Source organism: Python bivittatus, unplaced genomic scaffold, assembly GCF_059951505.1.
Source record: "Python bivittatus isolate LINGU-HERP-01145 unplaced genomic scaffold, Pbiv_v1 ctg000800_np1212, whole genome shotgun sequence".
Lineage (NCBI taxonomy): Eukaryota > Metazoa > Chordata > Lepidosauria > Squamata > Pythonidae > Python > Python bivittatus.
In genome coordinates this window covers 1,265,347-1,326,294 of record NW_028277105.1, presented here as the reverse complement: position 1 = coordinate 1,326,294, position 60,948 = coordinate 1,265,347, and the positions used below count along the sequence as shown (strand labels likewise).

The 60,948-nt window shown below is 46.0% G+C and overlaps 2 protein-coding genes across 6 annotated transcripts; one reads left to right on the top strand and one right to left on the bottom strand.

Annotated features, from left to right (window-relative positions):
• Positions 1-1,237: 1,237 nt before the first annotated feature.
• On the top strand, positions 1,238-17,430 carry EGFL8 (EGF like domain multiple 8). 2 transcript variants are annotated; one of them, XM_007430301.3, is made up of 9 exons: positions 1,238-1,366; positions 2,150-2,286; positions 4,590-4,709; positions 5,835-5,947; positions 7,770-7,865; positions 9,220-9,384; positions 13,494-13,570; positions 14,809-14,950; positions 16,187-17,430. In XM_007430301.3, exons 2-9 carry the CDS (start codon positions 2,186-2,188, stop codon positions 16,234-16,236), a joined length of 864 nt encoding a protein of 287 aa, XP_007430363.1. In that variant the 5' UTR covers positions 1,238-1,366; positions 2,150-2,185; the 3' UTR covers positions 16,237-17,430. The 2 variants fall into 2 exon arrangements, with proteins under 2 accessions (XP_007430363.1, XP_087984826.1); XM_088128700.1 differs by lacking the exon at positions 7,770-7,865 and having other exon boundaries at positions 16,187-17,422.
• Positions 17,431-18,283: 853 nt separating this feature from the next.
• Positions 18,284-57,571, bottom strand: AGPAT1 (1-acylglycerol-3-phosphate O-acyltransferase 1). Of its 4 annotated transcripts, none has more exons than XM_088128695.1 (8): positions 56,756-57,571; positions 52,000-52,081; positions 33,515-33,704; positions 30,320-30,453; positions 29,788-29,963; positions 23,599-23,694; positions 20,826-20,898; positions 18,284-20,240 (listed from the first exon to the last, which is right to left on the bottom strand). In XM_088128695.1, the coding sequence occupies exons 2-8, from the start codon at positions 52,004-52,006 to the stop codon at positions 20,098-20,100; spliced, it is 819 nt and encodes a 272-aa protein (XP_087984821.1). In that variant the 5' UTR covers positions 52,007-52,081; positions 56,756-57,571; the 3' UTR covers positions 18,284-20,097. The 4 variants fall into 4 exon arrangements, with proteins under 4 accessions (XP_087984821.1, XP_087984820.1, XP_007430364.1 ...); XM_088128694.1 differs by lacking the exon at positions 56,756-57,571 and adding an exon at positions 56,543-56,561; XM_007430302.3 differs by lacking the exon at positions 56,756-57,571 and adding an exon at positions 55,351-56,504.
• Positions 57,572-60,948: the final 3,377 nt, after the last annotated feature.

Below are 60,948 nucleotides of genomic sequence, written 5' to 3'. Positions count from 1 at the left end.
TTCCATCTCCAGATCTTGAAAGCGGCGAAAGGGCAGGGCGTAGAGCAACCGATGCCAGCCCAGGCCGGGCAGCGCACGTGTATGCTGCAGCAGCAAAGCCAGCTGCCGTGTTGTTCTGCCCGCCATCTGTGCGCGGGGGTGTGGAAATGACTGGAGAGAGATTTCACATCAGTGCCCCTCGAATCACACGCCACGGCGTGTGAAAGAAACAGCACCCTGGGCCAGAGCCTGAAAGCTTGACGCTTGAGCAGGGTGACTGCGTGGGCTACAAACCTTAATTCTGGCTGTTACACAAAATATCCTGGCCAGGGGGCTAGAGGTTAAAAGCTGGCCAGGCGCCCCCCTGCTTTTCCCCCCCTTTCTCTCTGCTCAAGCTTGGTGGCCTCTTGTCCTTTTCCCTGTAAGGCACAGATGCAAAGCTTCAGAGCTAAATCAAACCAGGCAACCTCTTTTCTCTCATCCCGTGCAAAATTTTCAAAGTTCCCTGTAAAGTTGGTGGAACGGAGACGAAGCTGGAGAGGATGCCCGGCGCTGGTACCAGGCCCCTGGGGACAACCCTCCTCGTGGTTCAAAACCGATGGGGTCCTGCTGCGTCTCCGTTCCGGTCAAGGCTTTACGGTCCGGTTTTGAGGGCCTGCCAGATCTGGGGTTGAGCAGAGGGCAACCCCAGGCAATGGTGGAGGAGACCCGAAGCTGTGCCGAGGCTGAGCTGCCCGGCCCACCGAGACCCCGCCCAGCTCCTGCGTCGGGAGGGCCTGTGGGAGTCAATGCGTCTGGCTAGAGATCTGCTGGTTCCTTTTTCCCAAGCCGACATCTGTGGGTGATATTTTCCGTCACGGCCTGAAACCGGTTCCTGCCTTTGTCCTATTGTGAAAAGCCACAACGGTTCCCCGTTGCAAGACCTTCATGGCGCTTTGTCTCTTGCTGGTGACGCCCTGCAATGCCATTTTGCACCTCCCTCTCCCCCACACCCCAAATATCTCAGCTGGGGGGCTCTCTCCCCCCAGAATGCCCCGCCACCCCCTCCCAAGGCCCCTGAGCGTGACAATGGGCCAATTTGTTCTGTGGGGGGTGAGGAATCCAAAGGGGGCGGAGGGGACAATGGAGCCCTGTCTGGGCCCCCCGCCTCCTTGGCGGGACCAGGGTCGGAGGGCCATGACTCATGCCAGGGGATGAAATGCCAGGGGGCACGGGGGCTTTGCCATGCTGCAGGGGTGCGGGGAAGCCATCCAAGAGAGGTGGGGACTTGGCAGCTCCAGATCACCCCCCCCATCCAAGCCTGCCTCAGCCGGTGACTCAGTCCAGTCGGCAGCTCGTGCTCTGGAGTCTCCAGGCTGGCTGGGGTTACGGAGAGCCTCTGAAACAGGTAGCCTGTGTGAGAGGGTCGGGGAGTGGGCAAGAGCAGGTGGGCAGCCCTTAAGCCCATGGATCCTGATCATACATGTATACTGCACAGTGAAGAGCATTGGTGGGGGGGGGTGTCTGAAGAGTTATAACAGGCGGTGCTCCTGGTTTAGGGATCTGCGTTGCAAATCTCTGGATTGCCACCGGGTGGCAGCAGCATCGGAGTGCTCTGCATCACTGTGCTTCCCTCTAGTGGCCATCCAGAGCCTTGCAGCCCAGCCCTGAGTTTTCCTGCCCTCTCCGCTTTTCTGCCTTTCATAGGGTCTTCAGAGCTAGAAAAGGAGCAGGCAGGGCTTCTTCTGGGCTGCAGAAGTGAAGACACTTTGCTCTGTGTGTGTGTGTGTGTGTGTGTGTGTGTGTGTGTGTTGTCAGCATCTGAGTCGTAGGAGCAGGGATGGCAAAACTTTTATCTATGTAATAGCGTGGGGAAAATCCAGCCCCGTGGTATCATGTGGATTTGGAGGAACTTGATGCTCCGTGTTGTCATCACTTCCCCCCCCCCCCACAATTTCCTGGGTGTGTTTTGCAAATCCTGACCTCCTGGTGTAGAGCTGTGGGTCCTGGAGAAGCCGAGGGATGACTGAGAGGCCCTTCTGAAGGGGGGGGCAGGTTCCAGGGAACCCCTTTGTGCTGGCTAAGCGTTAGGAGGGAGCCAAAGAGACAGGAAATATGGCTTTTCCCCCCCGTTGGCTTGTTTTGGGGGTTTTTTTTGGTCTTGCTTCACATTTCCTCTTTGCTCCCACAGGTCCTGAGCTCCGAAAGCTTTTCTGCGCGCTGGGCTATGGGGAGGTTAGCCGCAGCTTCCATTGTCCTGCTTTGTGGGAAATTCCTTGTCATTTTTCTTCTAAGGGAAACGCTTGGCCAGAGCAAGCAAGGAGAGGGGTAAGGACATTGAAGAGGGAGACAAGACGGGGAAGGGAACTTGTTGGTGAGCAAAGATAGAGATAATGCAGCAGTCAAGCACCAAGTCCTTATTTTGCTTGAGGAACATCTGAAAACTTTGGTTGCCTTGAGACAATCCAGAGCCACGTTTGCATAAAGACACATCCCCGGGTTGAGTCAACTCAATCACACACGTACATGGTTGGCTACTGTTGGACTCAGGGCGCTGTGCCAACTCAGCAAATGAAAGTGAAGACACAAAAAAGGAAGTCCTGTGCCCTTGACAGGAACTAGTATCTGTGGAACTCATTGCCACCAGATTATCCTGAGGGTTGTAGCACTTTTTTTTTTTTAAAAAAAGGGTTCAGATTTATCAATGAATAGGAGAATGATCAATAGTTCTTCATTGTTCTTTTTAATTCTGCAGCTTTTCAAATAGCAGTGATGATTGTGGATGTTAAGATCCATTGAGTCAATTTTGAATCCTGGTGATTGCAGGAACAAGTCCGTGCAGATTTCTCAGCCAGGTTTTTGAAAGTGGTTTGTCCTCACGTCTTCTTCCTGGCGCTGAAAGAGCGACTGGCCCTAAGTCACTCGGTGGCTTTGTGCCTAAGGCAGGACTTGAACTCACAAGTCTTCCATCTTTTAATCTAGCAGCATGAACCTCTATTGTACACCATTATGACTCTCATAATAGTAGTAATTTTTTAAATTCATGATTGATTCTGTGCCATCAAGTGGGTTTTGACTCTTAGTGACCACATAGATCAGTGTTTCTCAACCTTGGCAACTTTAAGACGGGTGGACTTCAACTCCTAGAATTCCCCAGCCAGCCATGCTGGCTGGGGAATTCTGGAAGTTGAAGTCCACCCGTCTTAAAGTTGCCAAGGTTGAGAAACACTGACATAAATAGACCTTCTCCCAAGATGAAATAGTAGTGATACTGATGGAAAATGCTTCATATTGATTTTTTCCCTATCAGGCAACTCTTAAGGTAGAAAATTCTGCTAGAAAAAGTGTCCGTTCTCTTGTCAACTATTTCACACAACCGCTAATCTGTTTACATAATTAGCCCATCAGATGCTGGTGGAGTAACCGCAATATTTATTTCTCTGGGGTGAAATTATCACTCTTCTAAAAGGACATAATTGCAAATTGCTTTGGAAAAGATGAATCATAGAAACTGGCTATGTTAAAAATCGAGACAGCTGGTTGGCTTAAAGTTGAAGACAGATTTTTTTTCTCCTCTTCAAGAGACTTTGATGAACACTACATGGCGTAAGTCACCATTTCTATTCGGCCTAATGTCGTATAGGGCAAATAGAAGGACAGTATTTTGTACTGTTACGAGCTGAATCTTCTAAACCTGTTGGACTAACTGTGAGCAGAAGAACAAAGCAAAACCCTTCACAGACTCAACTGCAACTTCTTGAGATAGGTAGAACTTATCTTGAGATAGATAGAACATCTTGAGATAGGTAGAACTTATTTTGAGATAGGTAGAACTTATTTTGAGATAGGTAGAACTTATCTTGAGATAGGTAGAACTTATTTTGAGATAGGTAGAACGTATCTTGAGATAGATAGATAGAACTTATCTTGAGATAGGTAGAACTTATCTTGAGGCAGGTAGAACTTGAGATAGAACTTCTTGTCTCTTGCCTCCCAGAGCAAAGGGCTTCATGCGTATGATGGACACATGGATTTAACCATGGTTGGGAAAAGACTTGTTATTTTGATTTTAGACAAAAATGCATCTAAAGGGGGTGGGAGATATTTTGAGCAAGGAAGCACTCTGCAGATCCTTTCCCTTTTCTGTACCTGCTGTTCTCTGCTCCAAACCACTCACCTGGGCTCAGTGCTTCTCTACCTCCAGCTGATGTGGGCAGGAGAAAGAGGATGTTGCATTGCTGGAGGAAGGCAATTCAGAGCAGAGAAGTCAGATTTTTTTGGTTGCCTTCAAGTCAATATTGACTCCTGGCAACTGTGTGGATTAGTCCCTGCAGTTTTCTTGGCAAGGTTTTTTGGAAGTGGATTGCCCTTGCCTTTGTCTTCTTCCTAGGGCTGAGAGGGAGGGACTGGCCTAACGTCACCCACCTGGCTTTGTGCCTAAGGCAGGACTAGAACTCAGGGGCTCCCGGTTTCTAGCCTGGTGCCTTCACCACTACCCCAAACTGCCTCAGTGCAGAATTTAGCCAAGGGTAAAACCGCCTCCTGCTGCTCTAGGCTTGTTCTGCTCAATTCTCTACGGATTAGAAGAGATAAATGTGCTTTCTCAGTTCCCTTCCATTTCTCACCCGCAGCCGAGTGTGTGCCCGAAATATGTTGAGAATCCCCTTAGCCTACAATGAGACGTATGCCAAGCCCCAACACCAGCCCTATTTGACACTGTGCCCAGGACCTCGAGTATGCAGCACGTACAGGTATGGTCAAGGTTTCGGTCACACGGGGACCTGGAAGGGTCTCTGGGTCCTAAATTTGTGGCAGAGGGGAATGAGGATTACAACACGACATTCCTATTTTATGTAATTTTTTAGATCATCCCCCCCAATGCTGGTCAATGCCAGGTGTCATCTTCTACCACTCCCAAGTAATATTTCCAATTATAAATGGATTGGGGATGTTTAGAGAAGAAGCACGCTAAAGCAGTGCCAAATTGCACGCGAGGGCTGTGCAATATTTCGGATCCAAAATAAAAAGATGCTTTGGAGTGGGCAGGGACACAGATCGAGTGCCAATCTCCCCAAAAAGGCCTGTTTCAGATTGCCAGTGAAGGCAATCTTATTCAAGCTGGCGCTTTTGCTGTTGTTCTGTCTCCACTGCTGTTTTGTGTCTCGTGTAATAATTACAGCATCTTTTATAAACATGATCTTTTTAGAGGCATATTTGTATATATGTGCCACTTCGTATATGATTATTTAAAATACCAATTAAAAATCCCTTTTCTTGCCAATAACTGTTATTGGTTGTTAATAGTAAGGCAGTCCTCAACTTACAACCACAATTGGGACCAGAACTTCCATCACTAAGCAATGCAGTTGTTAAGTGCGTTGCACCCAATTTTATGACCTTTCTTGCTGCAGTCATTAAATAAATCATGTGGTTGTTAAGCAAAACTGGCTTCCCCCATTGACTTTGCCTGTCAGAAGCCCCCTGGGAAGGTCATAAGTGGTGATCCTGTGACCTTGGGATGCTGCAACCATTGTAAATACATGCCGGTTGCCAAGCACCTGAATTTTGATCATGTGACTGTGGTCATGCTGCAACGATCGTAGGTGTGAAGACCAGTTGTAAGTCACTTTTTTCAGCGCCATCATAACTTCGAATGGTTGTTAAATGAATGGTCGTAAGTTGAGGACTACCTGTACTACCTATGAATGGGACTCTGATACTCAAGGCCAGTTGATTGGTAATTAGCATCTGCCGTGCTTCCTTTGTTGTAAGGACACCTGTGCCGGAAAGTAGAATACATTTAAAGAAAAGAGATGGGGTTATTTGAAGCTCTGCCCACTCAGCTCAGGAGAATGAACCTGGCTTCTCTTCCATAGGACGACCTACCGGGTAGCCACGCGGCAGGTGCGGAAAGAGATCTTGCAGGCCCACATCATTTGCTGCCCAGGATGGAAAAAACGTCACCTGGGGGACACTAAGTGTGAGGAAGGTGAGCAACCGAATCCCAGAGGACAATTCCCAGCACTATCATTAGGGAGGAGGAAGAAAATCCTTCTGTGTTGGCTCATAGCAGCTGCCCAAGCTTGCAGCAGTGGCCTGTCCCAGCTCAGCTTGGAACGGAGATGGAGTAAAAATGGCCATTTTGCACAGAAAACGGGTGGTTGACCACAGAGTTTTTGCTCCTGAACTTGATGAGTGAACCCTTAAGATGCTTGAGAGGGTGGATGTAATTGCAGTCACATTCAATAGCTGTCAACCTTACTAGGCAAACCAGACAGGAAACATGACCAGATGAGCTAAGTCTACTTTATTGTTAGGTTACATTGACAGAACCTTGCAAGTCTGAAAGTACAATTCGCCCGCGATCTCCTTTACAGCCTGAGAAACTAGGGAGGGTCTTTTCTCTTGCCCCACCCACTATCCAGCTGTGGGCTATGTCCTCTCTTATCCAACCGTTCCCTAGGCAGCATCTCTTCCAGTCTCCCAAGGGCTTTCCCACATACCATTACAATAGCTGTCTTAAACAGGACAGGGAGAATCAAGGTTTTGCAATCCCATTTGCAATCGCATGCCAGTTTAGGCGGCTTAGCACTTACTGCCCAGTGGCTACAGAGAAGTAGCAGCAGCCTCTTGAGAATATGGACCCTTCAAATGTCCCTTTGCATTTTGGAGCAGCTGATTGAATCTATGGGGCTCAGCAGAGAGAGGAACAGTAGACCTATTCCCACCCCATCATTGGAAGCTGGCAATGCAGGGTAAGAGGGAATCTCCACCAAGGTCAATTACTGTCCTATAGGTCTATTTTGGTTCTGGGGTGGAGAATCTTCTCCCTGTTGTGTTCCACAGACTTTGGTCAAAAGCTTAGAACCAAAATGAATGAAAGTACAGGACAATAGGCACTTTCATCTAAGACTTTTCTTCCCCCAGCTTTAGTGTTGGGGGCAACACAGAACAGACCAAACCAATCCTATCAATGATGTAGTATAGAAGAGCAAGTGGGCTCGGCCTGGAGAAACGGGCAGGCCTGGGGGAGATGTTGGAGGTCCAGATACGTCTGCATTTCACCCAGAGACGGCTGGTTCTCCAGCCCTGGTCTAAATTACATAAGATATTAAAGGGAAAAAATGGAATAGTTACTTTCAGCAGAAGCAGATGGAACAACGCTTAGAGGAGGGAACTCATCAGGTAGTGATGTAAAGGAGAACTTCTGTGGTGTGGCTTTTTGGATCTTTCAGAGCCTTCATGAAAATATTTCATTTGTCCAGCCTTAGCAACTTTAAGATAGGTAGACTTCAACTCCCAGAATTCCCCAGCCAGCTATGTTAAGTCCACCTAACTTAAAGTTGCCAAGGTTGCAAAACACTGCATTTGTCTCTGCAGCTCTTGAGTGTCCTCACTCTCATCCTTCATGCAGATGATTCTTATTTTCAGAGGTGTCCACAGGGCAGGGTCAAAAAAGTCAAGGTGGTGGCTCTGACAATGTCCTTGAAGCTCCTCCTGTTCTTTATGTCCATCATGACCACCATCTTGACATGTCTGACCCTACCCTGCAACCCCCCTGCTCAATGGGTGGCCCCTGTGTTCTTCCAGTTTGGCATTTTCCACCTCCAACGTAACTTTAACAGCAGATGGCTGGGGAGAAAAAAAACTCTAGTTCAGCTCAGACCACTCATTCTTCTAAAAAAAAAAGCGGGGGGGGGCAATGCTCCAGGCAGGACCACAAAGCGATATCTCGTGGGACTAATGCAGATGCTCGGTGCATTAAGTGTGGAGACCCATGGTCAGCCTTCCCCTCTCCTTTCTCCCCCCAGCAATTTGCCGCAAGGCATGTCAGAATGGAGGCAGCTGTGTCCAACCAAATCAGTGCCAGTGCCCACCTGGCTGGGGTGGACGGTACTGCCACTTTGGTGAGTGGAAGGCAGGAGTCATGGGGATTTGGTTTCTGGTCCTGGTTCTTCGCTCTGCTCAGATTCTTTGGGTCTCGTTCTCATACCAGGCAGGTTCCGTTTCTAGTCTCACGTGGGCGAAATCTGACACGTGAGCAGTGGATGGGAAAAAAGGGGGTTCTAGTCCTTATGATTGTTGAGGGCTATGTGGAAAATGCTCCCAGTGGGCACACAGTGTGTCATCTGGCCCCACCAGAGGACAGTCCTTCATGTTTTCAGTAGTTTTGTCCTAACCGTCCACTGTGAGTGGCGAATAGCTTTGCTGAAAGCTCCTTTTCAGAAGGAAATGGGTGGTGAAGCAGAGATGCCCATCGCACCATTAAGAGATGCTTTGCTGTGGTGTCTACAGATGTTCTTCTTACCCCTCTGCAGATGGGAGCTGGAGATTATGCTCCTCAGAAGGCGGATTTAGTTCAAGGGCTGCCAGCTGCCAATTCTGGCAGTTTTGGCTGCGATGTGCTCAAATGTGGCTACAATGTGCATTATGCGTTCCCTTCCTTTAAAATCTAAAATGGAACCGCTAGATCAGTGTCTCTCAACCTCAGCAACTTTAAGCCGTGTGGACTTCAACTCCCAGAATTCCCCAGCCCCATGGCTGGCTGGGGAATACTGGAAGTTGAAGTCCACACGGCTTAAAGTTGCTGAGGTTGAGAGACACAGCTCCAGATGAGGTCACAGCCCCGAAGAAGCCATCACACAGACCCTTCCCTCCACCCATTAAATTATTCTTTCCTCCCCAACCAAATTCTAGAAGTGCTAAAACTCAGTTTGCTGTATTAATGCCAAAATTAATGAGTTAAAATATGCAGACACCTAAGGGAGTCTCAGATTTCTCTCTCACTCCGCAAAGAGCACCAGACCTGTGCTTTTAACCAGAAACTGAGATCCCCAAGATACCCTACAGTTTAAACAGTTTCTCCACTAAAGAGCCTCATCATCAAGACCTGGATTTGTCTTTTCCTGTAGTCGGACATTTATTCATAGGGTTTGTTTGTTTTTTTAATCATTTAAACTTTTCCAGCCACCTACTTGTCCATGACTTTGGGTGACTAACCAGGGTTAAAAACCATACAACAGTTAAAACAAGGCCATATTGGGGAGGGGGCATTACCCAACTTTGCTGGTGGATATCCCTAATGCCTATGGAAAAAGTGCTCTGCACTGGTCTTCAGTGCTCTCTTGGTCAGGCAGGGTCAGGCTGGTGAAGATCTCAGGAGGAACGTGGTTCCAAGATGGTCTTCAGGAGGAAGATCAGATGAGGATACCCCAGTAAAAACTCACAGCTCTGATCAGTTTGTGACTTGGGTTTGTTTAGATGTGGACGAGTGTGTCACGCCTCTTGCTGTCTGCGCCCAAGACTGTCTTAACACTGCAGGCAGCTACCGGTGCCAGTGTCGGGCTGGGTATGCCCTGGAGCCAGATGGCAAGAACTGTCGCCTGCTTCCCACTGCCCAGGCGGTCCCTCTGCTGGGCAGCAAAGGTGGGTATGATGATGACCGTGTGCTTGCAGCGTGAAAAGGCTGGGTGTGAAGGAGGGCAGAGATGACCTTGGGGCAGGGAGTGATGAATCTCTTAAGGGAGGAGAAAAGATGACAGAACTCCCGGAACTCAAAATAACCCCGTCTTGATTGTGTTTGGTATAAGAGGGGGCAGAGAGAAACCCTGAGACGCTATTATACCCTACAACAGTGTTTTTCAACCTTGGCAACTTTAAGATGAGTGGACTTCCACTCCCAGAATTCCCCAGCCAGCACGCTGGCTGGGGAATTCTGGGAATGGAAGTCCACACATTTTAAAGTTGATAAGACTGAGAAACACTACCCTACAATAAAATAGTAGCATTCCTGTGTGTTTTCTCACCTGGTGTACCTCAAAGACCTGACAATATGGACTTTAAAAAAAAATCTGCTACATCTTTCCCTTGAAAAATATTAATTTTCTGCACCTAGGCAGAACACCCATCATGCAGAAGTTAATTAGGCATCAGATTCCAGTCTATCCGAGTACTTGGAAGGCTGTTATATAGCCAATGTGTTTTCAGCTGTTTCAGGGTGCAGGACTTAAGCTCTGATAATAAGGAAGCGAACCGCTGATGTTAAAATACCTGATTTTCCACAGCAGCAAGTTAAAGAGCTTCCCATTTTGTATTCCTATGATTAGCTGAGCAGTGGTGATGTTACAGGATGTTTCCAGATGTTCTCACCTTCAAAGGCATTGTATGAAGACTAGCAAAGTCGTACGGGCAGTTACTCAGAAGTAAGTCCCTCAGTGTTCACTGGGACTTACTTTCAGTTCAGTACGGCATGAACTGTTACTCTGTGAGATGTTTCAAGCTTGCCTGTCCTTTCTGATTATTTATCCCTTCTGTTCAAACTAAGCTAAAAGTTGGTGCATTGGAGAAGATACTTTCAGTTGGTCTTAAAGCTGGAGTAAAAAAGGGAATGCGGTTAACGAGAGACAATGAGCTTGGATTAGAACAGGCTTTCTCAATCTGGGTAGCCTCCAATTGTGGGGACTTCATCTCCCAGAAATCCCTAGCCAGCAGTGGTTAGAGTGCTGTGGAAGTCCACACATCTGGGGAGAGGAGGAGGAGGAGAGGGACAGGAGTGTGCTGGATCATTTGAAGAACCAACAGATCAAGCATAGAGAAACTTCCTTTAGAATTTGAGAGGCCAGTAGAAGGCTTACAACCTTACCCACCGACTCGTGTCAAAGAAGACTCCCCGTTTCCCATTTCTGCACTTGTTTTAGACACTTTCGACTTAGTGGTGTGGAACTGCAAACTGCAATCTGGGCTTACCTTAGCTAAGGGCTGAGATAGACAGGACCAGCTCTACCACAAGGTGATTGCCTCAAAGGCCTGCTGAAGAGGAACAGCAGTTGCCACATCATGGCTGTGCTCCAGAAGTCCCTGGATGCTCCCTACTGGAGGACAGAGCCGAGCCCACCAGGGTCTCTCAAGCTGTCTTGGGGGCCCAAAACTAGATAGTGTCTTGCACCCCACTGAGTTTCTCCCTCATTCCCAGAGGGCTGAAATTAAGTTCCTGTTACCTGCCCAATGGGTTTTGTACATCCGTTCTGTACATCCTGACCTTTGGGAAGAACATCTTGTGCCAGGCCATCAACAGGCAGCTGATGGCCCTGGGAATATATTTTTAAATCCCTTTTCTGCGGGGGTGAAGTCTTAGTGAACCTCAGAAGCGGCTGACGGTCGCCTAGCTGTGTGTTTCATAGTTCTACCAGCTCTCACATCCTTGTCTCACGCGACAGAGCAGAACCTCACACGGCAGCCGGGACTTTCCTTTGTACTCAGCAAGCAGCTCCTGGTTGATTTACTCTGTAAGAGGAGGTGGCAGAAACTTACTGAGCTGTCAAGGAGCTGCAGAAGAGAGGCTCTCAAAGTGCACTCAAGGCATAGCCTTATTCTTGTTTTAAATACGCCTGTCGGTATCATTCAGCTGCAAAACAGGAACGTGGAGCTAGGACACCCCACGCTTTTGTTGCGCTGAGGTGCAGATCGTGAGGGCTGGTTTCTGGGCAGAAAAAATCCTGCTTTGAGTGAAGTGCGGTGAGAAGATGGTGCATTCCATTTCACAACTTCTCTTTGTAGAAAAGGAAATGCTCTTCGCCAGCGACCGTGTTAAGCATTTCTAATTATGGCTTGATATTGTTAGGGTTGTGTAATTCACAACTGCTCCATGAGTAAGGTGACCGGGTGCCAAGCGTTGCACTCCAAGAACCTGTTTTCTTTTGCAGAAACAAGTTTCTAGCCCCTAAGACTATATCAAGTTTTGATAATGTATATATGTTGGGGGTTTTTTAGATTTTTTTATTCCACCTTTTTTTATTTTTATAAATAACTCAAGGCGGCAAACATACTTTTAATACTCCTTCCTCCTCCTATATTCCCCACAACCACCCTGTGAGGTGGGTTGGGCTGACTGAGAGGGACTGGCCCAAAGCCACCCAGCCGGCTTTCGTGCCTAAGGCGGGACTAGAACTCATGGTCTCCTGGTTTCTAGCCTGGTGCCTTCACCACTAGACCAAACTAGTCTTGAGTTCGTTTGTTTAAACAAATTTAACTATTTGTTAAATTTCTATTTTGCCTTTCTTCCAGAGGCTGAAGGCAGCATAGTTAGCACTGCCTTCTCAATGTTTCCTGAACAACAAGCCTGTGAGGCTGGTTAAGCTGAGAGAAAGAGGCTGGTCCAAAGGGTTGATTTGGTTACTTTCATATCAGTCTGAAAGTACAGCCCCACCTAGACTCAAAAGGCAATATGGAAATCTAGGGGTGTTTGAACGGGCATCCGCAGAGGAGGTAGAAAAAAATCCAAAACAGTGGCCGCCACTACACAAAGCCCTGCCTCTTTTCTATGCGCCTTGCATGACACACCTAAAGGAGGAACGGAGATTCAATTGGGCAGCTGCGGACACCATCTTGACTTTTTTGAACTTCCTGTGGATGCTCCCGGAGGATTCCCTGGCAGAAAATGGGCAGCTCCCTTCAGGAGTGCAGTGCAATGCAAAGAAGATGAACCTCTGGAGTTTTTGCAAAATAGATTAGTTCTTGTCTCTCCATCATCCTCTTTCACGGGGAAAGAGAGGACAGGAAGGCTGGAAAAATTGGCTGGGGGCTTGGGGATTTTCAATTTGCAAGCTTGGAGACGAAGCACAGTCAGGATGGGAGACCACCAGGGCTGTAGGCTACCCTTGGAAGCCCAAAACCATCCTGTAAGAAAATCAAGGCAAACCATTCCCATATTGCTATAAAGGACATTGATCTGTCCATGAAACCGCCCCAAGTCCAGCTTGGCTTGAAGGAGACTACATTTTCCATCTAAGGTAGCTAGAGAGCAACCATCTTTTAAATGTAAGGAACTCCCTCAGCTTGAACCTTCTCATCCAGAAGGTAAAGTCCATGTCCCAGAGACCCCAAAATCCTTATTATTTTTGAGTAAGATGGTACTGTGTTAATATAAAACTGACCCTGACTGCTACAGTTAGCGTCTGGGAGGGGGGAAAGGCAGGACTTGTATGGTAGGAAGAGAAGCTAGGAAGACCTAGTAGTTGCATTGCTACAATGTAGTACACCTTGTTAGTTTTAACCTTGCTTTCTGTGGCTTAGCTTTGTGCAAACATGGGTTCTGTGAACTCCAAAAATGGGTTAATTCAGTAACCAAGTGTGTTGTTGGTCCCCAACAGCATTTATTCGTCTTCTCGGTGATTAGTAGGAGTTTCAGGAGTGCTGGAAATCCATGGGAATTTTATCCTAATTTGTTCCCCCCGTTCTTTTTCATGCATTTTTTCAACATGTTCTCGATTCTCAGAAGGAAGTAAAGCTGCTATCTGGGCAGAAAAATGGGATAGAAATCAAATTGCTTTGCAAAAAAATAGAAGCAATTCTAAATACACTCCCAAGAGAGTGGAGCATCCTAGATCGGTAAGTCTGAGGTTTTATAAAACGTGCATGGGATTACAAGGCAAGGTCTTGAAACCAGGTTAAGATCTGTCAACCATCCACAGATAAAAGGTCCATGTACCTGTTTTGTCACAGCTCAACTCAGATTTTCTTCATTTTTTCTCTTGCAGTGCAAACTTTAGGGATTCAAGAGACAATTCCTAATGAGATCCAGGAGCTTCAAGCAAAAGTGGAACAGCTGGAAGAGGTGAGATCCTGCTCTAAAGCATTTATATTAGGGTCTGGAGGGAGGAGGAGCGGAAGGGTTTCCAGGTTCTTCACTTCTCTAGAATTAGCTTTCATCATCACCTCCCTTTCAGGATTTTCACTTGTGATGATATGTGGGAATGATCTTGGGAGACTGGGCCAAGAGACGGTCAGATAAGAGGCAGCATAGCCTGCAGCTGGATAGTGGACGGGGCAAGAGGTTCAGAAGAGACTCTCCCTAGCTTCTCAGGCTATAAAGAAGACAGTGGGAGAACTGCACTTTCAGACTTGCAACATTCTCTTAATGTACAGAATTACATTACAATAAAGTAGAACTAGCTCATCTGGTTGTGTTTCCTGTCTGGTCTACCTGGTAAGGCTGACAATGGAGAATAGAAATATTCCCAGTGTTCAGGGCTCCACTGAATGCATTTAGTAGAGTTGGGAAGAAAATTCTCCAAAGACTTGGAAAGAGGTGCTTTTTATTTGGCACTAATTATGGGGCAGGGCCAACAACAGGCAAATTCCTGCAACTGCAGCCCAGCCATCCATTGATTTGCGCCCCCACCCTGTTAGGTTACTTCCAGGGTGCTGATATAATTGAAATTGCAACTCAGTTACACCACGAATACAAGAGTCCAGCTGTTGTGACTAATAATGCAAGAAAAGGAAGCACCAGAAAAATGTCGCTGCTATTCCTGCTCAGAGCCAAACTGCTGTCTAAACCAGTGTTTCTCCATCTTGGCAATTTTAAGATGGAGAACTTCAGGGTGAGAATTATGCACTTCCAAGGCAGCTGGTGTGGTGTAGTGACAAAGGTATCGCTCTAGCAGCAGGGAGACACAGGCCCTACTCCCTCTTCGGCCATGGAAGTTCCCTGGGGGACTTTGAACCACTTCCCCCTTTTCTCTTTCACCCCAGAAACAGATGGTGGAGTGGTGAAGGGGTCAGACTAGAAGTAGGAAGATGCAGGTTCTAGACCCCCATAAGCCATGGCAGCATTTCTCAACCTTGGCAACTTTAGCCAGCATGGGGAATTCTGGGAGTTGAAGTCCGCACATCTTAAAAGTCACCAAGATTGAGAAATGCTACTCTAGGAGATCTGAGGCCACATTCTCATCTCACCCTACCTACTACATAGATGTTGCAGGGAGAAAAAAAATCAGAGGAAGCACTCCAAATGCTACCTGGAGCTTCTCTGATTCTTAATACATGACTGGGGCCTTTCCCTTTCCTCAGCGCCTGGAGCACGCGATCTCTATCTTGCCAACTTCTGTGGAGCCCACCCAGGTCAAGGAGCTCTGGAATCGTCTTCGTTACTTGGACCACGTGGAATCTCTCAGCGAACAGCTCCTTTTTCTTGAAGAGAAACTGGGAGACTGTGAGTATTGGAAAGTACTACCCAACAAGTAATTATTGGCGGCTTGGGGAAGTGACCCTCCCCTCTTCTTTGGGGGAACTACAGGGAGATGTGGGAATCTCACACAGATCAGCCACAACATCAGTGCAAGGACTCAAATACCCCTCTGAATCAGAGCTAGGCTAACCTCCCTGCGGTGTTGGCAATGCAGCTGTCTACTCAAATTCATGCTGTTGTGGATCTTGCCCACCGAACTTAGTGGATCTTTCTAGCTTGGCAATTTGGTGATAGAATCCAAGCCTTGCAAACGGGTGGTCCCAGGTTCAGGCCTTCCTATTTCCTGGTTCAGGGTGTAGGGAAACTTGCGAGAATCCAGGTGATGTTGGACTATGACTCTCGTTGCCTGACCATTTGTCACAGGGGCTAGGAACCCTAGGAGATAGAGACTTAGGGGCTTGTGCACTTGATCACCAGTGGGTACCCTCTCTCAAGGTTTTGCCTCAATATGCTTTCTGCGTCTGTTAAAATTGTCCTGATGTGTGAAGGGATCTCAAAAGTGCATTACACAGCCATTGTTTGTGTGGTGTTTCTCCAGTATCTTCAAGAGCAGTAAGAGGGGTTTAGGCAATGCTCCTTCCATTTATGGTCCTTCCAGTAAGTCACCTTAAATCAACTTACCTGCACATATCCTAACCCATTTCACCCATCATTACATACTAGAGCCTCACATTGTATTAAGCTGCAAGGTGGCTTGTTTTGTTTTCCTTATTACGTTGTAGCCTGGTTCACACCATGGGCAGACCAGCAAAACACAAAATCCTAGCTTAGCTTGATTGTTTTTCCACTGCTCTTCCTCCCGGGGTTGTGTGAATCCAAAAAACCAACTTTCTCCTCTTACTAGAAAGGAGATCTTATCCATCTGAGACTAGTTGGGGTCAACCTGACTTACCAAATGCTTTGCTTCATCTCAGATTGGCGGGTGAAAGCAAACATTTTACCTGCCTGATGAAGTTAATTCTGGTCCACCAAAAGATCTATCACCTGCCCTTCAGGGACCACAGGTTTGAGTTGCCTTATCAAACATTTGGAGTCATTTCACTACAGTATTGATACCCAGCTGGGGCAGGAACAGCTTGGGCGTAGATCAAAGTCCGTTCCAAAATAAAGCAAGCCCTTGGTTTGATTTCATTCCTATGCTAGTATTTGTGTGTTCAACTCCCTATTCCATTCCACTAAAACTCATTTCCTTACTCTCAGGTGCCTGCCAAAATGATAAAAATGGTTTTGGTTACGACATCACCCGGTGATTCCCAAATCCTGGACTCAAACTGAATCTGCAGACGACCAGCCTATCTTTTGCCTCCTAACTCCACGCTGGTGGTCCTTGTTCTTTGAAGCTCAAATTAATTCCCTTTATTTATGCTAGCGGGCATAGCTTATTAATTGAAAACGAAACACAACAGGTTGCAACTGTGCTGGGTTAATTAAAGCAATGGCTACCTTCGAATCCCACAGAAATCTCTAGACTCTCACCCCTGAAAGCCTGTGGCATCCATCCAGAGTTAAGCCTTTTTGGTTGCTTCGGATTTTACGGGAGACAAAAAGAGTTTGGGAGATTTTGGCGAGTTTAATCTCAGGATGGGGTGGGGTGGGGAGTTGGCGGCTTGGTGTATTCTGCAAGCTCAGCCCATTTGGTTCTGTTACAGTTCGACACACTGCGTGAACCAAGAAAATAGAGTGATTCAAGAAACCAGGTTAAGCCAACAGAGCCTTGATACCTCTTTGATTTCCCCCCAATTGCATCTCCTTACTGAAATGTACACACTGTTCATGTGATGGATCCATCTTTTATTGCCATGAGGTCTGGTTTTCAACTTCCTTTCTGATGAGGTGCGTAAACTGACCAGGTTCTGCTAACAGGTGATCCTCAGTCCAGTCTGGGAGCTTCCGGTTAGGGTGGGATTACAATTCCCAAAATCCCAGCCAGCCTGCAGAAGGCTACTTGGAAGGAGATGCTTGTTTGTCTAAGCTCCTTCCTTCAGTTTCAAAGCACACAATTCTTACTAAGATCTATCATTTTTTAACTTGCACATTTTTATTCTGTTGTTTAACACTGGATTTCAATCAGGAAGTTTCCCTGTTGCTCCTGTTCTTTCCAGCCACACTAGAATTCATGGTTACTAGCTTTTCGGACATACTAAATCAAATTGAATTAAAAAAAAAAAAAGACCAAGAAGTCAGTTAATGCCTGCGAGCTATGACAGCAAAACACCTTTCGGTTGGGCTGTCCTGTAAAACTGTGATGGTTTCTTCCCCTGGTGGGCTGTTTTTATTCTGCTGTAACTCGTTATACTGTTTTTAACTCTTGTAAACGGCCTAAAGCCAAAGACCAGCGGGCAGCCATAAACATGGAAAATAAAAATACAAGTAAATAAATAAATTCGCTGTAATCAACCAAGTAAGATTGCACAATAACTCATATTATTAACCATCAAGCTGCTACAGCAGCTGATCCAATTGCACGGATGGCTTTTTAAACGTGCGGAGATGGGCTGAATCCGCTTTCGGACCTTTGGCAGGGGTGCAGGAGAGCGTCAATTCTTTGCCCAGGTGTGCGTACGCACCTCCGCATCTCCCCGCGACATTGGGGGAAGCTTCCCTTGACCGGTGAGAAGCCTACTGTTCCAGTGCAAATATGTGTGTGTGTGGGGGCTCTGATCGGAATTGCCTCTTCTCCCTCCCCTTCCTTCCCTACTTGTTATGCAAAAATCTACGTGGGGCTCCAGTTTGGGGCTCTCAGAGATCCCCTCTGGTGTCTCGCTCCAGTCCCACCTGCTCCCGTCATGCTAGATCTAGCTGGTGGCCGCATCTCTGTCCTGTTGAAAGCAGCTGGCACCGAGATGGTGCTTCGAGGCCATTCCACCCCAAACCTAAATGGGCAGAGCAACCCCAGCCAGAGCCTGCTAGGAACTGGTTTTTAAGACATTCTTAAACCCCACCAATCTGCTCAACGCTGAAGCAAAGGCACGTCCAGATTCACACAGGCAGCTCTCTGGCCTCCCTCTAAAGCAGCGTTTCTCAACCGTGGCAGCTTTAAGACATGAGGACTTCAACTCCCAGAATTCCCCAGCCAGCATGCTGGCTGGGGAATTCTGGGAGTCGAAGTCCACATTGCCAAGTTTGAGAAACAGTGCTCTAAAGAGCTCCTGAAAGGGCAGAAGTGATATTGGAGAGAGAGAGACAGACAGACAGACAGACAGACAGACAGACACACACACACACACACACACACACACACACACCCCTTGCTGATCTGCTACAAAGACTGAGGAAGAGGCAGCACGTGTGGAGGGGATTCATCTTCGACGGTTTTTATTAAAAGCAGGAAGGTCTTGGAAACACGGACTTGGTAATGTCCCTTCACTCATCACCCCCTTCCCTCCCCAGATCGAGGCTCTCTTTTCTCCTACCCCAAGAAAGGGCATCTGGAAAGAGGAAAGAAAGCCCCTTGGATCGCCAACCGTCCAGGGGAGAGGACAGAAATCTTCAGGGAAAACCCAAAGGCAGAAGAGGAGAAGTGCCCAGAGTATTTCGCGGAACCGCAAGGCTCACCACCCCACGAATCAGCCTGGCCCTCCCTGAGCCGGCACCCCCGTGGCTCTCAAGCTCTCCCTGCCCCTGGAAGGGCCAACGGCTTCCTCCCTTCTCCCCAAAAAACTTGCTCGCAAACATCCTCCCCAGTCCATCTCGGCATGCAGACAGCCACCCTCCCTGCTTTATTGGATGTGCAGGAGCCCCACCACCACCACGTTCATGCCATCCCCTGCCCCGTAACGCCTGGCCCAAAGGCCCCAGCCTGAGGCCACAACCCCCTGCTTTTTGCAACCCCCACCACTTAATTTGGCCTGGGGGCAAGCCCTGCCTGCTTGCCCTTCCCTTCCCTTCCCCTGCCCTCCCCTCTCAAGGCTTCCTGCCCTTTCAGTTGGGACCCCCCATCCACAGCTGGAGAGGGGAGACAGATGCCAGTGCTCCTTCCTGCAACTTTCCATGTGGCAAGCAGGGACTGGCTGCACTGGTCCAACTCACAGGATAAGGCCATCCTTGCCTTGGGGAGGGTGAGGGACTTAGGGTATTTTCCCAACACCGAGTAGGGGAAAAGGGAGAGACCTTCCAGGCCCAGCAGACAAGCAACAGGAGTTCCCACGTCCTGCTTTCTGCCTGCCCTCACCCAGATCCACCCTTTTTCCTCCCCTCTACACCACACCTGAAAACAACCTGCACCGAGGGCAATCCATGCGACTCTATGTGCCCCAAACAGGCTCCCTTGGGCTCCCTTCTCATGGTTGGACTGAGGCGTCAAAGAGAGATCGCCTTTCTCTCTACTTCCCTTTCCCTCCCTGCCAGCCCCCTCCCTGGAAGACGACGATCCGGTCCATGACGAGCTCAGCAGCCCTGACCCTTCGCTATCACAGGTTCTGATGGATTGGTCAGCAGCTTCTTCCTCGGGCGGTTGAGAACAGACTCCTTGCAGGTCCAGAGTTCACACGCACAGGCTCCGCGAACAGTGGGGCATCGCCAGTCCGCCCCATTGCCCTGAATCTGAAGTTCACCAAGGTTCCTCCAGTCCTTGAAGCAAGGATAAACCTGGTCCACAGCTCCCTCTGCAGGATTCAAGGGGTGGCTCAGCTGCTTTGGGGTCCGTGGTTCAGCCCGGAAAAAACTTCCCCCAGTGGGGAGTGCACTGCCGAGTCCGAGAAGCTTCAATGGAGCAGTTCATGTGAACAAAACAGGGGAGCAGGGAGGAGGAGGAGGAGGCAGGGGCAGGACTGTACCACCTACCTGGGGGAGAAAACTGGGTTAGAACCCTGGTCCAGAAGTGAAGAGGGCAACGAGGGTGGCTTGGATCTGCTCTGCTCCCAGATCTCCTTAAATGTGTGGCTGAGTCCAGCCCCCTCCCCACCCATTTCAAGTCTCCCTTCTTCGCTGCAGGGCGCTGTTTCCATCACTCCCCTGCCAGAACCGGTTCCGATTCCACTCGTGGGAGAAGCACTGCCCTCTTCTGTCTTGGTCCCGTCACCTTTATGTCGACTGCCTGTGGGTGCCAGCTGCTCCCAGGCTCACCCTGTAGTGCTCCTGGGTCAGACGGTGGGGGAAAGCGGTGGCGGGGGTCACTGTGGGGAACCCAGCTCCGCTGAAAGCCCCTCGAAAGCAACCAACATGGCTTGGCGCACGCGATCTGTCAGGGCTGGCACGTCGTCGACGCCCAGCCCCTTTGTGGGCACCGAGGACAAGACCTGGACCGTGCAGCGCCCTGCAGCGGGGGGGGGGGGAGGTGGAGAGAGAGAGAACTTTTACAAAAGCAAGATAATAAGAACATGTTAAAAAGGCGCCACTGGAGGGTAAGCAAAGACAATTCAATGCATTTATGCATGCCAAACCAGAGCTGGAAAAGCTTATTTCAAACCAACCAAAAGTAGAAATCCACATGTGAACGGCACCCGAGTTTCTATCATGATATGTTCTGAAAATGTTCTTAGCAGTTCTCTAAAAAATCATGGTTTTTTATTTTCATATTATCGTATATGTTTCTCATACTGAAGGTCCTGGATTCAATTCCTGTTTTCTCTCATTTTTAAAAAGGTATAGATAGTAGTGAGCAGAAAGCCCTTCTCTGCCAAGACCTTAGAGATCCAGGGCTGCTTATATAGACCAGTGTTTCTCAACCTCAGCAGCTTTAAGATGTGTGGACTTCAACTCCTGGAATTCTCCTGCCAGCATGGCTGGCTGGGGAATTCTGGGAGTTGAAGTCCACACATCTTCAAGTTGCTGAGGTTGAGAGACACCGCTCTAGCTGCTCCTCACGAACTAGAAAAAAAGAAATAAAAAATGGAGTTACCTGTAGTGAAGCGCCTATCCTTCTTACTATAGAAATCTCGATACGACGAGATAACAACAGGAATGAGGGGAACCTTGAGAGAAGACAAAGGAGCGTCAACACAGAGGGAGGTGGGCAACGGGGAATTGGCCATCCTCTCTTCTAGCAAACTCCAATACATTTCCACAATTTGGCCCCTGAAATGGGGAGGCTGAGACTAGCAACCACCAGCCACCGTTAACCAAGCGCGCTCAGAAAACCACCTCCAAATCACTTTGTATTTTTAATACATGTCCAATACATTTCTAAAGACGTTGCCTTTGCCCAGCCTTTGGATAGGGTGAAAGCCATTTATTTTATTGCTCAATTGTAAACATATTTATAACAGAGTTTATTTCAACAGATCTCGGGGTATGAGGCAATTAGTTAAAAAAAAACATAACTGAAGGAGCTTAAGTTCCTGTAATTTTTTTTTTAAGGAAAATTCAGGAACATATTCCAATCCGTGGGCAAACAGGACTTTCCTCACCATTCTGAATCCAGTTTAAGGCAAAACTATCTTTTACATTAGGTGTACATGTTTTTTTCAACCAGCACAGCTGAAATACCGCATCAGATCAAGCAAATCTGCTTTGTCCAGTTTATTTTAGTTCTGCTAGTAGTGGGAAGAACTTAAGACGTATTTCGGGCGCAAAAAGGCTTGCTCTCCTGAGTAACAGTAATGCTATTTTATTCCACGTTGTCATCTGCTACTGTCTCCCACTGTCTTTTATGGAGTATCTACTCCCTTTTCACCTCACCTTGGAGCCTCCAGCTCTGAAGGACTTAAGGTTTGCATTCAATGTAAAACTTACTATTTTTTTATAACGAGGATTAAGGTTCTTCCCACCTGAAGAACTTCAAAAGCCATTTAACTGGTGGCCCCAGTACCCTTTCCCTTCACTTTTTGTTTTACGGCAGAAGCACCCTTCTCTACAGGGCCGCCCTAAAACGAGGACAGGTTTCCACGTCTTTGGAAAGTGAGCTGAAAATACACATTTGTAAACTGAAGCCTCCCCAAAGAGCTTGACAAGGTCCAATGAGCTGTCCAATGTATGGAAGTGAGAAAAAAAAGGAAGAAGGAAAAGGAAGAAGGAAACAGAATCAACCATCTCAGGTGCCTGACAGCCTTCTTTAAAGGTGGTGTCCTCCAAATTGTTTGGTTTGGATGAAGGAAACCTTCATCTGACATCTACGAACAGCACCAGATTGGTGGAAAGCTGGCTTACAGCCAGCCTCCAGGAGAGGGAGAGGGGGATCAGGATTTGGGGGGAATGTGCGACATAAATTAGACCAGTGTTTCTCAACCTTGGCCACTTTAAGATGTGTGGACTTCAATTCCCAGAATTCCCCAGCCCCTGTGCTGGCTGGGGAATTCTGGGAGTTGAAGTCCACACATCTTAAAGTGGCCAAGGTTGAGAAACACTGAATTAGACCCTCCTGCTACACACACACACACACACACACACACACACACACACCATATAGAAGGTGAGAAAGAGGAAGCAAAAACATAGCTCCCTTTTTTGCACCCCCTAAACCCCACCAAACAACAACTTCTAGCACACCATAACCAGCTCCTCACCGGGTGCTTCCCTTTCTCTGTCTCAACCTTCCCATTTGCGCTCTCCGTTTATTATGACGAGCCCACCTTCTCCAGTCCTTTGAAAGGACTGCAAGAAAACATGGGATTAAGCGCCCCCAGCGTAAGGGATCTGCTGCTCGCGTGCCAGAAATCTGCAGCAAAAGTGCTGCAGTTGCCCTGCATTATTCAACAACAGGCTGTGTGTGTGTGTGTGTGAGTGTGAGTGTGAGGCCAGTGGTGAGCCCTAGGGCCCCTTTTTGCGTCCTCTGGTGCCTTTGTGCACAACGAGAGAAGAGAAAGGGAACATGCGAACCCCCCAGCCACTCAGACCCTTGCCCCCATCTCCATACTAAGGGCAGCCCAGAGACCAACAGGAAGAGACTCTTAACTCAGGAAGCCCACTGGCAATCAGTTCACACTTGGTAAGAGACGCTGCCAGCTTTCCTTCTCTTGGCACACCTGCCTGGCGTCCATCTCCTCAACCACCCCTACGAGGGAGCCTGGTGTGACTGTTCTCATACTGGAAGAGAGGCACATGCCCCAAGATCGCCCAGCAAGGGGGTGACAGAGAGGAAAACGTCATCGCGACTTCCCGCTTTCCCTCTGATTCACTGCTACCCCATTAACAGGGCAAGAGACCCATTTTTCAGAAGCCATCCTCATCTGAATACCAGGGAGGACTTCAGACTCGGCCATCTAAGTCCTCAATTCCTGCTCTGGGCTTGCAAAAGTCCAGGGGAGCTAACCAGGGTGTCTAATGCAACGGCCAGGCCACAGAACAGGTTTAACTCCAGGTTAACCAAATGCAATTGCTGTGTTCACATAATGTACAACTGTCCAAAGCAGTGTTTCACAACCTTAGCAACTTTAAGATGTGTGGACTTCAACTCCCAGAATCCCCCAGCCAGCCATGCTGGCTGGGGGATTCTGGGAGTTGAAGTCACACATCTTAAAGTTGCTAAGGTTGAGAAACACTGGTCCAGAGGCTCAGTGGGATAGTCCGGTTCATATAACATGCTCAAATAAGGACTTCATTCCCACCACCCGCTGAATCCCAAACTCCCTAACCCTATTTCAGCCTAACTGGGTGAACCTGGCAAAGAGAGGTCTTCCGTGGCTGCCAGCCATCCCTTGGGGTGGGGAGAAGGTGAGTCAACAGGGCACCCTTACCTGGGCTTGCACAGCCAAATGGAAGGCGCCCCGTTTGAAGGGCAGCATGGAGCCGTTGTGATTCCTGGTACCCTCGGGGAACACCCAGACCCGAACCTGCCAAGGGAGCCAAAGGAGAGGAAGAACTGAGTCCCTTTCATCAAAGATCTCTGGGTTCACATGAAGCCACACAAGGGTTAAGCAAAGAATCCATACTATTGAAAAACGGGTGCTTCGTGAGTGGGTACTGTCAGCCCCTGTGATCAAGGCTATCAGGAAGGAGGGGGTGCATGCCAGGAGGGGGGAGGGGCAAGAGGCAACATGGTCCGCAGGGGGAGCGTGGGAAGGGAAAGAGGTTCAAAATAGCTGCTGCCTAGAATTTCCCAGGGTATTAGATTTAGTTTGGCAAGATTCTGTCTATAAGGTATAGCCCAATAAAGGAACTGGACTCAACTGAACTGTTCCATCCTTGTTCTTGGGCTGGGCCTGACAAATCTTGCCAAACTCTTTGATGTCAGGCCCAGCCCAAGAACAACGATGGAATGGTTCAGTTGAGTCCAGTTCCTTCATTGGGCTATACCTTATAGACAGAATCTTGCCAAACTAAATCTATACTACAGCAACTAGTGGGTATACCCTGGGAGATTCTAGGGAGTGGCTATTTTGAACCTCTTTCTCTTCCCACGCTCCCCCTGCGGACCGTGTTGCCTCTTGCCTCCTCCCCCCTCCTGGAATGCACCCCCTCCTTCCTGATAGCCTCGATCTCCCCCATCGCTCTCGTGCTCATAGATACCTTCCATCACAGCCCCTTGAGGTAGTTCAGACAAGAAGAATCAACCATGAGTACTAGGACCACCTTTATTGTAAGGTTACAATAACACAATCTTGCAACTCCAAAAGTACCTCTCCCTTCTCTTACTTTTACTCTCCTGAAAACTAGGGAGGGTCCCTTCTGGGATGCTTTCTCCACCCCCGCCCCTCCTTTGGACTCAGATTTCGTTGATCAGACTGCTGTCTAGACTGCAGCTCTTCCTCCTGTCTCCCAAGGTCCTTCTCGCAGATCATTACAGCCATGTCCTCGATAACAGCTAATTTGCGAATGAACTGCCTCACTGGCAGCCATTTTGTGAGAGTGCCCACAACCTATTTTATTTTTATTGCCGTCCAGCGCAACTCTGGGCAACGTGCAAAATAACAATAATAAGAAACAGCAATGTGTGTAAGTTTAAAGGAAAAAGCCTAGAAAAAGCAACATCTAATAATCATCTCACAATGGGTCTGTCACCAACTCTAGCCCAAGGTTTGGGGGAAGTGACAGATTTTAAGGGCTTAAAATAAAGTTTAAGGGATTAAATAAGGTCAGGGTGGGGGCCATGCGACTCTCAGGGAGAAGGTTGTTCCAGAGGGCAGGTGCCAGGACAGAAAAGACCCATTTCCTGAGTCCCATCATATGACACTGTTTAATCGATGGGATCTGGAGCATGCCTACTCTGTCCAATCATAGATGGGCAAAAATTATTAAAGATAGTGAACCCTCATGCTGGCTGGGGAATTCTGGGAGCTGAAGTCCATACAGGTTGTCAAGTTTGAAAAATACCAGTCTACAGGTTTCTAAGGAGGTTCCTTGCTCTAGCCAGATCTTACAACTCTGGCCTACTAGACTATCCCAGCCTTATGTCCCAGGAACCTCTTCCCCAAATCTCAGAAGCTGCTGAGAAGAAGACACAGGTCCAGGTTTGGGGAGACGAATGCAAAGTTGCTGCCTTCTCTGCCTTAATAAAGGGTGAAAAGTGTGCAGCAGAGTTCCAGTCTCACGCAAGATTCAACATATGAACAATGCCCCAATTTCTTCTATGCCAGCACACTGAAGATGGGGCCAACATTCTTACCACAATGGTTTGCAACATGATGCCTAACACCAGCCCATAACTTTCCAAAATTAAATTGTATAAAAGAAATGGACAAGGTATGCAAGGTTGCGAAATGTTGGGAGAGCTCTATGTTCTCACATGGAATTTGGCAGCTTGTGAGATTTCAGATGACAACAGGACATATATGGGCTATTGTACTGCACCTAGGGTTTCCAAAGATAGTTGACTGTTGCCCAAACAACATGACAAGGCCAGTCATACTAGAGGTGCACAACTGAGGTTCAGAAAGCATAGAATTTGGCCCCTAGAATTTTTCTGCAAGTTTCCACTAGATGGTATTTTTAATGCGAAAATAAGGACCTGAATTTTGGTGCACAGGGTTAATCTGATCGACTGCATGAAATTTAGTATCATTTTAATTCAGTTTAGGTCCAATTTAATGGGAGTTTTGTTCTAACCCCATTTCCATCTTTGCCCTGGGCTTGCTGACTTTTCCCCATGTGCTCCCCAGTATACTCTACACCTGTGTTTCTCAACCTTGGCCACTTTAAGATATATGGACTTCAACTCCCAGAATTCCCCAGCCAGTATGTTACAGTTGATGAATCAGAACTAATAGGAGAACATATGATGAGAAACCTTATCTCCTTTTGTGACAGTTCCCAGATTAATAGATCAGGGGAATGCCCTGGACATAATGTATCTCACTTGATGAATGGTTGTTTTGTAGTTTTTGTTTACCACTCCAATTATTATTAGGACACTAGGATCTGGACCTCAACAAAGCATTTGACATTATGTCCTCATTAATGGTAAATTAATCAGTGTGTTCTCAATAATGGGAAATTATAATCTATATCAGTGTTTCTCAATCTCAGCAACTTTAAGATGTGTGGTCTTCAGTGCCCAGAATTCTAGTCCCATGCTGGCTGGGGAATTCTGGGCACTGACATCCATGCATCTTAAAGTTGCTCAGGTTGAGAAATGCTGGTTGAGAAATACTGGTCTAGATGACACTATTATTAGATAAGCTTTGTTGGCTGAGTGATTGCACCCAAATAGTATCTGTTAATAGCTCCAGCCTGAAGGGAAGTGATCAAGTAATGTGTCCCAGGGCCCTGTGTTGTTCCACATTTTCATTAATGACCTAGATAAAGAGCTGAGGGGATGATTACCACATTTGTATATGTCACAAAATGAGGAGGAGCAGCTGACACTTTGGAAGACAAAGAGAAGTTTCAAAAAGATCAAGACAAGCTTGACCAGTGGGCCAAAACCAACAGGGTATTTTAAGAGGGAGGAAAATATAGTCTTGCATCTAGGAAAAAAAAACACAAAGCACAAGTACAGACAGTCCTCTACTTACGAACTTCTGAGTTACAAACTTTCGCTGATATGAACAAACCTGTCTGCAAGGCAGGAAAGGGTTAGTTTATGGTGTGCCACATGTGTATGCTTGGCAGCACCATTGTGCATTGGGAGGCTGAGCGTTTTATACTCGGTTGGGCTTATGAACAAAATGGACTCACAAACAGTCTCTTGGAATGTAACCTGTTCACAAGTAGAGGACTGTCTGTATAAGACTGGGGAGACCTGGCTTGGCAGAGTGTGTGTGAAAAGGATCACAGTGTTTTTTTCGTGGACCACAAGTTGAGTGTGAGCTCACAAGGGGATACCACTGCTAGAAACGCAAAGCTCTTTTGGGATGGATTCAAACAAGCATAGAGTCCAGGTCACAGGAAAAAAATTGTACCATCTATTCTGTCTTGGAAGACCCCCTCCCTCCTGAAATCTGTATCCAGGTCTGAACACCACAGTATAAAAAGGACAGTGACAAACTGGAGCAAGTTCAGAGGAGGGCTAACAAGATGGCAGGGGGACTGCAAATCAAGTGGTGCAGGATCAGAACCAATGGGCTGGAACTCCTGAGAAACAGATTCAGCTTAGATCAGTGTTTCTCAACCTTGACAACTTTAAGATATGTGGACTTCAATTCCCAGAATTCCCCAGCCAGCCAATCTGGGAATTGAAGTACACAGATCTTAAGGTTGCCAAGGTTGAGAAACACTGGTTTAGATATTAGGAGGAATTTCTTGACAGTAGGAACTGTCAAGCAGCAGAACCGGTTGGCTCACGATGGGGTATGCTCCCTTCCCTGGCGGTCCTTAAGCAAAGGCTGGACAGCCATCATCCGAAACGTTTCATCAGATCCTGCACTAAGCAGAGGGGCTGGCCTAGCTGATTTCAGAGGACCTGTCCAACTTAGATTCTACAAGTTATGCAGCAAAAATTTGGCCATGAAAACACATGCTATACAGACATATAACCCAGTGACCCAAAATAGCCCCATCCTATGAGACAGTCCTTCCATCAGAAGTTGCTGCCTCATTGTAATAGCCAATGACAGAAACTGAGCCACTCACAGATTCCACCTTGAAGTTTCCAGCAAATATTTAGCCCAAAACTGAGTGGATCTGCCAGGCAATGCAGTCTGTATAGGTGCAATCAATTGCCGGCAGGGCCCTGTACAAAGCAGCAGAATAGAAAAATATGCTCTGAGGACGCCTGCTGATTCGACAGGCAAATCCATCTAGGCAGGAGGATCCAAGGACACTCCTCTAGTCACTGAAGCATTTGTGAAAGGGGTACAGTCTGTTTTGTCCAAGTGAAGGCAGTTTGGTAATGAGGTACAAGGAAGGCTCTTAAGAAAAGCCGCCGGCTGAAAAGCTTTCTCAGACAAAATACCAAAATGGTTGAGTGAATGGGGTGAATGAGCATAAACCGAAAGAAGAGAATATCTGTAGCTCAGGGTTGAACCATGGAGTCCTTGGTGGTCTCTCAGCTTGGTGGTTTGTCTGCAGACGTTTCATTATCCATCCAGGTAACATCATTAGTGTGAGGGAGTGTGGGGTTTGCTCCCTGACAGTGTTGGTGGGGGTGTGGTGTTCTCCTTGGTAGTTCTTTATTAGGGTGTTGTTTTCTGCTAGATTGTTTGTCTGGTGCTAATCCCTGCTTCTCTGGGCATTGGCTGCTGGAGAGGATGTATTCTGGTCTTTTTGTTTCCTTCTTAGCTTTTTTATTGTCTCTTTTGAATGGTGTGTAAATGTGGTTTATCTCTATGAGTCTGTGTCATGTGTCCCTCTCCCTAATCCTAAACTATTTTATATAAACAGGGAGCAAACCGCACCCTCTCTAGCACTGATGATATTACCTAGTCAGGTAATGAAACGTCTACAAGCAAACCACCAAGCTCAGAGAGCACCAAGGGCTCCATAAACTGAAAGATCCTGCAGGGAATGATCTCAAAGCCTTTGCTTCCTTTGTGCACCAGCAGAATTACAGCTCACCTGACCTAGAAAAGCATCAGTCACCGGGCTCTGTGGGTTACCTGCAGCAGTGTTAAAATATAATATAATCTGGGCCTCCAGTTTATATCTTCTCACAATCAGAAACACTGTACCTATTGATGGTGTACCAGAAGCTACGACCAAACACACTGTGGAGAAACTCTGCTGTCCCATTTATGAGGCCAGATGCCTCAGCAGTTTATTCACACAATGTACACACAGTGGAGGCTGAACCATTCTGTATCATTTCAGTCGTGTACGCTGGGGGTTAGCAGTGCTGGGACCTTCTCGCCCCCTGTGACTTTCTACTTCTGCTTGCAGAAAGACAACACATCAGGGAGAAGGCAAAGATGTTGCCTCCTGTGTGAAGGAAGTGCTTGAGGCCTGGAGAGCTTTCCTAAAATGATTTCCTTCCACTTGTCTTGCATATTCCAGATGGCATAGTCCCCAGAAGGGGTACATTATAAAAGCATTAATTAGATTATATCTGACCTTTCCTCCAGGAACTCAAGCCAGGTTACATGGGAATCTCATTTCATTTAATCCACACAACACCCCTCCCCCATGGGGTAGGTAGAAAGAGAGGGACTTCTTTGGCTGAGGGGGGACTAGAAGAGGGGTCTCCTTGGTCCAAGTCCAGTACCTTCACCACTATCCCACTTTGGCTCTGGGGCTGAGAGGGAGGGACTGGCCCAAAGTTCCCCAGTTTGTGGCCAAGAGGGGACTAGAATCTGGACCTCCTTGGTATCATTTCAACACGTTCACTACACAACACTCTGCTAATTTGCATCATCTCCCAATGGGGGGGCGGGAAATCCAAGTCAACCATCATGACCCAAGGCATCTCGAAATTTGGGAGAAGTCTCTCAATCACGATTCCTCACATTCAACCTCACTTGCAAATGGTGTAGTCCCTTGCTCAGGCACAACTCCATCCCACCAGCCACCTCCATTTCATCACAATCCTGCAATCCCCTTCCAAAAACACTCACATCTTTGTTCAACATAGTTTGGGCAGCCTCAGACATGACGCTGATGGCATCGTCGGTTTTCTTGCGGTTGATAAAAATGATGCCTCCCAGCCAGCACGCCAATCCCACCGTGCCCATGTACATCAGCTCCTTCTTGGCAATGGGCACGCACCGATCTGGCAGCACCTCCATTAACCCTGTGCGGAAAAGTGTGAGGGTTAGTTATGCTGATGCACAAGTCATAGACAGAGACGTCTACCTTGCACTGGATGGCACGCCATCAGATGAAGGAACCACAAGTGGAGACAGAATATACCTTCTTCATACCAGAGTTTTCACAAGGGGTGGCAAACTGACTTTTTATCAGCTAATGCTTAGTAGAGGAGCTGTAGGGGAAACAGGCAGTAGGGAAAAAAAGCCATACAACCAATTCTAACATTCTGGCATTGCTGGACCACACTGCGACATCTGTTTTAAGAACCACCTGACAACAAATGAGCTGAGAGGGCCCAGATCAAATTCTTAGCTCCTCCCCGCCTTCCTCCAGCCATACCGAGCAAGTCGAGGGAGCTCTGGTGGTTGGACACCACCACGTACGGCTCCTTGATGTTGAAGTTCTCAGTCCCCCGCACATCAATCTTGATCCCATACAGATATTTCACGTGGAGCATCATGAATCGTATTATCCTGGGAGGGTTAAGGAAGAGAGAAAGCGTATGAGAAAGTTGAACTTGCAACACTAGGAGTGAATGTCTGTGGATACATCCGCCTTTGGAAACGTGGCTCCCTCCAGATGCGCGGAGGCTGCAATTCCCCACCAGCGTTTGGAGAGCTGCAACTTCACCATATCTGGAGGGCTGGTATGGATGGGGCTAGAACATCCTGCTGAAAGCAAGCCTCAGCACTTTTCAAAAAAGAAAGGGGTGAAAATCGTGCACCCCCAAGACACGGTTGCTACTCCCAGAGGTTCCCAACTACCTCCTCCAAGATATTAGGCCAGGAAAGGCTGGCTTGGGGAGATTTCTCTGGGTGCCCGAGGTGGAAGGCAAAAGGTCCTCCCCACATGCCATATACAGAAGCCAGTCCGACTGGCAATCTAACTGTAGGCCAGCCCCAGTTACAGTTAAGAGACATCTGAGTTCAAAGAGAGATGGGGGTGGAGAAAGCATTTTGGAAGGGACCCTCCCTAGTTCTCTGGACAGTAAAGGCAGGGGAGGGGGGAAGTGCTTTCAGACTTGCAAGATTCTGCTACTGTAACCTTACAATAAAGGTAGTGTTAGTACTCATGGTTTGGGCTTCCTGTCTTGGACTACCTCAAAGGGCTGACAGGGACTCATGGCGCGCTTTGGGGGCAATCACATTATCTCTCAGCCCTACTCATTCCATTTGTTTTGTTTTCGGAGCACAGGCCCCGCCAGCTGCTCTCTCCTGACTACTAGCTGTTGCACACCTCTTCAGACGCTTCCAGTGGAGCTACTGGACCCACAGATTTGGCACATGAAGTTTGCAGATGGCCTCTTCCGCAGGATGTCATTAACGCCATAGACTTTGGCAAATCGAGGTGAATTCTGCCACTACTTGGTCACTGGCCATGTTGATGATTATCTTGATCTATGACCCTGTGCTTGTGCAACCATCCCAAACATTTCTGTTCCATATCTAAAGGGAGCCGAAGGAGGAAAGCAGGAAAGATCTGCCACTGTTAGCTGCTCTACGAAGCAAGATAAAAGGAAGCCCTTGAAACCCACCCACCCCCAAGAGAAAAAACAAGCCACCGCTTGAATCGCCATATGTTAGTCTTGTGAGGCACCCTAGATGAGAAGCACACCCAGAAGTACTAGCTCTCACTTTACCGTAAGGTTACATTAGCAGAATCTTGCAAGCCTGAAAGTACATCTCTCTCCCCTTGCCTTTACAACCCAAGAAACTAGGGAGAGTCCCTTCTGAGACATTTGCCATGCCCCTATTCTTTCTGTGGGCTCAGCTGCCTCTTATCTGACTGTTGCCTAGTTTGTGACTCTTCCTCCTGTCTCCAAGGCCATTCCACAGACCACTACACCATCACACATTCATTTTGTCAGCCCCTGTAGCTAGGGCAGAGTCTGTTGAAGAGGGTGGCTATAATAAATTTAACTAAATAAACAAACGTTGGCTTGGGGCATGAGAGAGGGGGGTTCAAATTTCTGCTCAGTCCCTGAGCTCCTTGAACTCTTTTAATGCAGAGGAAGACATTTAAGTCTCTAATGCTGGGCTTCTGTACTGGGCAGAGCACACTGGCAGGGTTCACACATTGTGTTAAGTATAAGAAGACAGGATTGTTTTTCTTTCTTTTCTTTCTTTATATTAAGAATGTTTCCATATACTAAAAGACAAATCAAAAGAAAAAAAGGAAGAGAAAGAAAGAAAGAAAAACAGGAAAGTGCAGGAAAACAAAAAGAAAAGGGAAACTAGTTAAGAAATATATAAGTGACTTCCAACCTTCTTTTCAACAGACGGTTACAACCTTGTTGTCCACCTTCCCTCTTAAGTACTATACAATTCCCTTCAACCCCTCATTTAATCAAGGTCTACCTTAATCTTTCAATTCATAAATATTTCATTTCTTTCTTCTTTCAATAAAAAGTCCATATAAGGTTTCCAGTCTTTCAAAAAAGTTTTTGTCATTTGTTCTCTGACCAGAAGGCAGAATTATTTCAAAGGGCTTTCACCTGAGTTTAGATGTGATCTTTTTCCTTTTTATTGCTTTATTTTTGTTGAGAGGTGTTTTTTTCTTTTGGCTGATGGTTCTTTTCACTGTTGGTATTGGCTAGTTTCTGTTTCTTTTATGTATGACCATGGACATTTAAAAGTGTTCTACTTATATTCTAGGTAAGCCACCAAGAGTCATTCTGATAGCAGTGGGGTAGTAATGTCTTCAATCAATCAATCAATCAATCAATCAATCAATCAATCAATCACATAATGCAGCTGGTTGGTTTGGGGCTTACCGCAGTGTGATAAACTGCCAATAGAGTTTGTAAAACAGGGCTTACGGCTTACAGAGGTGTGAGCCCATCCAACGGTGGTTTATTCAACAAATCGTGACACAACAATGTGAAAATCCAGATCAGACGCTCCAATGTATAGAATAGTCTTCTTGAAACTGGGTGAAGTACAGTCTCTCTCCCTTCAAGCCTCTCCTTTTCCAAAGGCTGTCATTTCCAGGTGACACTGGACTTCCCCTCTTAGAACAGATTCCCAGCTATAATCCCACAAGGCCATGTAACAGTCTCCTCCCCCCCAGTTAGATTCCCTATCTTGCCTCTCTTGGAGCATCAGCTTGTTTTTGGCAGGATCCCATCCAAATCAGCAATTTGCAGACCTTGACAGCAGCCATCCAGGGAAGGCAGCTGAGATCAAGAGGGGCATGGTGGTGAAGCATGCAAAGCCCATTTTTGACTCTCCCCTGTCGATTGCAAGCGCACAGCAGTGTTTCTCAACTTTGGCCACTTTCAGATGGGTGGACTTCAGCTCCCAGAATTCCTCAGCCAGCATGGCCAGCCATCCCTAGTTCTCCCACCAGATGAGCTGCATTAAACTACATTTCCTATTTTACACCAGCTATGTTAACTGAAGATGGGAGCTGTAATCCAACACATCAGGAAGATCCATACACAATGAGGGTGACCCTGTTATCTATCCATCTGAGATCAGATGTAGGCCTAAGTTGGGTGAAGGCTTTCCTGCAGTCAAAGAGGGGTGGACTCACTTCATATTCTCCACATTGCGGCCACGGACCGCGCAGATAGGAATGACCAAGACAGCCAGGAAGAGGATGTAGCCGTTGTAGAAGGCCATCTTACAGAAATACTTGAAGGTGGCACTCCATTCGTACAGAAGTGGGACAGCCACCAGGAAGAGGATAAGGAGCCACTGGCCCAGCGAGATCTCCATTGTCTCTGAAGAAAGAAAACAGGGAGGCATTTACTTATTAAGCTTTCATAGAAACCAAGCGTTAGCAGAGCCTTACAAACTATTTAGCTGGCTGGAGAACGTGAGAAGTTGTAGTCCTAACGCACCTGGAGGTCACCTGGCTAGAAAAGGCTGTATTAGTCCAATTTCCTGATCGATTCAAGAAACCCATTGCTCAAGCATCCTCTGCAAGAGAAATCCCACCATTCCTCTTGGCCACTGGGGCCTAATTCTGTTTGGGTGGGAAGGGCCCTTGGTCCATGCTACAAAAATCAGTGGAAACCAGAAGGAATTAGCAGGGCCAGAACAAAAACAACATTTGGTTTACTTTAAGACTTCTTCTCTACCATCCAAGAGTGCGGGATATGAAATAATGGTTTAAGCTACAGGAAGCTGGATTCCAAATGAATACTAAACAACTTCCCAATGGTAAGAACAATTCAATGGTGGAGCCACAGACTTAGAGAGGTGGTGGGACTCGTTTCCTTGGTACGTTCAAATGGAAGCCAGGGAGTGACTTTTATTTAGATTCCTGTACAGAGCAGGGGTGGAATTTTATAGCCTAAAGAGTCGTTCCCAACTCTGTGATTCTATGATGAATGCAGATAATAGGATTAACCTCCAATATATTTAATGTTTTATTCTATCACATTAAAAAAATTACATGTTGTAACAACTTTTGGAAGAACACTGATGGGCTCACTCAGTGCTTTCAGGAGCCACTTATGGCCTTATGCCCCCTTGCTCTAGGGCAGTCTTTCTCAACCTTAGCAACTTTAAGTTGTATAGACTTCAACTCCCAGAATTCCCCAGCCAGCATGCTGGCTGGGGAATTCTGGGAGTTGAAGTCCACACATCCTAAAGCTGCCAAGGTTGAGAAACACTGCTCTAGGTAACTAGCTTCACTACTGACCTGCTCTGACATTCAACCAAAAGTTATTCTCCAGTAGCTTAAACCTGTGCAAGTTAGACCCCCCTTTTGGGGTTAGGCAGCAGGAAACTAGTCACCGATCTCTTCTAGGACTGCAGCTTTTCCAGGATTTAATCTACCAATCCTGCTCAAAGGCATTTTTAAGAAGGCACTGTAACAATACAATCCCCTGGAGAGCTGTCAGGGTCCCAAAGTTACAAACATTTAGTAGACATCAACCCTCCTTGATGTTTACCTACCGTTATTGACTTTTTCAATGCATGAATTTAAATCCATGCAGGGGGAACCAGGAGGCCTATCACTACCCCATGCAGATTATTGGCACAATTTCTGCCCTAGACCCCTCTGCAACACATAGAACTGCTGTGGTAGACACAATGGTTTGTCCCTGCCCAGAGTGACACGTAGCAGGATCTTCTCTCAGGCCCACAGGCAGCTGCCTGAACTGGAAGATTCTTGGAAGATTCTTTTCCAAGCATGATTCTTACAGAGTTCTTTTTGCTGGATTTGTTGAGATGAAGCAGGTGGGATTACAAGAATTCCAGCATCCGAACTATTTCCCAGTTAGAACCAATATATTTCCATGGGCATTAGGGCGGATAGCTTTTGATCTTTATATCAGCCTTCCGGTGATGCAGGGAGAAGGCGGATGTTTTATTTATTTTATTTTTATTTCACTGGATTTCTCCGCCGCCCATCTCCCCCATAATAGGGGACTCTGGGCGACTCACAAAAAACATTAAAACTATAAATACATCCAAAATTTAAAACAATACACATAAAACATCCAAAATTTAAAATCTGTTTATCTGTTTTACTGATAAACAGAAAAGCTTGCAGCTGATTGTTTACAGAATGGATTCCTGAATCTTTACCAGTCTGGGGAACCAAGTCTTACACCCTCCAAGGGACAAAACCTCTACTCCAAAACCCCTTAGAAAATCCAAAGACACGAAAGCAAAATTAGCCCTCAAGAACTCTCCAAAGGTCTTGCTAAAGTGGGAAATCCTGATAATTGCATTCTGGATCCCTGCAGAATAAGGACATTTTGTTAAGCCATCACTGAGAAGCCCATGTCATGTCTCCTCCTCTGCTGAGCCAGCCTAATGAATCTTGTCCTTATTGCAAAGATAAAAACCAAGAACAGAGAAGATAAACATAATAGCTGTGTGTACATCCTTGGAGGAAGGATGAATTGATAGATCATCTCCACAGTCCTGCTATACTACAAGCTATGGAGTTTGAGAAGGACGCTACTTCTAGCTAGCCACCCACTTCTAGCCAGCATCTAAAAAGGGTATTGTTCACCTCCAGTTTTGGTCAGGTAGGACTATTCTTCAGCAGCTCTCCTCAACCTGGGGCCTCCCAGAAATGCTGGACTAGAACGCCTATTATCTCCAGGGAAATGGTCATGCCATATGGTTCAGGCCACCAGAAGGACCTTGGGTCTGGGGAGGCAGCTTACAGCCACTGTGGGACGTAGACCTCATTACCCCCCAGGAGGCAAAAATGTCCAGATGGAAAACAAGTTTTGTGTGTGCAATCATAGCACTTTCATAAGTGCAGGGCTCCTGAGCTCTAAGACATGTACTGGCTTAATAGCTCAGGGTGTGTGGTAGACGGCTTTCCACTACTGCAACTGGCCTACAGAAATTTCCCCCATTTTTGAAACCGGATTGTCCCGTATCATAAAAAGAGCAATGTAATCCACAAGTCAAACACAAGTCCAACTGAAGCTGTGGCATCAACTGAATGTAAAATAAAGCTGTAGCTAACATTTTTCATGTTAGTGCCCAGAGGTCTTATGCCAAATTTAAAGGTTCTGAAATTAAGATTTTGGAACCCTCTTAGCAGCTTCCCTTTTTCTTCCTAAAACCTAAACAGTGGAAGAGAAATGTGTGTGACTGGAGTTGTCACACCCTGAAATAGCATTTCAGTAAGAAATAAGAGTAATCTGTACATGAAGCTTTTTCATTCCCTCCAACTGACTGCCCTCCAACACATTTCTCAATTTTCAACTTAACTAGATCTGGCCATTGGGAGAAAAAATGTTTCATACAATTCAATACAATCAAAATGAACAGCAAACAGTTCAAAACACCACTAATATCAGAAGAGCAGTAAAGGAAGAAGGGCAGGAAATCCAGCATGTTTCCCCTGAGGTCAATTTGGGGGGGGGGGGATCCACATCCCTATAAATCACTCTTCATCTTGACAGGGTCATAATATTGGGAAAGAGATCAATACTGTCTTCAAAACCTAGAATAGTACTGCCAACCCCTCTCTGGATAAGTAAATCCTTCGCAAGTCACTCTCCATTTCACTTTTCAGGTTGGTGTTACAGATCTCAAGAAACTCATAAGAAGCTCCTAAACTCCTTTAAGCCACTTCTTGGTGGTACTGGGAGATCATGTGATTTATGAACCTTGTCAAAGTTATGATATATTTAGCCATGATTTATAGAGTATGCCATAGTTGGCTGGGTTCATTCAAGACAATAAGCCCTGAATCCTGAGAGCAGCCAGAGCCACCAACAGGCCAGCAGACAGCTCTCCTGGCATCTTCCAGGCTCCCTGCTTCCAATGGTTTTATCTCTCAATTATTTTAATACTGAAAAATGAGAACTTAGCATGCTCTAAAGCAAAGCCCCAACCTCAGCTGTAACACTGTTTTTCCCCCATCTGGGAATCTCCCACAAACCAGAGATGTTGTTATAAAACAAAATTACAGATGGGCTCTGCACTATGTTTTGACTTGAAGTATAGCACCTATTTTCTAGGTTGATGGTTAAAGTAGTACGGAGCATCCCGGGAGGCTAGAAGGGATAGCAGGCATAATTGCACCAGCTTACCCCCTAGAAAATGGGCATTTTAATTCTGGCAACCCCCACCACGGCAGTCATTTTGTCAGACAGCACGGCATTCTTCAAAAGGATGGAAACCCTCACACTGAGCCAAATTGAGTAAGCTACATTTTGGCTTAGTATGGGCAATGAACTCAGCTGCCGCTTAAACCAGACTTTCTGGTTCTGCACATGGTCAAAGCAATGAATTATCTTTTCTGCGCATGAGAAAAATCTAGCTGGAACACAAGACTGGTTCACCCAGACTGGTTCCCACATGCCAACTGACCACAAGCCAAATAGAGGGCTCGGGGGCATCGATGCTGCCTGCTTCTCGGCACCCTACCTCAAGACATCCTAGCAATCTATTCTGAAAAACCAAGATAGTAATTTGCAACCTTAGAAGAATTATGCAAAGAAACGAGTATCTAGTCCTGCTAGGCAATCCTACGACTTGGTTTATGCTAAATCATAAATGTTGTTTGGTTCAGAATGTTGTGCCTACCCAGAAATTCTGATCTGTAAATTGAATTTTAGTGATGAATGAACCCAGCCAATAATGATCTATTATTCAAATCACGGTGAAGAAATGGCTCAGGGATGTGTGAATGCAATCTGTGTGTCCTCTATGAAGACAGCCTCATTAATTTCCAAGAAGCTTATGGCCAGGTAGGCAGGTTTCGAATAGGAACCAAAAACAAGGGGCACACAGAGTTTCTGAGATTGTATTGGCTCGCGTCCATTTTTGCTTCGCCATGCCGTAGTGACAAAAGACATTTCAAACCAGGATGAGAGACTGACTCACAGGCAGTGCACTCTTTGAGATGTCTGAAAGAACCCCCCAGACTCAGACTGTCCGCCAAGGAGCTGAGAAATGTCATACTGGCACAACCAGGTTTATAAGTAATTTTTTTTCCAAGCACGCTCCCAGTGACTCAGTGATACCAGGGAGGTAGACTGCCAAGTTCTGACTCCCTTTCTCTTGTGCTCTCCTGCACATCTGTGATGTGCTGTCCAGCTGAACGAGGTCTAAGGTTATGCTCCCTTTTTACTCTCAGTTTGCACCAAGCTTCACCTTGGCAAACTAACAAATGAAGAAATAAAAACGCTCGTACAATTAAGGCCGAGCACAAAGCAAACAGCCTGAAGAAAAGGACGCTGGAATGTTTAAAAAGGTCAATGCAATTTTGACTCAATATCTCAAAGGAAAAAACCCTCTAGTCACATTTCAAGAGCATTCCAACAAATTCCTCAAGTGTAAATATTTTTGTAAGTATCAACAGGAAATGGGTCATCACAGGACACTCTAAAGCCGGGTTTCATGCCCATGATGTTGGACAGCTTCAAGAGAGTGGAGTCCTTGGAGTTCTCTGAGCTTGGCTGTTTTCTTGCAAACATTTCGTTAACCTGGCTAGGTAGCATCTTCAGTGCTAGAATGGAATGGGGTTTGCTCTCTGTTTATATACAGTGGCATGCCCTGCCAGTGCTGGTGTGGGTTTTGTGTTGTTTTATTTTTTCCCTCTGGCAGTTCCTTGATTAGGGTATTGTTTACTGCTAATTGTATGTCTGGTGATAATCTTGGTGTTCATCTCTGCCTATCTGGATGATGATTACTGGTGAGGAGATGTTCTGGTCTTTTGCTTTCCTTTTTATTGTCTCTTTTGAATAGTGTGTAGATGTTGTTTATCTCTATGGGCCTGCTGATGGCTGCCTTGTCTGAATACCAAGCTTCCATTCCTTTTGGATTTAGCTTGGTCTAAGATGCTGAGAGTTTCCCAGTTGAAACTGTGGTTAAGTCTGTCCATGTGTTGTGAGATTAAGGAGTTTTCATCGTGTCTTCTGACTGCTTCAATAGAAAACAGATAAGTTAATAGAGGTTAAGCTATTAATGGCTGCCTCCTGCATTGGGTGATTCTGAATCTCTGATGGCTACTGGTCTTTCTTATGAGCCTTTCTGAGAGGCAACTGGTTGTGGGCACATAAGGACCAGATTAAAAAAGTCTTCAGTCTGATCAATCAGGGTTCTCCTGATGACACTGAGCAGCAACATAAACATGGAATTTCCCTTCTCAGTTTGAAGAAATGGTTTGAAAACAATGAATCTAAAGAAATTCTTCCAAGGAAACAGGGAGCATAGACATTCTGTAGCTTGCATGCGTAGACCTGAAAAGCTATCAAAAAAAGAAAAAAAACAACAACCAAGGGCCATAAATGAAACTGAATACTTACATGGGATTTACAAGTCTAACTTAAGAGTAAAATCACTTTTTGCCACAGGTGACATTAAAAAAATGAGACCTAGAAAAGCAGAGGGCTAAAATTACCTTCAGAAGCAGTACAGTCCCCTCCTTAAAAGGAAAGCATTTTAATTGCTGATTGTGCTATAACATAGGTCTCTGAGGGCATGCTCTGCTGTTGAGACATGGCCTTTCCAGCTAGGAAACTCAAAACCAAATAGAAGTTGGTTTTTTTTAAACCTTTCACCATGTGGGCAAAGATACAACCGATTAAGCCATTATACTTATTACATCTTTGCCCAACTTTGCCCCCAAAAGTTGGCCCTATGGTTTGAGAGCATTGTACCTTCCTTGTAGACATAAGCAATACAGAGGAAGACTGCTATGAAGACCATCTCCAATGTATTCCAATAAATTCTAAATAAATCCCAGGGTCTCTTGAACTTCAGAAACTACCAGAGATGAAATTATTTGATCCATGTTATATATTGAAAAGTTAGAAAAGGTCTTTTTTACCATCTAGTCAACCTCCTATTTAATGTAAGTAATCCAAAAGATGAACATCCCAACCAATGTCTAACAGTGTTTCTCAACCTCAGCTACTTTCAGATGTGGACTTCAACTCCCAAAATTCCCCAGCCAGCCATGCTGGCTGGGGAATTTTAGGAGTTGAAGTCCACATCTGAAAGTTGCTGAGGTTGAGAAACACTGGTCTAACACCTCATCTTTCAAGCAATCAATTAGGCCACTAAAACAGATACAGGGTGAATCTAGTTCCTTAGCAGCCTCAAGTGAGAATTCCCAGGATATTTCGTGGCAGTCAAAATGGTGCGAAGATAATATTAAGCATGCAGAAAAGGCCCCAAATATTTCATCAGCCAACAAGACGTTGTTCATCAGCACCTCCCTGGATATCACCTCCTGCTTTTTGCCCCGAAGGAACGATTCAATCCCCATTTCAGGCAAGCATAAAACTGAAGTCCTGGGAAACTGGCCTAACAGCAAAGAGATGTGACAGTGGCTCCAATCGATCTGACAGAGAGACTTGGGGAGGTCAACGAAGACACTTCGATTGCAAAAAGATCACCAGGCTTCGCGGCAGCTGGAAGGTCACTGCATCCTCCTACCATGAGACTTGTCTGACAAGGCTGGGAGAGGGTGCTGCTGCTTATGGATCCCTCCTGGGAGGGATCTGGACTTGTCTCAGCAGGATCCCTCCAGGGAGGTAAAAGAGAGAAAGAGGAGGAGACAGATGTCTTCTCTCAGATTTGGCTGGAAGGTAGAAAAGGGGATCCTGCTTTATTCCAGAGACCCATCTCTAGCCAACATGACCCGTGGTGAGGGATCAATAATATTAGAAAGGAGACACATCCCCTCTCTCTGATGGCCCACTGGCAAATTTTAACAGGAACAGCTGGGTTCATTAATCCAACATGTTGCTTGTTTATCTGGTTTTCCCCTAGCGAGATGGGAATCCGGCCATTAGAATGTGTAAACCAGGGTTTAGGGCTTAGTTTAATGGGTGAATCGAGCCACCATCTCTTGTATAAGGTACGTTAAAGCAAACCAAGTTTCAATATAACAATACTATAGCATGAGAACTAAGCCGGCAAAGGCCCAGCTAGAGGCAGACGTAGTCATTGAAGGTATCCAGTTAATTAAAATTTATGGAAAGGGTAGTGATTCATTAGGTTTCTTTAATCTGGGTGACAGCAGTATTTATTATACAATAGGAAGAAAAATTTAAACTCTCATAATACTCAGCAGAGGGGAGGGAGGGATTGTGGGAGTTATAATGCTACGCATAAGTAAGACACCTGGTTAGGAGAGGCTGAATTAACACTAGAGCACTGCCTTAGGTTGCTGGTTTCTTGAATCCTGCAATATCAACCGCAGGTGCAGGGCTAAGGCAGAGGGAGGGGAGGGAGGGGCTTATCAAAAAGTGCTGAAGAAGTTTGCAGCAGAAATTTGAATTCACAGCCTTCTGGATTACACTTATTCCCTGGAGCTGCTTTGTGCTGACAGCTTTCTGATGCCACTCAAATCACATGGAGCACTTGTACAGCAGCTGGGTGACCAGGGTTGCATTTGCCTTGCTCTTCCCAGGTGGACTAAGCTCTCCAGAGTTACGATTCAGCCCTGGCACCACCACAGGCTGATATATAAAGCTCTCCCTATTACAAGGACAGCTAGTCCTCGTTTGGTGACTGTCTTGTTTAGCAACTGTTCGCAGTTATGACCAGTCCTTGCATTTAGGACCTTTGCAGGTCTGTAAAGCAAAGGAAAGCTGAAGTAAGATCATAAGCCCAGTCACAGTTTCAGTTACCAATCATTTCGCTTAACGGCCGATATGCCGATCACAATTGTGGTCACTAAACAGGGACTATCTGTACTAAGGAGGAATGCATGGAATCATCCCCTAAGTGTTAGTTAAAATAAAAAGGATGGAAAAAGAGTGAAAGGAAAACATAAACCACATTTATACACCATTCAAAAGATACAATAAAAAAGCTAAGAAGAAAAAAAGAGACCAGAACACATCCTCTACAGCAGCCTACACCCAGATAAGTAGGGATTAACACCAGACAGTCAAGCAGATCACAATACCCTAATCAAGGAACTACCAAGAAGAAAACCCCCACCCCCACCAACACTGGCAAGGCAAGCCACTGTATATAAACAGGGAACAAACCCTACACTCACTAGCACTGATGTTACCTAGTTGGATAATGAAATGTCTGCAAGCAAACAGCTAGACTTAGAGGGCACCAAGGACTCCACAATACATATGAATACTGGAAAAGAATACTGTCTGGAATTCTTGTCTGGGAAAGATGGGACTTATAATCAAAGTGAAAGCCATGGGGTAGGGAGGCTGATGTATGTCCTTGCCGGACAGCTGGTCTCATTGAAGATAAAGGCTTACTTCTTACCTGACGTATCTACAATTGCACTGCACTGTCCTGTACCACCTTAGATACGAAGGACAACATTATCACAGACCCTCTCGTTATCAGAACTAAACTTATTAGCTCATAAAGAAATACTACAGAAAAGCTACAAGTTGGCCAATATTTTAGATTCTTAGAGCTGGGATTTCATAGCAATTAATAGATCAGAAAAAGCAAGAATTCAACATCTTGGCTTCTCTTCCCCATATATTGTTTCCAAAATGGCCTTTTTCTCATGTTGATGTCAATGTAACGGTTCCTCCTTTTTCTCTTCTGCATCTTGTGGTGAATCATGAGCTGAAATTTGAATGGAATGACAAGTCCTCTGGGAACATGACAGTTGTGTCATTCCATGATCATGCTCAGGAAATGGATTACATAGATCTGGCAGCAAAGCTGACATGTAATTGTATGTGGGAAAGAGTAGGACTGCTGAGGAAGTGGGAGACATGGATGCCTGAAGTTGTTCTGCTCAAATCAGGAAGACAAGTCAACCCACCCTTGCTGACAGGAATCCTTGTGGATACCCCTGGGTAGCATCTTGAGGGACAAAAGATGGGGTGGCAGAGAGGAATCTCACCCACTTGCCTTCAGGTTAATGGCTAGGTTGGGAAAGCCCATATCTCCCACAGTAGCCACTTTGTGAAGAAGCAAGACCCCCACCATGGCATGCCCTTGAAATTCAAAATATGTCCACTGGACTAAAAAGTCTGTCCCTGATCCAGTGTCAACTTGAACAAGAACCAACTAGCCACAGAAGAGATACAGTCATGTGAAAAAGAAAGTACACTCTCTTTGAGTGCTATGGTTTTACATATCAGGACATAATAAAAACCATCTGGTCCTTAGCAGTTCTCAAAAGTACAGTGGGGCAAAGAAGTATTTAGTCAGCCACCAATTGTGCAAGTTCTCCCACTTAAAAAGATGAGAGAGGCCTGTAATTTTCATCATAGGTATACCTCAACTATGAGAGACAAAATGGGGGAAAAAATCCAGAAAATCACACTGTCTGATTTTTAAAGAATTTATTTGCAAATCATGGTGGAAAATAAGTATTTGGTCACCTACAAACAAGCAAGATGTCTGGCTCTCACAGACCTGTAACTACTTCTTTAAGAGGCTCCTCTGTCCTCCACTCGTTACCTGTAGTAATGGCACCTGTTTGACCTTGTTATCAGTATAAAAGACACCTGTCCACAACTGCAAACAGTCACACTCCAAACTCCACTATGGCCAAGACCAAAGAGCTGTTGAAGGACACCAGAAACAAAATTGTAGACCTGCACCAGGCTGGGAAGACTGAATCTGCAATAGGCAAGCATCTTGGTGTGAAGAAATCAACTGTGGGAGCAATAATTAGAAAATGGAAGACATACAAGACCACTGATAATCTCCCTTGATCTGGGGCTCCATGCAAGATCTCACCCTGTGGGGTCAAAATGATCACAAGAACGGTGAGCAGAAATCCCAGAACCACACGGGGGACCTAGTGAATGACCTGCAGAGAGCTGGGACCAAAGTAACAAAGGCTACCATCAGTAACACACTACGCTGCCAGGGACTCAAATCCTGCAGTGCCAGATGTGTCCCCTTGCTTAAGCCAGTACATGTCCGGGACTGTCTGAAGTTTGCTAGAGAGCATTTGGATGATCCAGAAGAGGATTGGGAGAATGTCATATGGTCAGATGAAACCAAAGTAGAATGTTTTGGTTTAAACTCAACTTGTCGTGTTTGGAGGAGAGAGAATGTTGAGTTACATCCAAAGAACACCATACCTACTGTGAAGCATGGGGGTGGAAACATCATGCTTTGGGGCTGTTTTTCTGCAAAGGGACCAGGACGACTGATCCGTGTAAAGGAAAGAATGAATGGGGCCATGTATCGTGAGATTTTGAGTGAACACCTCCTTCCATCAGCAAGGGCATTGAAGATGAAACGTGGCTGGGTCTTTCAGCATGACAATGATCCCAAACACACTGCCCGGGCAACGAAGGAGTGGCTTCGTAAGAAGCATTTCAAGGTCCTGGAGTGGCCTAGCCACTCTCCAGATCTCAACCCCATGGAAAACCTTTGGAGGGAGTTGAAAGTCCGTGTTGCCCAGCGACAGCCCCAAAACATCACTGCTCTAGAGGAGATCTGCATGGAGGAATGGGCCAAAATACCAGCAACAGTGTGTGAAAACCTTGTGAAGACTTACAGAAAACGTTTGACCTCTCTCATTGCCAACAAAGGATATATAACAAAGTATTGAGATGAACTTTTGATATTGACCAAATACTTATTTTCCACCATGATTTGCAAATAAATTCTTTAAAAATCAGACAATGTGATTTTCTGGATTTTTTCCCCCATTTTGTCTCTCATAGTTGAGGTATACCTATGATGAAAATTACAGGCCTCCCTCATCTTTTTAAGTGGGAGAACTTGCACAATTGGTGGCTGACTAAATACTTTTTTGCCCCACTGTAGGAAAATACAACCTCAGATGAACAACAACACATGACATATTACACCATGTCATTTATTTTACAAAAAGAAAGCCAAAATGGAGAAGCCATGTGTGAAAAAGTAAGTACACCCTTACTGTTTCCATATGTATGAACAGGCTAAATAGCAGCCAGGTGCTGCTAATCAAATGCCCTTGATCAATTGATCATCATCTCTGTAACAGCTGAAGTTTTAGGAGTTTGCTGGTCTCAAGCACTGAGGTATGTGTTAACACAATGCCAAAGAGCAAAGACATCAGCAATGATCTTAGAGAAGCAATTGTTGGTGCCCATCAATCTGGGAAGGGTTATAAGGCCATTTCCAAACAATTTAAAGTCCATCATCCTACAGTGAGGAAGATTATTCACAAGTGGAAAACATTCAAGACAGTTGCCAATCTTCCCAAGAGTGGACGTCCCAGCAAATCCACCCCAAGGTCAGACCGTGCAATGTTCAGACAAATTGTAAAAAATCCAAGAGTTACATCTCGGACTCTACAGACCTCAGTTAGCATGTTAAATGTTAAAGTTCATGACAGTACAATTAGAAAAAGACTGAACAAGTATGGTTTGTTTGGAAGGGCTGCCAGAAGAAAGCCTCTTCTCTCTAAAAAGAACATGGCAGCATGGCTTAGGTTTGCAAAATTGCATCTGAACAAATCACAAGACTTCTGGAACACTGTCCTTTGGACAGATGAGACCAAAGTGGAGATGTTTGGCCATAATGCACAGCGCCACGTTTGGTGAAAACCAAACACAGCACATCAGCACAGACATCTCATACCAACCGTCAAGCACGGCGGTAGAGGGGTGATGATTTGGGCTTGGTTTGCAGCCACAGAACCTGGGCACCTTGCAGTCATTGAGTCAACCGTGAACTCCTCTGTATACCAAAGTATTCTAGAGTCAAATGTGAGGCCAAATGTTGTAGATTTGCTGGTGTGCTTGGGATCATTGTCCTGTTGCATGACCCAATGTTGGCCAAGCTTTAGCTGTTGGACAGATCTACAATGGAATGGCTGAAAAAGAAAAGAATCAAGGTGTTGTAATGGCCCAGTCAAAGTCCAGACCTCAACCCGATTGAAATGTTGTGGCGGGACCTCAAGAGAGCTGTGCATAAACGAATGCCCGTGAAACTCAACGAACTGAAGCAATGTTGTAAAGAACAGTGGGCCAAAATTCCTCCACAACAATGTGAGAGACTGATAAAGTCATACAGAAAACGATTACTTCAAGTTATTGCTGCTAAAGGTGGTTCTGCAAGCTATTGAATCATAAGGTGTACTTACTTTTTCACACATGGCTTCTCCATTTTGGCTTTTTTTGTAAAATAAATGATGACATGGTGTAATATGTCATGTGTTGTTGTTCATCTGAGGTTGTATTTACCTACTTTTGAGAACTGCTAAGCAGCAGATGGTTTTTATTATGTCCTGATATGTAAAACCATAGAACAAAGAGGGTGTAGTTTCTTTTTCACGTGACTGTATGGAAGCAATTCAATGAAATCATCAATTTATTGCACAGGATACTGAAATCAAAGAGATTTCATGTCAGAGATTAACAGAAAAGGGAGTGAGAAAAGACACATAATGATTTAATTTAAATGTCATTTACATTAATGAAACATTAATATTACTCCTTACCTATTGGATTAATTATATCCTTTGGTCACATTAACAATTAAAATGAGGCAATAACTTCTGGAGAAACTCTGGGGGTTACACCCATAATTTTTGGGGCTTGTGTGAAATCACAGAGTCACCTGGTGCACCCTTCAAACCAAGGACTTTAGTTTGCCAAGTAGGAAAACAAGGGATAGAATCTCTAGTCAATACCATATAAATACCACTGTACCAAATAATACAATATCCATCCATTCATCCATCTGTCTCACCCCCATGGGTGATCTGTGTCTTCCTCAATCTCGGGTCCTCTACCAGGAGCCTGGGAGTTTGAGGGTTCTGTGCAGGATCTGAGCTGTTCCTAGCACTGCACTCTTCCGAACAGAGAGCTCTGATAGTGCACACACACACACACCACCCATAGGGGTGAGAGAGAGTGTGTGTATGTGTGTGTGTGCGTGCATGTGTATGTGTGTAAATAATAAAGGGGTGTGATGGTTGTAGGGAAAAAATGATAAAGAGTTAAATCATTGTATTGTCGAAGGCTTTCACGGCCGGCATACGATGGCTGGTGTGGGTCTTCCGGGCTGTGTGGCCGTGTTCTTGAAGTTTTGTTTCCTAACGTTGCACCAGCATCTATGACCGGCATCTTCAGAGGGCAGGAGCACAGACAGGAGCAGTTCTCTCTGTGCCCAGCACAGCTCCTGCCTGTGCTCCTGCCCTCTGAAGATGCCGGTCATAGATGCTGGCGAAACGTTAGGAAACAAAACTTCCAGAACACGGCCACACAGCCCGGAAGACCCACACCAACCACAGTTAAATCATTGTTAATAGCATAGCACAGCCATCTTCAGCCTGCTACTTTCTAGGAATGTCGGGATATAACTCCCATCATCCTCAGCCATCTGAGGCTGCCTGGGGAATTCTGGGAGTTGAAGTCCACACAAAGATGCCAACTTTGAGAAACACTGTACTAAATAGTAGACAGGAACAGAAGGCTGCATCATCCTGAATGCAATGCTCCTGTCTCTAGCTGTAAGTAAGAGGACTAGTCACCACGCCTGACACACATGAATATCTCAGAAGTTACCTCCTGGTCCTCAAGCAGGCATCCCTGGTAGACTTTATAACATGAAAAGGGACCCGCTACCTCTTAGACACCTCATGCTCTAGAGCAGTGTTGTCCAAACTTGGCCAGTTTAAGATGCGTGGACTTCAATTCCCAGAATTCCCCAGCCAGCCATGCTGGCTGGGGAATTCTGGGAGTTGAAGTCCACTCATCTTAAACTGGCCAAGTTTGGACAACACAGCTCTAGACCGACCTTTCCTTGGTGCCTGAATGGCTAGGAATTCTGGGGGCTTTAGTCCCAACATATCTGAAAAGCTACCAAGTTTGGAAAAGTTGCTTAAGCCCAATGGATAGGCCAAGATACTGTTTCTTAAATCCCCCCCACACTCTTATTTCCATTTAGAAAATCCTCCTCCAGAGAACTCTATTTTTAAGACCATCCTCACTAACTCCACTGCAAAATCCCATCCTTTCAACCAGCATTCAATGAAGTTTACTTATTTACATAGTCATCCAACTCACATAATCACAACTCCTTGGTGGCATACGCCAAATACTGTAGAGTCCCTGGTGCTCTCTGATCTTGGTGGTTTGCTTGCACAGGTTTCATTACCTGACCAGGTAACATCATCAGTGCGAGTGAGTGTGGGGTTTGCTCCCTGTTTATATACAGTGGCTTGCCCTGCCGGTGTCGGTGGGGGTGTGGCTTTCTCCTCGGTAGTTCCTTGATTAGGGTTACTGCTTTCTGCTTGATTGTTTGTCTGATGTTAATCCCTGGTTATCTGGGCGTAGGCTCCTGGAGAGGATGTCTTCTGGTCTTTTTGTTTCCTACTTAGTTTTTTTATTATCTCTTTTGAATGGGGGAGTTTATCTCTATGTGTCTATGTGTCCCTCTCCAGCAGCCTACACTCAGATAAGCAGGAATTAACACCAGACTAACAATCAAGCAAAACACAATACTTTAATCAAGGAACCATCAAGGAGAAAGCCACACCCCCCACCAAAACTGGCAGAGCAAACTACTTTATATAAACAGGGAGCAAACCCCACGCTCCCTCACACTGAGGATGTTACCTAGTTGGGTAATGAAATGTCTGCAATCAAACCACCAAGATCAGAGAGTACCAAGGATTCTACAGTTCAACCGTGAGTTACAGATATTCTCTTTTATGATACATCAAATAAAACCAGGAAACTATGAATACAAATGAAACACCATACAATCAGAAGAAACTAAATCCACAGCCAGTATATCAAGGAACATATAGTGGTGGTCAACCAAACATACACCCCACCGCCAAGAAGACAAGTTCACGCTTGTTGTGGACAGTGCCTGGAAGAAAAATCAGGTTTTTTTCTGGAGAGTTAAAGATTGCAGCCATCCAAATCTTTGGGGCAGGGGAAATTTTCTAAAGGGCAAGTGATGCCACAGAAAATCACAGAAAGTGACGCCACAGAAAAGGCACACCTCTCCATGTGAGAGCACATTAGAGACATGTGCCTCACAAATAACCCAACCCTGGGTCATGCAGAGCTTTATATCTCATAACTAGCACTTGATTTGCACCTGCAACTTGCAAAATAATGATATTATATGTGCACACAGCAGTACACCCAGGAAGTGACTACGGTTTGAGTAACTATAAGCAGGGCCTCCTGATCCAGGAATGGACACAACTGGCACAAAAGATGAAGTTCTTTAAAAGCTCTCCTGGCCACAGCTGGCATCTTCTCCTCAAGCAGGAGGTGAGTCCAAACTGGGCACCAGCTCTGAGGGAGTACAACCCCTTCTAGAATGGTGAAAAATCTCCAGATCCAGGTTCAGAGATCCAAGACTCACAACTACTCAATCTTGATAAGTGTAAGCCAAAGTCTGTTCTTCTCCACCCAGGTCCCCATAAAAGACCTTGATAGCATCTCTTGATTGGCCAGGATCAGAGAGGTATAACTGAATATTATTAGCATAATGTTACTTCATTCCATGCTGACAAATAACCTTACCAGTGGTTTTATGTAGATGTTAAACAAAAATGGGGAGAAAATAGATTCTGAGGCATTCCACAAAGCAGGGGTAGGATTAGAGCTTTATCCCCCCACCAACATTGGCTGGAACCAATCATGAAAGATAGAGAACCACCTCAAAATTGTGCTTCCCACTTCCACCCTCCTGAGTCAGTCCAGAAGGATACCCCAACTGATGGTATTAAAGGCCACTGGAAGATCAATGAGGGCCAGGATAGATGCACTCTACCTATCCTAAGCTTGTCATAAACCTCAACAAAGTGCAACTAATGCTGTCTTAGTAGTATATCCCAGTCTGAACCCAGACTGAAAGGAGTCCATAGATAATCTATTTTCTCCGTTAGGACCCTTAGCAGTTGCAAAAGGGAAGACTGGAGACAGGATAAAAATTGTCCAACTCCTTTGGATCCAGTGATGGCTTTTTGAGAAGGCAGACCACTACTTCCTTAAGACCCAGTGGAACCATGCCCTCCCTCAAGGAAGCACTTACCAGTGCATGGATCCAACCACACATCACCTACTTGGCGGCCTTAATGAACCAGAAGGGGCATGGATCTAAAACACAGGTTGCTGCCCTGACAGCACCAAGAACCTTCTCCACTTCTTCAGGACCAAAAGGCTCAAATTTATCCCAGATAACTGAGCAAGAAAATATCTTAATTAACTTCATAGGACCTGAACAGACAAAGTTCATCTAGGAGGAGATCTGAGGGATTGTATCCACCAAATGCTGAGAATAATTCTCACAGTGACCTTGCAAATGCTCCTCCAACCCTCCTTACCCAGGAGAGTTAGGGTGGTCCTACATAAGCAATCGGCCAACACAATAAGATAACTGTTTCACTGCTCTTATCTCCATGAGATAATCCTTAAGAAATGCTCTTACCCATGCTTGGTTGGATTCACTTGTCTTTCTCCAGTAGTACTCTAGGACTCTTTTTTGCTGCTTCATCATCAGGAGATCCTCTGAAAACCAGGGGACCCACCAGAATCCATAAGCAGGCAGACTCCACTCAGGTGTGATCCAATCCCCATTGTTGTTCTCTCATTCCAAACAGCAACTAAGGTCTCAGTCAAACTGTGCATCAGAGCCTCAGGGATAACCCCAAGTTCCCTCTGAAATCCAGCCAGGTCTACCAGTAGCCTGGGGTGGATAAATTAAGTTGGTCCTTCTTCACAGCCAGGAGAATCAATCGTGAGCCACCACCATTACTTTAATCAAGAATAAGATCTTCACAAGGGCCACCACCACAATTGTACCATACAGCAGCTGAGAGTAGCTCTTCCAACCTGAAGCCTCTTACCACCAAATAGCTGACTGATGCTGACTCATCCAGTGATGACTTTGACAGTCCCATGAACAGGGAACAATAAAGCTTCTCTGATTACCTAGGATGTTGCTCTGGAGGCTCTATTTGGGAAGACTAAAGACCACACTCACCAATCGAAGACTCAAACACTGTCCAAAAAACTTTTCAAACCCTCTACAAATACCAACACATCCAGAAACTAACCCTAACATACTCTAATCCACAACTCCAATGGTCCATCTTTAAGAACCCACCAGCCCAGGCACCATGATTAAAAAAAAAGATCCTTCATTGCACAAGTTTCAGTATACTTTTACTCTTTATTGGCTGAAAACATTCTAAACCAGGATTTCTCAAACTTGGCAACTTTAGGATGTGTGGACTTCAACTCCCAGTTGAAGGTTATATACTGGACTCTTTCCACATCTATGATTCCATACAGTTCCATACAATAATAGATGTTCAACCCTTTCAGGGTATGCACAGAAACATCATCAGCCCATATCATCATATCCCTGTTTTCCACGCTGGTTATATTGAAGTCTAACAGACTGTTGAGGAATTTGACTTTACAATATAGAGGTGCAGCAATGATAGCTTGTGTAACTCTTTGTAACGTAATATGAGCAAGAGAGATGCCCCCAACAACTACATTTAATCCATCCAAATGCTGGATTAGAGATCTTTAGTCTGAGGACTCTTTTGATGATACTGAGCACCAACACATACATTAAAGAGCAAAAGTAGCCTCTACTAAATCTTAAGAATCAACTGAAAGTTTCTTTGGTGTCTCTTTTGGGGTAACTCACCAGTCATTACCGTTTCTTCTGTGGTGGAGACTTCATAATCTGGCCTGAATAGATTCCAAGGTGATGATGACAAATTTTGAACCTGGAAAGGAAACCCATTTCAACCTTTGTAATCTTATTTCTCAGTACAAAATTATATCTGCACTGCAACTTTTATGAGAGCTATGAAACACTGAACATGCTTCTAGATAAGATTTTAGCCCTGTACCTGCTGTCTCATAGTCACAGAAGTTTAATTCTCATTAATAAAATGGTAAATTATGGTCTAAGTGACACAACTGTTGGATGGATTCATAGATGGCTGAATGACCACACCCAAAGAATATGCATAAATATCAAATATTTGTATCAGCTTGAGAACAACAGTGAGTGGAGTGCCACAGGGCTCTAACTGGGCCCCATGCTGATCATCATTTTTATAAATTACCTGGTTGAAAGTGCTGAGGATGATTATTAAATGTGAAGGTAACACAAAACTAGGAGGAGTGGCTAATACTACAGAAGAGAAGATTCAAAAAGATGTAAATAAGGAGGAACAGTGGGCCAAAAGGAAATGTAAAGTCCTGCATCTAGGAAGAAAAAAATGAAATATGTGCCTAGAGGATGGGGTAGACTTGGTTCAGTAGCAATACATGTGAAAATGATCTGGATGTTCTTACTGACCACAAGTTAAACGTGAGCCAGTACTCTGATGCAGCTGTTAAAAAGGAAAAACCCATCCTGAAGTTTATTAACAGGATCACAGAATCCAGATCATAAGCACTAATAGTTCAACTCTATTCTGCCCTGGTCATACTCTGCTTGGAAGACTGGGTTCAGTTCTGGGTACCACAATCCAAAAAGGACAATAACAAATTGAAGTGGCCACAGAGGAGAGCTCTCAAGATGCTAAAGCATCTGTAATCCAAGCCTTATGAAAACCAGTTGAAAGAACCTGTGTTTAGTTTGCAAAAGGGTTGAGGGAAGAGAAATACCTAAAGGGTTGTTGCATAGAAGAGAGAGTGGACCTATTCTCTACTGCCTCCGAGGATAGGATCAGAACCAAGAGATCAGCCAGGAGAACAGGCTGCTACTTAAGGTGGTAGGTTCTCCTTCACCAGACATCTTCAAACCAAGATCAGGGGGAAGGGATGTGCTTGACATGTTCTTTTACCTTGCACATCAGAAAACATCTCCCCTATAAGTAGCCACTACTTCCTTGTTTTTAAACAAATCCACCGGGCTTCCAAATTCACTGCATTCAGCCACCGTTGTTTGCTGATAACAATCTTTATAGCTTTCCCTCTTCTTTAACAGTACACAAAGTTCTCTTCCTTTATATAGTAGTAACACACCAGGATTTGAACCCAGGGCCTCTCTAGTCCTACTGCAAAACTCTAAGGCAGCATTTCTCAACCTTGGCAACTTTAAGATGTGTGGACTTCAACCTCTAGAATTCTGGGAGTTGAAGTCCATGCATCTTAAAGTTGCCAAGGTTGAGAAACACTACTCTTAAGGCATGGATGAGTAATATGTTGTTCTCCACAAGTGATTAAACTCCAACTCCAATCACTCCTGGCACCATACCCAAAGCTGAGGGACGACTGGAGCTGAATTCTATCCGCTTCTGGATGGTGACCTCTTGTTTGCCCCGACTTTAACCACTATGCCACAGTGACTCTCCCAAAATTTCATTTCAAGCAGAGGCTGCTGGTGGTAATTATCACCCAAAGTACTATTCTACCTTGTACCAGAAGGAAACACAGCCCCCACAATTACAGTGATAGTTTGTGTAATGTCTAATGCAATCAAAGCTTCATTAAAGTCATACTAATAGAGATTCCAAAATGCAACATCTCTTCTTCAGCCATTCTACTGATCTGTTTGTGTTCAGGATCACTGCATGACCTGATTACACACACTTTTCCAGTCACAGTTAATGTTTGCTTAACATGCAACAATAAGGGCATGACCCAATACACTGGGAAGTTGTTTTTATCTGTTAATTCTCTCTTTATCTATTGATTTTCAAGCAGTCTCTTAGATAAAATTCTGACTACATCTCAGATTATAGATCATTCTAAAAGGTTCACAAACTTTTCCTCAGTAACCTAAGAGGAAAGAAGTAGCAGGGATGAGTTCTTAGGCCACCATGGTTTATTTAATAAACAACCAGGTTTTCACAAAGGCTGTGTGTATCATACAATATATCAAGCCACAGTTTGCTCAATCATAATTTAAAAATCCATGACTGGCTCAGCTAACAAACTACATTAAACCAGTATATTAAAGTATTTCTGGGGGAGATGGGCGACATACAAATTTAATAAATAAATATGCTTTATAAATTACATACTAAACCACATACAAGCAAACCACATTGCGGTTTATAAGGGTGAGCCTGGTTATATTAAGTATCACATGCTATATGAACCCTGCCATTGTAGCTTATTCATCAGAACATAATTAAACAATGTTAAATACAGCCTATTTGTCTAATTGAGAATGACGTTTAGAGCAATTTAGAATACTCAGTTGTACACATTTAAATTATAATCTTGCAATCTTGCCAAAGGGATCTTGCCCCATTACAGTGCAGCAGATGTCATAGCACACTGATCATCCACTACAACTCTCCAAAAGGAAAAGTGAATTTAATCACATCTACCTAAGAGCCTACACATCTACCTAAGCCCTAGGAAAGAGGCAATGGCAAACCACTTCTGAAAAACCTTGCCAAGAAAACTGCAGGGACTTGTCCAGGCAGCCTCCAAGAATCAGACACGACTGAATGGGGGAAAAAATCCTAAGAGTAGTAGTAATACTATTACAGTACTCATTTAAAACTTTATATTCCAATTAGGGGAAAGCATACTCATCTCCTACAAAGACATACTTTCTAGACATTCTTCCTGTTCTGTATCACCCATCTAGATAATGACTTCGAGTCAGTGTTGACTCCTGGGAGCTGCCTGGACAAGTCCTTGCAGTTTTCTTGGCAACATTTTCAGAAGTAATTTGCTGTTGCCGCCTTCTTCCTGGGGGCTGAGAGAGAATGACTAGCCCAAGGTCATCCAGTTGACTTTGTGCCTAAGAGAGGACTAGAACTCATAGTCTCCCAGTTTCTAGCCTAGTGCCTTAACCCCTATACGAAAGTGGCTCTCCATCTACCTTCTTCATTTGTCATCTCTGAAAGACATCTAGCTCCTTAAGTCACCGCAAAACCCAGGAAGGCCTTAATTCAAGCCTTGCAACAATCTTACTCATGTGTAAAACTCAATCTTACATACCTACTTAGAAATAGTCTTAGGCAAGTCTTGAGCCTTAGATCCCAACCCTCCAAACCTTTGGAGTAAGGACAGATATACTAACCTAACAAGAATCTTCGAAGGATGGTTGAAATAAAAACAGGCAAAACACTCCGAATTCTCAAAAAGTGGCATCTAAGTCATAAGAGTATTCTTATTATTTTCTCATTATTGCCATGTATATTTTTCACTAGGAGTTTTTCCCAATTACGCCTTCTAATGCTGGATGTTGTGGGAGATTCCAAAGTGGTACAAGGATGCCCACACACACTTCCTTCATTTTAGAATTATACAACACCCCATCTTTCCAGGCAACTACAGTCACTACACAACTCTCTTCCAAAGCCTTCCTTGTTAATCATGTTTGTCCAAATACTCCATGGCAGGCGGGGATGGGGGCTTGGATTTAAGAGGCTTGGACTTAGATCCCAGTTCAGCCAAGACAAGTTGGTCAAAACAGGATTTTCATGGTCTATCATATGGGATTGATCAATGCCATCCTAATAAGGCTGCTGCAGGAATGATCAAGGTAAGAATTCATGGCGGTTTGTTGCTCAGGGTCACTATTAAAGGAAAAGAGAAACCACTGAAGAAAACCAGAGGCCTCCAGTTCCCAGCCATTAGAAAGGTTTGCACAAAGCCCGCTTAGAACCACAATACACTTGGCTTATCTCACATTCACAGGATGCTTATCTTTTGATAACTGATCCACCAAGCTCCTCCTGCCCCAAGGCGTTCACCTTAAAGAACTCACTTGAACAATATTTAAATGTTTCTTTTCAGGTCTTGCCCTGCATTATATCATCCCAGTTTGCCAGAACCTCACCTCGCCCCTTTTTCTTCCCATCAAACCATGCCTCCCAATTCCGTCTCACGCGACTGCATTTCACAGACCCTCCAATGTTTTCCCCAGGCCTGATGACTTCAAGGCCCAGCTCTCCCAGGGCTTCTTCTCAGGTGTCCCCCACCTCTTAAGCAGCTCACAGCGGACTTGGCTCTGCTCCTCCCGCTGCCACCCCAAGTCGCCCCAGGATCCTCCTTCCAGATCTCCTCCCTCCAAAGAGGTCTGTCTCCCCACCCCAATCAATGCTTAACCTCCTGGCACCGCTGCAACCTTCTGCCTCTATGGCATCTCCCAACTACTGACCCAGATCCCTTTCCTGAAAAAGAGAGGGGGGGGAGGGCAGCAGGCCTGGGACCTCGGAAATACACAACTGGGCGGAGGGCGGGGGGCAAACGCGGCATGGCTGACTTACTATCCCTTGATACAGGCAGAGTATGTAATACTTATGGCTAAGATCCAAGGCGGGGGACATATGGCGATCAATTCCGGAGTCTAGAAGCATCCAATTGCTGGACTGGCAATCCAGCCTAACTCCCCCCATCAAGCCTCCTATGCCCCCCTCCCCCCGACTAACCCCCCACTCGCTGGGAATGATGGGAGTCGTAGTCAAACCTCCCCCTCTTACCTTGCCTGGCTGCGCGCCCCGCTTTGGGGGGAACCTGGCGCCGGGGCTCCTGGAGGCCCCTGCCCGCTCACCCCCCGCGCCTCCAGGGCCAGGCCATGGCGGAGCCGGCTTCAGGGATGCGCTGAGGAAGAAGCCGGGAACGCGGCCAGGGGGGCGGGCTCAGATGCTCCAGCTTGGCCGGCGGCGGCGTGGGCCACTTCCTCGGGGGCTCCGCCGAGCGGCAGGAAGTGGGGGGGCCGCTGACGGGCAGCCCCGGCCGCCAATAGCGGCGGCGGCTCCTTCCTCCTCCTCGTTTGTCCCCACCCCGTGACCAGCGGCGCTCTCTTCCCCCCCCCCGCGGCTGTTCCTGCGGGTGCTGCGCTCCTCCCCCCGCCTCCTCGCGGCTCTTCTTCATTCATTCATTCATTCATTCGCTCGCTTTCATTCATCCATCCCGGGCTGCCTCCACCCCCGCCCCGTCGGTCCACCTCCGCCTCCGCCTCCGCCGCCTCGGTCCGAAAAGGCCGAGGAGAGACAACGCGGACGCGGGGAGGGAGACGCGGGGCGCCGCGTGCCCGACGGTTCCAGCGGACACGCCCGGCAGCCCCGCACGACCCCTCGTGGCCGGGTCCAGCGGGCTTCCTCCCGGGCGAGGCTGCGCGGGTGGGGCTGCCCGCTGGGCACGTGCGCGGCCGCGGGCGGCTTCAGTCGGGCGCCCGGCGCGCCGTTGAGGGTCGCGGCCGGATCGCTCCAGGCGCTTCGCCGCATCCGCTCTCGGAGCGCAGCCTTTGCGAGGTCTTTCTGCCGAGGACGTTAGCGTGAATTAGGAAACGCCCTCGCCGGAGTGCGCTTTCCGCATCCGAGAAAACCGTGCAACGTACCTAGCCATAAACAGAAGTTCCGCTACCCTAAATTGTGGTGGGAAAGGAAGAGGCTGAGAGCCGCGGTCTGCCAAACTACGACTCCCAGACCAGCGGGGCCAAGGGCGAGGGATGCTGGGAGTTGTAGTCTGGCGAAGCGCAGAGGGCCACAGGCTCGCCGCCGTCCCAGCGCTGCGGAGACTCGCCGTTCGCGCGGCGCGGAGCCCTTCGCGCTAAACGCCGCGAAGAATTAAATTCGTGTTGAGTCACTTGTTGAGATGGGCGGCCGTACAAGCCGGATGGACGAATAAACAAATGAAAGTATAATTCCACGCTAAACCCGTGGAAGTATGTATATTCTGCTTGGTCTTCTTTCCCCTCCCTTTCCATCTTTCCCTCCCTTTCCGCTTGCTTTTTAGACTTGTGGGTTTTACTGTCCTGGGCCCAGTTCTGAGTTATTTACACGCATACCTGTCCCCAAGACGGAGTAAGGAAGGTTCAGCAAAGGGCAGAAATGGAGTATGAAATAGGAAGCCGAAGAAAACAGGGAGACATGAAAAATACTATAAAAGCAAATGTTTGCTAAATCTGGTTTATACCAACACACTTTACTCAAGCACCCCGTACCTTTCTCTTCTTGAAAATCATCCTTGCTTCCACACATCCATACGCCATTTGATGTGTTTATTCTTTTGCACGGAAAAGTGGCTAACAAATCTACATCTTCCAAGGTAAAAACCTGTCCTCTCATTATTTGTGAAGCAGGTTTGCAGAGACAGTGGGAGAGGAACCACACACACCCCTTTGTGCTGTGTGGGTATTCGTATATATATATAGCCGCCCATCTCACACAAAGTGACTCTTCGTGGTATGCGTGTGGCTGTATCCTCTACATCACTTACTATGAAAATAAACACTGCTGCTTTTAATATAGGTGCAGAATGAGGGGATATAAAGATTGGCGGGTGGCCCAAAATGTAAGCAGTGTGGCAGGATGAGACAACCTGATGGCTGTGGGGATTACTCGATAATCTCAAGGTTAACGTGTTTTTCTTTCGCTTCGGCCAGCGCCAAGCAAACTGCCACAGAGACACCTAGAAGCTTCTGGCTTAATTAAAATATCTCAGAGCAAGCCCATTTTTTTAACGAAACATATATAAGGGGCAGCTCTGTTAGGCGATGGACCCTCTTGTTGGACATCACTGATGTCGTATGTATGTAATGAAGATTGGAGAAAGTGGCTGAGAAGGAACAGTCCAGGGGTGTCTGCAGGGTGTGGCCAGACAAGCCAAGATGCAGCCACCATGGCGCAATCAGCGTTCTGCCCATTGTCTATGCATGTCACAATGCATGTAAAAAATGGGTGGAGCTTCCATGGTGGCCACCATTTTGACTTTTTTGATCAAACCCTGCAGACACCCCGGAACAGGCAGAGGAGGGATCTGCTGCTGAGGACCCAGAAGGAACAAGGAGGAGCTGAAAGAGAGCTGCAGAGCAGACCGCCTGGTGGAAAAACTAGTCCGGAAAGGACAGACTGGAAGTTGGGGAGGACAAGTCGGGAAAGGCGCTGGAATCCCAGGAAGCTCAGGAAAAATGTACTTTTCCTCTTTGTGTTCCCCTCTAAGCTAAAAGCAAGGCCAGGAAGTGAAAGGGCTGTTGCTGCCTAACAACCATGAGCAGACAATTGTGATAAGGAACCCCTATACGAATCAGGGAGGGAGAGAACGAGCGAGATGGTTTCAGAAACTGTAGAAAGCTCCTTACCAAAAGGTCTGTATAGAAATGTAGGTAGAAGCTAAGCTTTGTGAAACTAAGCCCACTGTATCAATTAGAAATAAACACAAATTGTTTCCCTAAAAGCACTAGGACAAATAAACAGAAATGTGTGTGTGCCTAGAAAGTTCCTGTCCTTTTCCAACTCTGTGGGACTGTAGCATGAGGACAAAGAAGTGGATGGAGGAGCGTAAAAAAAACTAAATTTGATCTGACTGATTCCTATCTAATGACAGTTAAATTAATCTTAGTATAGTTGATATGATTAATCCCTATGCCTGTAATATATATTTTTTCTTTCTATAACATTAAAATTAAAAACTTTTGGAGCGGCTTTGGGGGAGCCTACCCTACGGTTTTAGGGAAATAGTTTTGTAGCTTCAGATGTGCCCCTCTAATAGATACAGTCCGTGCCTGTCTGTATTTCAAAGACTCACATTCACCCAAAAGGAAGAGACTCTGCATTTTAGATAATCCCTCTGCCCCAAAGAGGTAGATATGGAACATCTATAAATACAACACAGGGAAAAATCCTGTTTAGGCCCAGTTTCCATACCTTGTTAACCTAGAGTTATCCCTCTCAACAGAAAAGTATACATGTGGACACACTTGTGAATTTATATATTATATATAATTGTGGTTATGTGCCATCAAATCGGTGTCGACTCTTAGAGAAAATACATAGATTTTCTCCATGAGGATCTGTCCCCAACCTGGTCCTTCAGGTCTTCCAACGGTACATCCATCACCACTGTAACTGAGTCCATCCATCTTGCTGGTGGTCATCCTTTTCTTCTCTTTCCTTCCACCTTTCTCAGCATTATGGATTTCTTTACATAATATATCCAACAAATGAGAATTTGAGGCTGGTAATTTGTGCCTTGAATGAGAATTCTGGATTGATTTATTCAATGATCCATTTTTGTTTTCTTTTCTTTTCTTGGCTATCCATGGTATCTCAGGAGTCTTTTCTAACACTAAAGTTGAAAATGTCAATATTCTTTCAATCCTGCTTCTTCAAAGTCCAACTTTTGCTATTATAGGGAAAACGATGGCCTGCCCGATTCTAATCTTTGTAGATATAGACATATCATGGCATCTAAAAATTTTTTCCAAGGCTACCCTATTAAGTCCTAGTCTGCAGTATATTTCTTGACTGCTGGTTCGTGTACTGTACTCTGTGTGCGTGTCTATGTGTGCGTATACAGATAGTCCCTGGGTTACGAATGCCCAGTTTACGGACAACTCGTAGTTAAGAATGGAGCCTATTGTAGCAAAATTCAAGTTAAATACACAAAGGTTCGAGTGTGAGATTTGCCCCGTTCGACAGAGAAACTCTCGTGACACGTGTGGTTCACAAAGAAGGTTTACTCATGCGTAACGTAGTAGTCACAAGCAAAGCCAGGACTGGCTTGGTACAATTGCATCACTTGTTATATTCCCCCCTTCCCGCGCTTTTTCCCGCCTCGTGATCGCGTTGCGGCTGTGGGCTATTAGGCCCCCCAATGTCCCCCCTGATCGTTCATGATGGCAGGGTCGGTCAGAGTCCATTGTCCTTGATTGCCAGTCCCCCTCCGGCTG

Coding starts and splice junctions, on each gene's coding strand:
- AGPAT1 (XM_088128695.1), bottom strand. Junction 30,454..33,514: donor CGCAATGTGGAGAATATGAA/GTGAGTCCACCC, acceptor TAACCCTCCCAG/GATAATACGATTCATGATGC. Junction 20,241..20,825: donor GGATAGGCGCTTCACTACAG/GTAACTCCATTT, acceptor CCCCCGCTGCAG/GGCGCTGCACGGTCCAGGTC.
- EGFL8 (XM_007430301.3), top strand. CDS start 2,186: ATGGGGAGGTTAGCCGCAGCTTCCATTGTCCTGCTTTGTGGGAAATTC. Junction 5,948..7,769: donor GGACACTAAGTGTGAGGAAG/GTGAGCAACCGA, acceptor TTCTCCCCCCAG/CAATTTGCCGCAAGGCATGT. Junction 13,571..14,808: donor AAGTGGAACAGCTGGAAGAG/GTGAGATCCTGC, acceptor CCCTTTCCTCAG/CGCCTGGAGCACGCGATCTC.